Raw genomic sequence first — 72,089 nt, 5'->3', positions numbered from 1 at the left:
CACAGTCCTGCGCCCCAGGCCGGATCCGAAACCAGCCACTTAGAGCTCTGCCTCAGGTCACATGTTTTTACCCTTTTTCCTGACCTACATAGACACTCATTAGGGGTGCACCCCAGACACACAAACATGACACACACACAACGAACTCAGTTTTGATTTTTAATTGTTTTAAATAAATTATAACATGACTAACAGTGAAATAGTACAACTAAATGAATTTATTTTGTATTAATTTGCACTATATATTTAACTTTTTGGTAACATGTTAAAGTAGCTTTCCTCTCTGGCCAGCTTTAAGGGGGCGGCGCCCCAGCGCCCCCTAGTGACCAGCCGCCACTGGTTTTAAGTTGTGTGTGTACGTTTAATTTGCAATACTGCATAAAGTGTCATTTTTATATTTTACTATCTTCCATCATTAAATAGCGTGTTACGTAAAACGTAAAAACAAAACATAAATCAATTCAAGTCCTTAAATATTACATGCATACATCCAAGGACATAACAAATGCTTTCAGTGTCTGTCATGGATATTCAGGAATGAACCCAGATGCAGACTTTGATGATCAAAATTCTCAATTTATTTATAAAGCGCAATAAACACACGGGGGTGGACCATTGTGCTGAACAAAAATCAAATAAAACAAAAACAAAAGAAAACATTTTGATAAAAATAAAACACAAAGAAGGCAATACAGCAAATCAATGTTTAGATAAAAAGCCCATGTCATCTCATGGATTAAAATCCTTCTCAATTTTGCTTAGAAAAGTGATTGTGATGGGATTAATCTTATAGAGTGGTAGGCTGTTACACAATGTAGGGCTGGCTATGGCAAAAACCTGGTCACCTTTTGTCTTTAGCCTAGATGTATGGACCAGTATGAGATGATTTTAAATGTCTGACTGGTGTGTTTGTACTCAAGAGGTCCACAAATTAGGAAGGACCTAGTCAATTTAAAACCTTAAAAACAAAAATATTTTAAACTCTATTCTGAACCACACTGGCAACCAATGCAAAGAGAATAAGACTGGCGTAATATGTTTATATTTGGCAGTCAAAAGTCTAGCAGTCTTCATTGCACAACAAACAAGCATTAAGTTGACATGAATGAAACAAGGATAGGATAATTAACAAGATGATAAGGGGGCGGGGTCAGGAGACGGCAGAGAAGCACATGGCACAAACAAAGGCCATGTGCTTACACCCAAAACCCATGGGCCACTACAGAAAGCCTAGTAAGACAAGACAGCAGGATCACGACAGAACCCCCCCCCCCCTTAAGGGAGGCACCTCAAGGGGACACACAAGACACAATAGACTAAAACAAGGACAAACCCCAACAGAACATGACAAATAACAACAACGGCTAACAGGAGTACAGAACAAATCGTCGGTGCCCGATGAAACTCACGTATGTCCAAAACAGTTACTTTTCAGGAAGTGAAAAAAACACTGTATATCAAAAGCAGTTAAATGTAGCGTTGTCATACTTGGTACGGCATCTTTACATGTAACCATATTCTTGCCAGTGTAATGTTGTAATCCACATTTGACAAAAATTAAGTTTAAATGGACATACATGCATATTTTACAGTAAATGTGATCGATACGCATTCTTCCGATCATTAATTAGAATGCCCAAGTTGCGTTTCATATTGACAGATGAATACGCTCAGTTTATTAAATAGCCTACGTCTTAGTTAAATACGCTTACTTTATTTAATATTAATTATAAGTGTATTAAATGTCTCTTGCAAGCTATGAAGGGACAATGAATCAATACACTGACATGGTAATGCTAGACAGCAGGGGCGTCAGTTTGTGTTGAAAAGTGGTGGGGACAAAAGATCAGATAAAAACATTATTGCAGGACGGGGAAAACATTGAATAACAGCGCATCAAAAATGGGCATAGCGTAGGCTAGTCAACAACAAGAAAATACTCAGCATAAATACTCCTGCAACACCAGCTCAACCGAACAATGCCAAAGCACCATACCGTAGAAAACAGCAGCGCGTTTAATAAATGATTACAATGAATTTCATTACATATGTACAAGAAAACACACCATAAGCATACAACGCAACATATGTGACCCTGGACCACAAAACCAGTCTTAAGCATTACTTGATTTTTCAGAACATTTAAACCAAACGCCTTCAAAAAGCGGTGGGAGGTCCCCAGTGTAAATAACACTATGCTAGACAGATACTTTGTTTGCACAGTCCTACCGTAATTTAGTCACTCCTAGACGTACGTCTGGCGTCAGGGGTAACGTTTACCTCGATGAAGGAAAGATATTGTCTCACAGGCTATGTTTATTCGGCTATATCCAGTGCTGAGCTTCGATGAAACTTTACGTCAGACCGGCAAGACGCTTCACGGCGGGAGATACGCGGCGTGATTGACAGCTTTGACACCAAATGGATATACATAAAAATCAGATGACATGATTTCACAACTTTTCATTGGCCATTTAGGTATGTGACGCATACTGTATACGGAAATGAACCTGGACATTCAATCCGTCGAAAAAACTCAAAATCGGCAAAATGGACATACGTGGTTTTCATCGGACAGCGACGAAATGGGTTGGGATTACACAAGAAAAATAACAATAAGGGGGGCGGGGGGGGAGTTCATGGGGGTGGCCTAGGCAGGGTGGAGCTAGGTGGGGCAGGAGACTTAGAGTGGGACAGTGCAGGACATGGTTGAGGGAACGGAGTCCAGAGGGGGTAAACTGTGGTTGGGCAGGAATGGCCGGGGGCACAAAAGGTGGCAAGGCAGGGTTCCAGGGCATGAAAGACAAAGGAGCAGATCAGCGCGAGGGTAGGAGAGATAGTTCAGGAAGGGCATAGAGGCTGAGGACTAGGAAGAGGAGTAGAGTGATAAAGGTGCAATGGATGTTGCAGCAGACAATATGACCATGACATGGGGCGCTGCAGCAGACAGTGAGACAGAGACAGGATAGGCTGCAGCAGACAATGAGACAGGCTGTGGCTTTGAAGCCAAGACAGGGTGCACTGCAGCTGGTTGTGGAGTCGAGACAGGCTGTAAAATCGAGATGAGGGGGGCTGCAGTTGGCTGTGAAGTTGAGATGGGGCGCTGTAGCTGGCTGTGGAGCCGATATGTGGGGGACCTCGGGAAGTTTCTGCGTGGCAAAGTGAAGAGTAGGAGGCAGGGAATTCGTGGTGGTCCTGGGGCGGTGAGGAAAATGCACTGGAGTCAGACTCCCACGAGAGCTTCCACCCATGCTTCACTCGGAAGTCAGTAGGCAGGGTAGGGCTCTCAGTGATCTAGGGGGTGAGAGCTAGATCCTCTTGTTTGATGACCACCATGACGTGGCACCCTGGGATGGGGGAAAGCTGAGGGGACCAGTCAGCTCTGGTTGGCTCGTGGTTCATCAGGTAATATACCATGTCAGGGAAGCCCAACCTAAGAAAGTCCATAGCAGTCTTTAACGAGTGTCTGTTTTAGTCTGCTGTGTTCTGTTGTGGCTTGTTTGTTCTGTCATGGTTATTCAGGAAATAACATATTTGCAAACTTTGATGAACACTGATTTTATTTAGAAAAAAACAGAAACAAGAAAAACAAAACCCCAAAAGGGGGAAACCAGGTAAACAAGACACCAGACTAGACCAGGGGCCGTTTCAGTAAGGAGGTTCAACCAACTCTGAGTTAAAAGTTGAACTCTGAGTTGACTTACTCTTTCTGTTTTCAGTTACAGAACAGCTAAATGAGTTAGTTCAATCGACTCTAAGTAGGTTGACTTTGAGTTAAGTGCATGCACAACCACTATGAAAAGCCATCATCAATGGAGCACCGATATTACAATTCGCATGGCAACAGCACATAAAAAAGAGGTCTGGATTTTTTTGCTACTAAAACTGAAAGTGCTGCTGCAAGTGTACAGCAACTACAAGCTTCAACTGGCAGACAGCCACCCTGACATTATCCTGTAGGATATTTTGATAAACTTTGCAATTCATTTTCCCCTCAATGATGGCAAGTGGTTCAGGCTCTGAAGCAGCAAAGCATGCCCAAATCATGATGTTCCCTTCACCATACTTCACGGTTGGGATAATGTTTTGATGTTGGTAAGCTGTACTAATTTGTGGCATAGTACTCTTCCTGAACAAATCAACTTTTGTTTCATAAGTCCATAAAATATTTTCCCAGTAGCACTTGGGTTTGCCAAGGTGCTCTTTTGCAAACTTCAGGCTCACATCAATGTTTTTCGGGAGAGCAGCAGCTTCCTCCGTGGTGTTCTGCCATAAACACTGTGCTTGTTCAAAGACTTATGTATGGTAGACTCATGAATAGAGATGTGTGCCAGTTCCAGTCATCTTGGCTTTGCTTCCACTTCTAGGAAGGGTAGCTACAGTATTAAACTGTCTCCATTTTTAGACAATTTGTCTAACTGTCGACTGATGGAGGATGTCTAAACATTTTGAGATTGTTTTGTACCCCTTTTCAGCTTTATGGAGTGCAACAGCTCTTGGTCAGATATCTGTAGAGAGCTTATTCTTGCGAGTAATGGTTCATAAAAGCAATCAAAGTTGCACAAAAGCACACTTTTACACTCATTTTATTAATTGGACTCCAGTTTGCCAGCTTCTGACACAAATTAGCTTTCATTAAAGTAATTATTCTATAGGTTTACTTACATTTTCCTCCAGCACTGTGAATGTTTAATGGGTGTTTTCAAAAAAGACACGACACAAGAAACTATAATTATTTGTGTTGTCAACTTATGCACATTGGCCCTCATTTATCAAAAGTGCGTACACCAAATTTCCAGCGTACACCTGGCGTACACCCAAAACCACGGTGACTTTGAGATTTATCAATATGGACGTTGCCGTACGGCACGCTCAAATCCTACGCCTGCTCAGGAGGTGGTGTACGCACATTTTGAGTTAGTGCAGAAATGCGCAAACACTTTCTAACACCATAAAACGCACTGACAAACTAAAATATATGATATATTATGATCCACTGTAAAAAAAAACCCTAAAATATAGTAATTATAAACTTCAGTGTTTATTTTTATGCAACATGAACTTCAATGTTTAATTTGTGTGACTTTACCAAAGCATTTGATTTGTATGCATATGTATTCCTTAAGTTGCGAGCCGTTTCAGGGCAGAGCACGTGAGCGGATCGGACCGGCGTTGAGCGGTGCGGTAATACCAGAGCGCCTTTTTCCGAAAATTCCGCTCGCTCAGGACCGCTCGTTGAACCCAGAACGCCCTTTAATAAGTTGCTAGTTCAAGAATCTGTAGAAACGTCTAGCAATAAGTTATGAAATTCAAGCCTTATACATAAATGTTAAGTAAGAATCAAAGTTAAGATTGGACAGGAAGAAAACATTAAAAGGGACTGCGGAGAGATTGTAAAAGTTTAGCAATCCTGGAATCTGAAGCGGCACATTGCAAGAAAGCACAAGGATCTGCTACGAAAACATCGTAATAATGCATCAAAAAGTAAGCTAGTTACATAGCATTCGATGATAAATAAATAGCTACACATGAATAGGTAAGGTAAAATGCTTGTATTGAGTGGAGCCATAACTCCGATCATGATGACATGCGGACAAAATCATGGCCACGAATTATCTTTTATACATTATGGACACTTCCTTTTCTTATTTAGTCTAAAGTATGGCCATAAATATAAAATTCGTTCCCAATATTCAACAGTTTGTTCCTTGGAATTAATTATTATAATATTTTGTAATTACTATTACAATTATTATTACTTCAAATTATGAATTAGCCTAGTAAAACATGTGGATGTCGTGAAAACAAATTGTTTATTTGAATTATATCCGGAGCTCCGTATCAAACTGGATCTTAGCTAACAAACAACTGTATGTAAATACAGAAAAACACACTACAAAAGTTACTACATCATTTTAAAATATTATTTAAAAAAAACTTAACCGAACCATTAAAGGGATAGTTCGGCCAAAAACGATACTAAACCCATGATCCACCCACCCCCAAGCCGTCCGAGCTGCACACGTCCACCGTCCCTCAGACAAACACACTTTCGGATATTTTAGAAAATATTTTAGATCTTTCTGTTGATTAAATGTAATGTTACGGGGTCCAGCAATAGTCCACGACCTTCAAGTCCAAAAAAAGTGCATCCATCCCTCACAAACCAAATCCAAACGGCTCCAGGATGACAAACAAAGGTCTTCTGTGGGTAATCCGTGCGGTGTTGTTGTAGAAATATCCATATTTAAAATGTTATTAACGTTATAAACTACCTTCCGGTAGCACCGCCATCTTAGACTCAGGAGAGTCTAACCCACAGAAGACTTTTGTTTATCATCCTGGAGCCGTTTGGATTGAATTTGTGAAGGATGGACGCACTTTTTTGGACTTGAAGGTCGTGGACTATTGCTGGACCCCGTAACATTACATTTAATCAACAGAAAGATCTAAAATATTTTCTAAAATATCCGAAAATGTGTTTGTCTGAAAAACGATGGACATATGCAACTCGGACAGCTTGGGGGTGAGTAAATCATGGGTTTAATATCGTTTTTGGCCTAACTATCCCTTTAAGCAGACATATAATTTAGATGTAGGCAACAGTAAATAATAATGATAATAATAATAATAATAATAATAAATAATTATTCTTCTAAATATCAATTAAGCGTCATTAATAATAAAAATAATAATACAAATATTACAAAATGTCATGCAATTATTAATGTCTTTAATCCCGCTCTTTAAACTCCTAAATAAAACAATTTTGTTTCTTTCCACTTCCCCGGTTTGTCTTCTTTGCCGTCTTCCATGTGTCAATGTCATAAAATGAGGGCGTGGGGGAGGCGGGGACTTGAATTTATATGGCCGTGTTATTCTAATGACGATCGTTTTCAGCCGCGGCATTTATGAAGGGCAGATATTGCGTACACATGAATATCAACGGTATGCACAGTTTCGTAAATCAGGCGGTGAGAGGAGTGTAAGCATAATCTTACGCCAACATATACGCCCGTTTCTACGCAAGAATGATAAATGAGGGCCATTGTGTTTGTCTTTTGTTGTGATCTAGATGAGGATTAGATCACATTTTATGGCAAATCACTGTAGAAAACCAGTTTATTCCTAGGGGTTCACATACTTTTTCTTGCCACTGTTTATGTTCATATATTTGTTGCTTAAAATTTGCAAAAATTAAACCTGACAGGCATCTACATAATTTGATGATCAATATTTACAAAAACCTTTTTTGATAAAATTTTAACAGTTGTTTTGTTTATGATTTTTAGGTGAAGATTGTAGAACAGTAACTGTTCAGACTGGTGGATCTGTTATTATTCCATGTCATTATGAAAGTAAATACACACAACACAAGAAATACTGGTGCTATGATACAAGACCATCTTACGATTACTGCTCTTTTCTGGTATATTCAAATGCAACCAAAGGAAACGTGTCAGTAATTGATCATCCTGATCAGAGTTTATTTACTGTCACTATGAGAGACCTGCAGGAGCAAAACACTGGAACTTACTGGTGTGCTATTAAAATTGAAGGTGCTGCCTATGATGTGAAAGAGTGGTTTTATATCACAATCCAATCAGGTATGAGATTTATTTTACACTTCATCATTAGATTGCTCTCGTTTCTGATAAATGTCAATGACAAATATCATCTGTCTGTGTGATGACAGCTCCTGATCTCTCTGTGATGTCCAGCAGTGTAACTGTAGATGAAGGTGGTAATATCAGTGTACAGTGTCTCTACACTTCTACATATAAGAATAAAGACAAACAGTGGTGCAGATATAAAGACAAGAGATGTTACACAGTGGGAAGATCTGACACATCTCAGTTTTCAATTGACATCAGTGATGATAGGAGAGGATCTTTGACTGTGGTGATGTCTGGACTGATGAAGAAAAATTCTGGCTGGTATTACTGTTCTGTAGGACATCTACAGGCCCCTTTTCAACTCACAGTCACTGGTAAAACTCATTCAATGATCTACTTTATAAAGCCATGTAAAGAAAAAATCTAAAAATGTTTAATCTGTGTTTAGTTGCTAAAGTCTCTGTTGGAAATTCAACACCTGTTAAATTCATTAAAGCAGAACCTACAACAGGTAATTCAGTCACTGATGGAGAACCAACAACAGGTAATTCAGTCTTAGTAAAAAATTATTTAAATCTTGCTGGTGTTGAACCATGATAATAGTAAATAAAACATTGCAATTCATTATTTATTACATGGCACTTTGGAATGCTTGATTCTGATTGGTCAGTCACAACCTTACGAAGTTCACTAACCTCAGAAAGCAATCAGCTGAAACCAACAACACAGTCTCATCTGAGTACTGCCAGTCATCTTGACAGGTGCAGTTTAATCCTTACAAATACATTATATATAAAAATGCTAAATTAATAACAGATCCATCAATCCCTCTCTCTCACTTCCGGTGTGACTGTTGAGTGCGAGTGGAGTGCGGAAGCATGGTTCTGAGTGTGTGAGTGAGTTTTTCATCCTTTCCTTACTTTTTTTTGTGCTGGGTGCTTAACTTTTGCTGTTTACTCATTTACTGCTTGGCTGGGGCGCGTGCTACCGTATTTGATACGGGCAGCATGGTGGCCCCGCTGTCACAAGTTTTGAGTAAACTCAAGCGTCGCCATGGTGTAAAGGTAGTGGCTGCAGTGAGTGTAGAGGATTGCTGTATAGCTAAAAGAGAAAGGTTGTTGGACATAAAAACATTATGTCCGCTTTGAAAATGAACAGTGCCAATGTTGTTGTTTTTTTAGTTCTGTTGACAAAGCAAACGAGGTAGTTGAAACTGGTATAGTCATTGAGAGGCTTTTTATCCCTGTACTTCCTGTGTCCATGCCATCTAAAAAAGTGCAGTCTAATGAACCAGCATTCATTAGTGATGAAACACTAGAGAAAATTTTGTCATGGTATGGTAAAATTGTTTCATCTATTAAGATGATTCAGATTGGTTGTAACTCTGTGTTTTCTGTGTGAAGAACACAGAAAGGCGGATGACATCACAGTAGGGTGAGAGTGTTGTGGTTTCCTTCTTGGGTTCTTTAAGAATAAAATACTCAAGCCATAGGTTTCATTTTCAAAAGATAGACTTTTATTAAAACTTCTTCATTCCCCGCTTTGAGGCTTATTTAGCCTCAGTTTTCCTGTTTGTTTATTTTGGTCCGGAGTGCCGTTTCATAGCTCGGTGTCTCGGTTGTTGCTATATCTTGTGACTAAAGAAAGCCACTGTACATTACCAATTACCAAATTATGCCACTGCACTTCGAACTATGGACAATAAGAGCAAACATCTTTCCATTCTTATTTTGTCTTTGAATGTAAAAGAACTTAAGTCCCTCTTTATAAACAGTTTAAGGCATGTGTGTGCAATTGGTTCTGCACCTATAGTTGGTTATCACAGTTATGTAGAATATATTGTTAGGTTAAAATAAAAGTTACCCAAAAGAAAAGCAAAGAAACGCAAAAAGCAAATAAAACTAAAATTACTAGAAATAAAAACTAAAAGTAAAGCATGAAAAATATTAAACTAATTCCTCATCATCAACATCAGATGTACTTGAATACCCATCTCCCAGTTGTAAATTCAATATTGTTTTGTAACGTACGTCCTAATAACATTCTTGTTGATTTCAAATGTTTCCATCATCCTAATATTTTAACTTCCATTTGGTTTTCTAAAAAGATACAACTTATTTACCCGCTAACCTCTAACTAAAATTAATTCAGTATAAGTTGTCATGTATTCCTACTGGCTGCATCTAGTTGTTTCCCTACAGATATTAATGCCTTATTGTTATACTTAATAATACTCGGTTGATTATAGTACTGTACATAATTTATTTCTTTTGTATCTTTATTCTGACAAAACTTTATTAAATTCCTTATTTAGATTAGTCCCATACCTTAATGTAATTTGGCACTTATTTGGTTAATCGACAGAATCTACATATAATTTTATGATTAATTGTTTTGTTCATTCTTTAATGAGTATTCTAAATTCCCTTCTATTGTAGTGATTTACATGTCTCCATCATATTTAAATACCTTTTCTCTCCATCCCAATGATAACGACATTTTCTTTTTCTCCAAATCCAAAACAATTCTCCAAACGATATTATTTGATCTTCAAATATCTTCATTGTATATGTTGCTATGATTTGATTATAGTCTTCTTCTAATACCATTTCTCTTCTCACTTGTACACCTTAAGCTAGCCTCTTTGATGTCTTCATAATAGATCTAGAGTTTTTGTAGTTGATTTATTCAAAAATTCTGTTATAAAGTATTTCCTATTTAATTTTTCTAAGTCTATAATTCCATAAGGCTTGCATTTTCTTGTACTGTATCATTCTGAAATCTCTATCTTTCCTTTTTCTATTTTTAATGTTTTGTTAATATACTAACATTGACACAAATTACCAAATTGTGGCCTACAAAATATATCTTTAAACTCAGAATTTCCCAAAAGACCTAAATATTTATCCAGACAAGTTGACCTTAACTTTTTCTCTAATCCATAAGAATTGTTGTTGAATTTATCACCTTTATCATATTTATGTGGACTTGAAAATGTTATTACCTTATTAAAATCTGATTTAGTTTAGAGCATAAAAAGCAACTTTGTAAACCTATTTCTTTGATTTTAAATATTGTCCATTTGTATCATTTGTCATCTTTGGGATGTTTCCCATAAAATGTCCACCTTATGTTCTCTGTTCAATGTCTTCGTGTATGTTTTCAGTCTTTCTTTCAGATTAAGTTACTTTGAGATTGTTTCAGATCTTTCACTTGGCCTTGTTGAAGGCAACAGTCATTGCCGAGAAGTTTGATTGACTGTGGCCATGCAAATCTTCTGTAGTAATCAGCTTCGTTCTTTTCAATTTCTGTTGACAATTCCTCTTTTCCACTTTTCCTCTCGGTGCTCAAAACTTTGTTCCTCCATCGGTTTACTTGAATTGCTTTTGATTTGATATGATTTTGATGTTTCTTCTTTCATATCATGTGTTTCTCCTCCTCTCCAACTGCCATCATAAGAGCTCTGATGCATTGGTTGCTCCTCCCACTTGGACTTTAGAGCTGCTCTCATCCCTCTGCAGCCCCCTTTGACTGTGTTTGGTCTCTTTCGCCAGCCTCGCTCCTTTCGCACTTAATGAGGCATGCTGTCTCCGTCACTTCCTCCTCAGCTCCTTTCCTTTTCTGTACACAAATAGCTCAATACATAGACAATTAGTTTCTTCATATAACACTTAATTCCAGATGGTTTTTACAATACGCATAGGTCGATCGGCGAACATTTCATGCAGTGTTAAAGGTGTACTTTTGTTAGTTTACATGCTCATTAATGCAAGAGGTAAATCATTGATCCAGTTAAGATTTGTATTTTCACACATTTTGTTAAGTATGGCTTTGAGGATAATTTCTTTTATATACCATTTTGTCTATTATCACATGTGATTGTAGATGATAGTCAATTTTTCATTCTTATTACAAATTAAATTTTCGTTCTTATCACAAATCAATAATCACATTTTTATTCTAATTCTTTGTCCCATGTGCATCTCTGATAACAGTATTTATGACTGAGATATTTTCACTTCTGTATGATCTAATAGGTTTTCCTTACACTCTGAGGCCCTTTTAGCTTCCACATCTGTTATGTATTTGCCCATGCTGGCAAAATCAACTGTTCTCCTGTGAGCCTACTTCAATGAAAACAAATCACTATACATTTTAGCAGCAATCAACCAGACTAACCTTTCAGCATATTGGAATGGTGTTTCCTCAATTCTAAACCTGTATAATGTGTTTCCTCATAAGTAAATACGTAAACGCAAACAAGTATCTATTTCCTATGCAAATCAAAAACACAGTGAAAATGTTTATCAAATGGAGAAACCTTTGTCAGCAAAGTATGGTTTTTTGGAACATCAATCTTTTCTATAGCTGTATGTCATTAATTGCTCTCAAATTATACACTAGATACAATTTAGATTTATTTGCTTGGATTAGGGTAATGCTAAGTTTGTCACAATAATCAGTTATTTCTTTCCTCTATTCTCACAGTTATTTCTTGTTTACCTATTATAATATTCTATGTTTTTTTTTCAATTTATTTATTTTATCTATTTTATTTTCCTTTCCTTCCTCTGTAGTATACCACATTTTAAAGCCATATTAGATTTATAGGAGTCTGATTTGATTTCAGAAAAGGTAGTCACACCAAACATCATAAATTCTTGATCAGCCTTTAAATTTGTCTAGCTGATTTTCTCATAAAGATTGTCTGTGTCCCTATAGTAAGGTCCTAACTAAACATTGAACGGCTGGTTCACTCTTTCCCATTTCACCCAAAGGCTTGTATGAAGATGAAAAATAGTAGTCCAGTTTTTCTCTTGTCTCCAAGAACAATATTGTCTTTGTAAGTCTCCTTCTGGACTCCACTCAGTCTTTTTTGTTTTTCATCCTTGTAATTGTCTCTGAACATATGCGCAGTGCCCCCTTCACTGCTTGAGATCAATCATAGTCCCATTCAGATAGTATGTGTCCTCAGTCCATTTATGAGTTGCTCCTCTCTTTGCAACTCCAACACTTTGATGTCACACAGTTTTTGCCATTGTCTGTTTATTGCCACCTTTTATTCACATTCTTGAATGTCAAAGGATGAGAGCTTTCAGCCCTTCAAGGTTCAGCTTAACCCATGCAAAATATTGCCTTTTAATTTAAAATAAAATTTAATTCTGACCACCTTCCATCATCAGATGAAGACTCCTCTTCATTTAGTGAAGTTTTTTTTATCTTTATATAATTTATCTGTGTCATTCACCTTTTAATAATTTTTCTGTCCTTTTTATTTTTCTCTTTATTTCCACCTTTAATAACTTGATCTTTACTCTTTTTTTATTCTAATTTGTTATTTCTCTTTCAAAGCTTCACCTCTGTTTTTTTTTTCCAGATTTTGCTTTAAAACTACAATTCCCTTGAGCATTGGAATTGGCCTTTACAGGTCACATCTGGTGATCATCAGTACCCCCTCCCTTTTCTTCTTCTCCTTCTCTCTCTCTGTCTCTCCTCAAGCATTTCTCTGTTGTTAAACTCTTAATTTTCTTTCTTTTAATTTATATTTTTATTTTTTAGTTTTATTTGATTTTTGGGTTTCTTTGCTTTTCTTTTGGTCACTTTTATTTTAACCTAACAATATATTTTACATAACTGTGATAACCAACTATAGGTGCAGAACCAATTGCACACACATGCTTTAAACTGTTTATAAAGAGGGACTTAAGTTCTTTTACTTTTACATTCAAAGACAATATAAGAATGGAAAGATGTTTGCTCTTGTTGTCCATAGTTCGAAGTGCAGTGGCATAATTTGGTAATTGGTAATATACAGTGGCTTTCTTTAGTCACAAGATATAGTAATAACTGAGACACTGAGTTATGAAACGGCACTCCGGATTAAAATAAATAAACAGGAAAACTGAGGCTAAATAAGCCTCAGAGCGGGGAATGAAGAAGTTTGTTTAAATCCGAATATGGGTATCAAATACTTTACCATTATGTTTATATTTACCTTTTTGTTTTTATTTGTCCAATTTATATATTTTCCCAAATAGTTAATCAGATTCTCAATGTGTCTTTAAAACAAGATTCTTTCAAATAATGTCACTCCATCACACACTTTTGTGCTTTTTTGGGCAAGCTATACTTTTCCTATCGAGCACACTTATTTATTTAAATCAATCATTTAAATGAATTATTCAGATTTTAGAAGTACCTGTGTACTTTAATATAATAATTAATATTTTTGGCTACAATAACTCCACAATACCTTCAAATATCATATTTATTACCCAGCATTTATAACTGTCTCTTTTTCTTATCGTATTCATATTCATACTTATATTCTTACTCATATTCACATACTTTCACAAACTGTATTCCCTCTTCACAGTTTTAAACATTCATTCACTCCACTTAGTGTAACACAACACCTCTCTGTGCTCTCTGCAGAGCCACAGAAGAAAGACACACCCACTGCTCACTCAGCCCCCACTTTTCCTCATCTCAGACGTGCACTCATGCTAGCACAGACACATACACTCACACAGAAACAAATACAATTAAACAAAACAAAACTGTACTTTACCTAAAGTACCTTGCTAATTAAAACAACAGACCATTACACTTCCTCAACATGGATCTGAATTAAAACAATAAAATATACCACTTTAAGGCAGTATACTGTCAATTTTGATACACTTTCAACCACACAAAATTGACCTCTGTGCCTTACACTTCTGACCACAGGCACAGACTTCTATATCATACACTTACACCCACAGATATAGGCAACTCTTAAGCGTTTTCTTCACTTGAAATAAAAATAAAAATTCACTTTGATTTACTTTGATCATCAATGCCATCTCAAAATAAAAATAATCATCTGTTCTAATACTACCAAGTACTGTTAGTAACAAAACAGATGAGTGCATGCACATGTTTCCTCTGAAAATAAAACCCTTTATTCTTATCATTTAGTCTAATAATCATTAATTTCTTCTTTTTATTCTTGAATTTGGCAGAGCAGTTGTAATTAATCTTACCACCACGAGCCATCTCAGGTGAACAATACAATCTTTGAATAAGCAAAACGCTTACCTCTGTTAGGTGGCCACCTGATTGTATTGCCCATCGAGAAGCCAGCTGTGGTCTCTGGTTCTGTGCTCTTTTCATGTCCCATCTGGGTTGCCAATTGTTGTGCTCTTTTCTAGCCCCACGTTGGGCGCCAATTGTTGTGGTTTCCTTCTTGGGTTCTTTAAGAATAAAATACTCAAGCCGTAGGTTTCATTTTCAAAAGAAAGACTTTTATTAACCAGACAAATAAAAGCCGAGCAGTCCTGCAAAATCTCCAAGACTCACTGAAGTCTCCTCCTATACAGCAGTTATTTAAGCCTGTCTTCGCACGCAATCCTATTCCCAAGGGTTTGTAACATGAAGAAACATATGGTTTATATCATATAGAAACACATGGTGGTTACATTCCTGGGACTGTAGGTCTTTTGTTCCTACCCCTGCAATGCATGCTGGTAATTTTCCATATAGAAAAACATAAAAACATAATGGTAACGTAACTGGTTATATCCATATAGAAAAACATAAAACCAATAAAAGCAAAATGGTAAATATAAACATAATGGTAAAGTATTTGATACCCATATTCGGATTAAAACAAACTTCTTCAAGAGCGGTTCGAAAGCAGAGTCCTTATTCCCGATTCACTCTCGTGGTACTTTGATGTCACTTGCCTGTCTGGGATACATGTTGGATGGTGCGAAGCGCGTGCATACCCCCAACCCCCCCCCCCCAAATCTTATCAAATCTACACCTGTTTTGGCTTCAAAACGGCGAATTTCGCCGAAAGGTGAGGGATTTTCATGCCTGTAGAGGCTTTGTCAAAATTACTTGCTGATTTTAAAGAGTTATCTTTGGCAAGTGTCAATTGGAAAAAAAGTCAAGCTGTTATATTGGGCAAGTGGTCAAATGAAAGACCCCAACTCCCTCAAGGCCTAAACTGGGTAAAATCAGGTCTTAAATATTTGGGTGTGTTTTTGGGCGATGAATCAATAGTTAAAAAAATTGGAAAGGTGTTATGGAAGAAAATAATCTTCTTAATAAATGGAAGTACTTATTGCCAGCAATGTCATTCAGGGGGCGCTTAATCATTAACAACTTGGTTGGGGCCTCATTATGGCAAAAATGAATGTGTGTTGATCCCTCTATTCATTTGATAGCAAAGATTCAAGCTTTATTGGTTTAATTTTTTTTAGATAAAATGCACTGGGTCCCACAGAGTATTTTATTCTTACCCAAAGAGAATGGTGGACATGATTTAATACACCCACAAAGCAGATTAGTTTCCGGTTGCAGTTTGCTCAAAGGTTGCTAATAGGTTGAAGTAGTTTAAAATGGTGTGCTGCTGCTTATGTGATTTTACGTAAGACAGACAGCTTACGTAAGACAGACTGGATAGAACTCTATTTCCATTGGACCCTTTGAAGTTGAACATTTCTACCTTGCCAGTATTTTACTGGAATTGCTTTTTTCCGGGTCTCAAAAGGCACTCATCGATAATAAATTCACCACCTTGGGCCATTTATTGGATATATCCGGATCTGCTTTTAACTCTTTCACCGCCAGTGTTTTTTAAAAAAAGTTGCCAGCCAGCGCCAGCGTTTTTCATGATTTTCACAAAAGTTTAATGCCTTCCAGAAAATGTTCTTCTTCAAATATATAAACATACAATATACCAAATGAAAGAACAGACCCTCTGCTTTCAAAAAAAAAAAAAAAACGTTTCATCCTACCTTGAGTAGTTCTTTTGTAATCAGCTTTTGAATATGGGTAGGTTGCTGCAAAAACACCACATTTTGAGCAAAAAGCAGAGATAATTCCATTTTGTGACGGACTTTTCATAGAGATCCCATTCAGAGCGATCTTTAAAACAGACACGGACATGCAACAGCTTGCCATAGTTCAATACTTCCGGGTTTAAAAAGAAACGGAAATACTCGTCATTGGCGAGGAAGCGTTTTCTCTTGATTGACGAGATATCTCGTCAATGGCGGGGAAAGAGTTAAGAACGAAGAAGCGGTAGCCCAATGTCTGAATATTAGATTAACCCATTTAGTTGCACAGCTTCTGTCAAAGTGGCAGTCAGCACTCAGTTTATCAGAAAGGGCCTTGCTGACAGAACTTTGTGATGGAATTGCGGAAGACATTCCTATGAACTCCTTTCCTGATTTGTTTACCTTACGGAACTTGATAGGTTTTTCTAGTGTATTTTTAAGAATCTGTTGAATTTGAGAATATGGACTTTTTCTTGTGCTGGAAAAACACTATACAAGCATTGTGTGATTGTCCTTTTTGTGCTGAGAGAGAGACTCTCTTTCATGTTTTTTTTTGCGGTGTCCCATATTACAGCCTTTGTTTGATCTGGTGGAAGTATTTGACAGGTGCAAGGAAGCGTTCTCTCGAGAAGTTTTTATTCTAGGCTTTAACTCATTCACCGCCAGCCTTTTTGAGAAAAGTTGCCCACCTGCATTTTTGTGATTTTAACAAAATTTTCACAAAATTCCTTGCAGGAAAAATTATTTTCTATAAATATATAAACATACAAATTATATCAAATTAAAGAACACACCCTCTGCTTTCAAACAAACAATAAACAAACAAACAAAATGGGGAAAAAACGTTTCATTATATATTTACTTTTTCTACTTAATTTACCACTGAAATATGGATATTTCTCTTCAAAAATACAACATTTTGAGCAAAAAGCTTAAAAAATTGCGTTTTTGTAAAGAAATTTATGTTAGAGATCAGACTCAGAATGACTATCAAACATAAACGCAGTTAAAATAAATCATTAGCTCTTTTTAATTTCCGTTTTTGATAAATTCGTTTTGGCGCCATCTGGTGGATAAAAGCGGTATTACACTTTCACTTTGAAATTCGTCCAGAAAGGCACATTTATTAGTTAAATATGAACTCATAAATGACGAGATAACTCGTCAATGGCGGTGAATGAGTTAAGTATGCTGCAAAAAAAGATATCTATGCCAGATGCTAAATTTTGTCTTGGGCCAGACTAAAATGGAAGTGTACATGGGTAGGAAGAAGAAAATTGAGCAAAATTTGAGTCAAGATATTAATGTTATATTTTCAAGCATGGTGCAATCAAGGATTCTGATTGATTTAATTATTGTAAGCTGATGGACTATTTGGTCACGTTTGAAAATATTTGGTGCTGTGATGAGGCGTTATGTTGCCTAATTAAGGGTGATTTGGTTTTTACTTTTTCAGTGTGAGTCTTTTATAAGCCACATTGGTGCTTATTGTATTTTAGTGTTGTAATATGTTTTTGTATGTAGCAATGTTAAAATTCTCTCTCTCTCTCTTTCTCTCTCTGATCTTTGTTTCTTAGCAGACATACAGCTCTCCCTACTATAACACCAACTCCCAATAACAACAATCAAATACCAAGTAGTAAAGAGCCAAAAAGGTGTGTGCGAAAAAGAATGTTTCAGTTTTTTTCCAGTTAATTATTTTATTAATTTTATTAGTTTTTTATGCTTAATGATCTATCATCTGCATTTCGTTTTTTGCATTGTTATTTATTATCACAGACAGTATCTAAAGTTGTGGCTTCTACTCATTGTTCTGATTCTGTTGCTGATTCTGGTTACTGTGACATCTGAAATACTGAGAAATAAACACAGTCAGTATTACATTACATTTAATGCCAGTATTTGTGTTTTCTGGAGTTGATGTTTATGTCCAATAATCATTTATATGTTTCAACAGTGTGTATTGATATAAGGAAAAATTTAAATATATATATATATATATATATATATATATATATATATTTTTTTTTACTAACAGAAAGAAAAAACAATCACACCACACATGAGAAAAAAGATGAAGCAAGTGATAAAGTGAGTAATTATTTATGTTTACATTTGTTTATTTAGCAGATGTTTTTAATACAAAGTGACTTCAGTTTTGTGGAATGTAACACAAGAGATTCATCCTATATGGAGACGATCACATCAGAAGTGATGTAATAGTTACACAAGTGTCTGGAATTTTTTTGTGTGTGACAGTAAAGTATGTGATTGACTGACACTGATGTGTGCTTATTGACAGGACGACTTGGTCAATTCATCCTCAGTGAATCCTGAATGTGATGTGATGTACATTTCTGGGATTAAACATCCCAAGACTGAAGCAGTAAGTGAATTCATACAGTGATTGTCTGGCAGATGATTTTATTCATAGTGTCTTGCATAGAGATTTGAGGCTCTATCTTTGCCAAACTTACGTGTATTGGCATGACACTTGATACGTTTGAAAACAGTTATGAACTACTTAGGGTGCATGCAGTTTCATTACAGCACCACCTAGGGGTCAGAAAAAAGTTTACCTGCCTATAACATTTACATTGCATTTAAATTTAGTCATTTAGTAGACCCTTTATCCGAAGCAACTTATAAGTGAGGTAAATAGAAGCAATTTGAACAACACAATAACACATAAGTGCACCTGAACCAGTCTCATAAAGTCTAACACAGTATACATAGCCAATGTTTTCTTTTTTTAAAGACAGAAAGGCAAAAGTAGAAAAATTTAAAAAAAATATTAAAGTCTGTATTATTAAGTGAGGTGTTACCAGAAGAGATTGCTTTTTAGCCAAACCTTATAGATGGCTTCAGAGTCAGCAAATCTTGACGCAACCAGCAGATCATATTACAGTTGTGGAACAGATCCAGAAAAGGTACCTGACAATGATTTTTCCCTTTTTGGGATGGTTTTAAAGACCAGGAGCTGATCTGATTTTGATGCGAGCTACTATAGGAAGCCAGTGTAACCTGACAAAGAGAGGAGTGATGTGCACCCTCTGTGGCTCATTGAATACCACCCTTGCAGCTGCATTCTGGATCATCAGTAGGGGTTTGTTTGTGCAGGCTGGGAGTCCCGCCAGTAGTGCGTTGCAATAGTCCAGTCTGGATAGGACAAGAGCCTGGACTAGGTCTAATCTTGTTGTAAAAGGTGAATCTACAGGAGTGGCCGGTGCTGGCAACATGATCTGTGAATCTAAGCTGATCATTAATTACCACTCCCAGGTTTCAGGCTGTCCTGGAAGGCGTAATGGTAAAAAAACTAGTTGAATGGAAAGGTTGTGATGAATTTTAGGGTCAGTCGATATGACAAGCAGTTCTGTCTTTGCAAGGTTCAGTTGCAGATGATAATCCTTCATCCAGAGTGAGATGTCACTCAGGCATGTTAAGATGCAGGCAGAAACCTTGGATCGTCAGGCTAAAATGACAAGTGGAGTTGTGTGTCATCCACATAGCACTTGTAGGAAAAGCCATGTTTCCCAATGACAGAACTCAGGGATGTCATGTATATAGAAAAGAGCAGTGGTCCAAGCACGGAGCCTTGAGGTACCCCAGAATTCAGACATTGGAGTTCAGAGACGTCTCCTCTCCAGGATAATGTAAATGACCTGCCTGAGAGGTAAGATTTAAACCATTGTAGTGCCGTTCCAGAGACACCCACAGCCTGAAGGGTCAACAGGAGGATGTGGTGATTAACAGTGTCAAAAGCAACAGATAGATCCAGTACGATCAGTTCAGATGATTTGGAGGCTGCACTTGCCTGCCTTATGGCTTCAATGACTGAGAGCAGTGCAGTCTCTGTGGAGTGACCACTCTTGAAGCCAGACTTATTGCTGTGCAGGAGGTTGTTCTGTGTGAAGAAGAAAGAGGGTTGGTCAAAAACCAAACACTCAAGAGTCTTGGCAATGAATGAAAGGAGAGATACCGGTCTGTAGTTTTCAAATTTTGCAGGATTAAGCGTGGGTGTTTTCAGTAGGGGTTTATATGGGCCTCTTTATTACATATCAGAGTTCGCCTTTTGATAAGTCCAGTGTTGCGATATAGCATTTACAATGCATTCGCAAATATTTTTGTGAGCGGTACTCTGATCAACATTAAACCGCCGTAAGAAACACGGAATCAAAGCTACTATAGACGGTTCCAATAGCAACAACATAAACAAACACCTTTTGTGGACTAAACACAACTTCTGCTAGACTTCCACATAGAATCAATAACAACAGAATCTATTTAGAGTAGTTTATTTCTGATAACAAGGAAAATAAATGACAAGTAAATTACCTTCATTCATATATCATATCTAATGCGTATCAACTATTACACTGAGCTAACATTAATGGGTGTAAAATGAATGTGTACAAGTTAAGTACAGGCCATTGAATTCTTGCCTGTCTGCCAAACCTCTCCACACAGTTGTGATCCATGCTTGTCATTTATTTCTTTGTGTTTTTATACATTTCCGTTCTTAACAGAATTGAAATGAGACATTTTCACTATATTTGGCATGCTGATGTATGGCCACAGTCAGAGGACACACTGAAGAGGTGGTGGGACTGCGCCACTTTTTGGCCTTAAAATGAACAACATTCAAAGGCAACCAAGACAGATGGTCACACAGCTGTATATCCACAAAACCTAATTGTTTTGTCATGAATCTTGCTACGTGTCATCGCAGTCATGACCTAAGGTTGCATGTACAGTTTTGTCACAGCGCCACATACTGTTTAAAAAAATGGAAGATTGCTGATTTTGCTTAAAAAATCATGACCGTTGTCTCATGTAATTCCGAGAGACCTGCTAAGATAAACAGCACCCAGTGTTCCTCAGTTGGCCATTTCGGTTGTCGGTTGTCATCATAAAATGCATTATTTTCATGAATGCAATTGTGTATCACTTGAACACTTAATATTCTTCTTCAGGATCATGTTCTGAGAGGACCTGCAGAGTTTTCAGTCTACACCCCCTAGTGGACAAAATAAATAACAAAATGTACAAAATTGGTAATTACATATCATTTGCCATTCTGACATGACAACTAGACAGGAGAGCATGTGGCCGATACAAACAAAAGGTCACATGATTTTATATTAGATCCTGCAAGCAAGAAAACTGACAAGGTAGGCAGGATCATAACAATAACTTTGGCTGTGCTTGAGTTATTTTCATGGAAGACTTCTCTTTCGAATGTGGCCAATTTTTTTCCTTTTGTAAACATGTATGTTCCTAATTCCTGCATAAAATGAGACATTATCACCAGCTTTGACAGGTTGGTGTATGGGCACAGTCTGAGGACAAACAAAAAAGTGGTGTGACTCCTACACTTGCTGTCTCTAATTTGTATTAACTTTGCTGTAACTGCAGTACTTTTAAGTTAAAGATTGGCATGCAGTGTCTTTATCTCAGTTGCTATCATAGTCATTCATTATGGCACTGGTGTACCTTGATAACATGTGTGACAGTAAAGTATGTGAGAGACTGAAACAGATGTGTGTTTATTGACAGGACGACTCGGTTAATTCATCCTCAGTGAATCCTGAATGTGATGTGACGTACAGTTCTGTCATTACTCTTGCCAAGACTGAAGCAGTAAGTGAATTCATAACAAACACAAACACAATGAATCTCTGATCTTAGTACAGTGCTTTAGTTTATGTTACAGTAACATTTGTGTTATTGTCAGTATAAATTATGTATATGATGTATTATATTTTCAGTATAGTCCAGCAGATGTAGAGGAAACTGTGATCTACAGCTCGTTATGTGAATAGGTGAGATGTTACTGTTGTGTTAATCACAAAAGACACACAATGTTGTACACACTGTAAATACTGTAAAGATCATTTCTCATTTTATCACACAGGTGTTTGGTCTGGATTAAATACCTGAACTCAGGAACACAGTGATACAAAACACCAAAACAAACAGCTGTTTTGATAAGATTAGCTTTTATAATTCAGTCTGAATATATTTGGTTTGTTTATGTATGCAAACATATAAAGAACGTGCCTAAATGTGTCTTAATTAAAAAACTGTGTTTGTATTTCATTCATGTTTGGTTGATTTATGTAAGCATCTTTAGAAACAAGGACATTGGTTTTAAGTTGGTTGTAATGTGCTTGCCTTTAAGTGTAAATGTCAAAAGAAACTTCATAATAAGAAACCATTGCTTCTGAATATGTTTTATCATTTAATGTTTAACATTTATAGCATCATGTAATTTTGACGTCAATGATTTCTGTATTAGCCTTTTAAAGAAAAAAAAGCAAAATGTGAAAGCTATTTTATTTTTTAAGTTGCTTTAGATTAAGTGTCTGCTAAATAAAAAAATAACATGTAAGTGTATTTGGTTTGGGAGAGCAGTACTTTAAAATGCTTAACAAATTTGTAACAAGAAAATAAAATGTTTTGAGGAACAATATACATCTGCACATGTCTGTACAACTAAATATCTGCAATCTAATAATAAATCTTCTCATTTCATACATCTACTCATTATCTTAGTTAGGCAGAAAATAATAATTTTTAATTTTAATAAGGCAGAAATGTTGAAATTAACATTAACAAAGATTTTTAAATGCTCCAGAAGTACGGTTCATGTTAGTTCATAATGTTGATCAATTTCAATACATAGTGGGAGTTTCTGTTTGTCATATTTTTTATTAAGGCACAACAATTGCTCACTAAGCACTCGCGAATCTCCCGTTAAACACAGAATCTGCTAGTCTAAACTAAAAAATCATGTAAAATATTGTTTACATGATATTTGCACTTTGTTTTTTACGATAAGATTACAGAATTCTGTCAGTACGCATACCCTAGCTCCATACACTGAACAATTTCCAACTCAATCTGATAAAAATTAACTACAATCACATTTTACATACCTCTGGGAATTGAGTAGCTTGCGAACTAATCGAAAAATCCTCAGATCTTACTTTCTTTTGACTTACAGACTCTCCCATGTTGAAGAGTTGCAGGTCCCATATTTTCCTTGACCGGAGTTTATTATTTTCATTTTTATTTTGTGCAAAATTACGATTATTTTCTTTTTAAACAAAACTATTGCATAACAAAGTAAAATATTATAAAACAGGGCTTAAAGTACTCCGGCCGGGGGCCGGATTTCCGGCTTGAGGGTAGGCCCGGACTCCGGCGCAGGCAAAACATGCAAATATTACTCAGAGTCACTTTCGGCACGGACGCGCTTGGAAAAAACGAGCGTGTCTTTCCATAATGAGCGCGCATACCGCGCGGCTACATTTGAATTAACGAACTGGTAATAATAACCGGTCCCCTTCAACCTACCACCTTAATTCACGAGTCAGCGATCACAGCCAATGGGACCCTGATATTAGGTTGTCTTAGCCAATTGCTAGAGAGGAGGGTGGGTCTTGTGCAGAAAGTGAACCAGTTCGCAGTTAGCTTGTAGGCTACACACGCTATGGAGAATGAAGTTTATCAAACCAGAAGAAAATACATCTGCTTCGGAGGAGAAAGTAAAGAACAAGTGACGCTTGGCATGGCTTGAAGAAAGAGGACAAGACACGGTAAGGCTTTAGGCCAGTGGTCTCAAACTCCCGGCCCGCGGCCGTACCTCCCCCTCTATGCGGTCCGTGTCTGCTTTCAAAAATATTATATAATCTGCCCCGCAGAAAGATTTTAATTTACTTAGTTTTATATTTGTTTAATTATTGATGTAAACTTTTAAGGGGCCGTTCACATGTCGCGTCTAAAAACGCGTGTTAAACGCGAGTCAATGCAATTCTTTTTTCATTCCTAAGCGCGTGAGTGGTTGGGCGTCCTTTGTTGCTACGCAACCATGAGCGTCTCTCACTCTGACCAGCGAGGATAACAGAATACGTGATCAGATTTTATTGCTCATCTGCACCTCACTTCAATCATATCATTGTCACCATGCGATCAGTTAATCTGGTCGGGACTTTGGAGTGTTCATCCAGAGTAGAGCTGTAACTCGGGGTTACCCAACTGTTACTCAGAGAAAAGCTGCCCGGGGTTTGTTAGTTCAAGTCCCAGCTTTCATTGGCGACACCTCATAAGCAGTGCGAGAGATGTAATGCAACGCATGTTAAACTACGGATGAGGAAAAAGCCAAGTGCCCAGGTTATGAAAAGAGAAAAGATGAGGAGAAACTTGCAAAAGATAAAAGTAGACTACAGTAGTCTATGTATGCAGCTCACTCGACTCAATATAAGTGAATAATGAAGTATATCTAATATATCATTATGTTGCTTGCTATGCAGTTACACATGAAGCAGTAATATTAATTTTTACAGAGATCGAACATATTCCAAAATAAATGTATAGGCTATAATAGTTCATAAATATATCCAGGAATTTAATTTGTTAGTTTAGTGCAATGTTTTAATAGAAAAAGTTTGTATTTATTATTATTATTATTCATTTAAGATAAGGTTTAGAAAATGTTTACTTTTATAAATAAATTATAAAATAGATTGAAAGCACTGTTTATATTTTTGTGTATTATTATATGTTTAATAAAAGAATTTAAATGCAGTACATATACAGAAATATTGTGTTTTTATGTTAAAATAGCTCTACAGCCCTCCGACAAGATGTCCATCTCAGAAATGGCCCAAAGCCAGTTTGAGCCACCTGCTTTAGGCACTTGGTGCAGTAAACTTCCGATACCTTGGGCTTGTTTTTGCATAGTTTTTTTTTTGCCACAATAAGTTGTTAATGCGTTGAAAATATGACTGTGCTGTTGCTCATAGAATTGGTTAATAGAAAAAATGGGCTTGGTAAAAGTCCTGGTTGAGCCACAGAAAGTTCAGGCTCAGGATTTTTTTTCACTTTAAGCCATGTAAAGTAATGCATATAATTATAGCTGTTTCAAAGCCTTTATTTCAAGATCAAGCACTTTTTAACTTTATAAACACAACATTAAAAAAATTTCCATCACCTGTACGAACCCTGATTTTATTTAGGAAAATGTTCACTTTCTTTAATGTTTAAGGTACAGTGCTGGTAATCTTTTTTTTTTTTTTTACAAATTTGCTTATCCAAATTTGAAGTTTTATTGTGATCACTAGATACATAGTTCTGCCTTATAAGCTGACAAACTTTGAAGTGTACATGGAGTTGCACTTATAGCACTTATAGCACTTATAAAACTAAACCACACAATGTCAACGTTTTAAAAGAATACATGTTATACATATATGTTATATTTGTATTGATATTATACAATACATGTGTTCAGTACAGTGTGATCATGTGCTGAAAGGGATACTCCATCGTTTTGTCATATTAAACTATGTTATTACCTTAACTAAGAAGAGTTAATACATACCTCTATCATCTTAGTGCGTGCACTTAATAGACCTTTTATGCACTACCGCATTTTTGACCGGAAATACTTCAACAAAGTGTCTTAGGTCTTCCTGTTTTCGTAGCCGCAGATACGAAAAATGGCAGAGTCACAGTTTCTGTAGTGTTCCAGGCTGTTTGTGTTCCAACCAGAAACAGCCCTACCTTTCATTCCATTATTTTCCCGTGGATCCAACACTGAAATCCAAATGAATACAGGTGATCCGAAGAGAGGAAGGGATTAGTTTTAATGTAAAAACAGGTAGCACCTATGTCTGTAGTCTGCACTTCGCTCCGGATGATTCCAGTGGTGGCTGCATCGTTCATCGCCTGAAGACTTTTACTGCTTTTCTGCTCCTTTGAGAAGAGAGTCAGTTTCTGTCAGGACCTTCAAACGTCAGCAACGCTGTGAAGATAGTGACATATGGTGGCTAAGGCAATACGGATGGATCACGACTACGTGACACACCCACCTCCAGGTAACATTCATGTGTTTAGGTAACGCTAGTCAGCTATGTGTACTGTTAAATGCATTTCTAATTGAACAACTTAATGTTTATAATATAAGCTGTTCACGAAATTCAACTGACATTAGCATATATCTGTACTCTGTAACAGTCTCATGCTGTCGAGCTGTAAAGGGCCAGAGATGGGCAGTATGGAAGAGAGGGTGCACAATCTTACGCTTTTTGACTTTCTCCATTTTTGTAAACCTACTTTGGGTTCATAGTATTTATTTATTCTCAAATGAATTACCCACATGTCTATTAGTTATGTGGTTTTGCTTCATTAATACCACATATTCTTTATCCTTGATTTACCGTGAAAGATTGGAAGTGAAATTTGACAACATGCCCAATAGATGGGGTACGTTGTTACATGTGAGGGCCACATTGTAACACGACAACACAACAGTTTAAAATGTAATCTGATCCAAACCGAAAAATACACAAGAAATCCTAAAGCTTCCTGCTTCGCTACTGTTTGGAGACTTTTACTTGCGCTCTGTGCATGCGCTTTTTCTTTTTCACTTTTATCTTTTGATTCAACTACCAGCAGTTCAGCACAGTGCTCAAACTAAACAATTGGGCACTCACACTAAAACTACAAATTCCTGGAACTATATTAATATTTGGAATATTCAACAACTTGGGGTTTCTAACATAGCAGCTGAAAATCCTAAAACAGGACAACACAGCTGCCCACACTCGAACAGAAGAAAAAAATGCCTTCTTTTGGATCTCAATCCACCTGCTGCTCAAACTGCCACAGACTTTTACAAAAGATTGCAGTTCTCAAAACAAAGTTACTTAGAGCTAACAAACGCTCAATATCATACAGGCAGCGGCGCTCCACTCAGACAGCAGCCGAGCCAAGCACGCTAATAGTGGGTGACTCTATTATCAGAAACTTTGAAAGCAAGGCTACCCATACATACTGTTTTCCTCGGGCAACGGTTTCTGATGTTAACAAGGAACTTTGCAACATTCTGATGAAACATAAGACTGTCAGTCGGATTGTCATACATGTGGGAAAGAATGATATTCGGAAAGAGCAGTCTGAGCTCCTTAAGGTGGATTTCAATGAACTTTTTGAAACACTTGCAAGACTGAAAGTTCAATCTTTCATCAGTGGACCGCTCCCTGCCCGAGGAACAAATATGTTTTCTCTGTTACTAAGTTTAAATTAATGGCTGCAAAAAACCTGCACCATGAGAGGACTGAATTACATTGACAATTTCAATATCTTCTGGAGCCAAAGGCAACTTTTTAACACAGATGGAATCCACCCAAACAAACGAGGTGCTAGGTTGCTTAAAGGCAATATATTTTTCTCCATGCATCATACATCAGCTGAGTGTGCCAGTCCACTACTGAACAGCGGAAATGACCACAGGATTTTACACCAGCACCTGGATGGATTCATGACATTCATGACATGGATGACATTTAGATGACAAGGATAAAACTCTGCAGGCACAACAACTAGTATTCACAGACATAGCTCAGGCTGAGCCCTGCCCACAGACCTCGCTACAGCTGGATGGTGAATCAACACCCAAGGACGTTTCTGTTGATAACGACGATCAGAGAAGGAATGATAACCCTCCCTCCCAGCCTTCAGGAACACCAGAATCATAGCTGATGTCGTCACACTCTCTCTCCAACATCACCACTTCTGGGCTTTTCAGAGAAAATGGAGAAACTGGTATTTGCTGGAACAAAGCTCTCCCACTCTATTGCTGCGAGTCCCCAAATATCAACCAAGAAACGGCGGGCTCCTCAACCACCAAAGCCTTACTTTTATAAGTGTCTGTAGAGCTGTTAGAAGGGGTGGAGGAATAGCTGCTTTATTCAAAGATGCCTTTCAATGCAAGCAAGTGTTACTTGGTGATTACCAATCTTTTAAATATTTGTGTATTGCTCTAAAAGGTACACCACGCATTCTGTTTACAATTATTTATAGACCTCCCAAATACACCTCAGCATTTGTTGATGAATTCACTGAACTTTTATCAACAATTTCCTCTGAATTTGATTATTTTGTTATTGCTGGTGATTTTAATATTCATATAGACAATGCAGAAAACAATACTGCAATTGAACTGTTAAATGTTTTAAACACTTTTGATCTGACCCAGCAAGTGCGAGGTCCTACACACAATCGGGGACACACTCTCAATCTGCTCAATAGCAAGGGTCTAAACATTTAATCCACTGTAATCAAGGATGAAGCGGTATCTGACCATTTCTGTGTTTACTTTAATTTATTGATCTGTCCTGCCACTGATGCTAGATCTGTCTATGTCAAAAAAAGGTTCATAAATGAGAACACCAATGAGGTATTTATGAATGCTATATCAATGTTGCCAAACATATCGGCAGACTCTGTTGACGTTAAAGATGCCATTGATGGTATAGCTCCAGTAAAGGTCAGGGTGATCACTGGCAGACGTAAAGCACCCTGGAGAAACACAACAGCAGTACAGCGCATGAAAAGAACATGCAGAAAAGCTGAACGTATGTGGCGGAAAACAAAACTTGAAGTACATTATAGCATCTATAAGGACAGTCTTCGTGCTTTCAATGTAGAACTAGGCACAGCTAGACAGACCTTCTTTTCAAACATTATAAACAACAACATAAACAACACTCGCACTCTTTTTGCGAAACAGTAAAACATCTTAAAGCATCAACTTGCAGCCTTGACATGCACCCCACTTCTTTTCTCAAAAAGCTACTTAATATGTTTTGTTTAATTAAAATATTAAATTTTAAAACTGTTTTTGTCATAAATTTTCTTTCGGGGGGCTGGGAAAGAATGCACCGTACACAAGGGGGGCCGCACGCTGAAAAAGTTTGAGAACCACTGCTCTAGGGGTCTAAAGACAAAATAAAGTCAGAAATCTTGGTGTTATTTTAGAGTCTGACCTTAATTTCAGTAGTCACGTGAAAGCGATGAGCAAATCAGCTTACTGCCATCTCAGAAATGTAGACAGGATTAGTTGTTTTGTCTCAAGACAGGACTTAGAGAAACTTGTTCATGCTTTCATCACCAGCAGGGTGGATTACTGCAATTGACTTCTTACTGGGATCCCCAAAAAGACCATTAAACAGCTGCAGCTAATACAAAACACTGCTGCCAGAATTCTGACAAGAACCAAAAAATCTGAGCACATTACTCCAATCCTCAGGTCCTTACACTGGCTTCCTGTTACATATAGAATAGATTTTAAAGTATTGTTACTTGTTTATAAATCACTTCATGGCTTAGGACCCAAATAAATGACAGATATGCTAACTGAATATAAACCTAAAAGACTACTCAGATCATTAGGATCAGGTCAGTTAGAAATACCAAGGGTTCACTCAAAACAAGGTGCGTCAGCATTTAGTTATTATGCCACCTCTAGCTGGAATCAGCTTCCAGAAGAGATCAGATGTGCTTTAACAGTAAACACTTTAAATCTAGATTAAAAACACATCTGTTTAACTCTGCATTTACTGAATGAGCACTGTGCTGCTTCACACTGACTGCACTTTTAACTCAAGTCACTTTTACTTCTGTTTTATTCTTTTTAACATTTTAAACTGTTTGTATTAAAATCACATTTATTTTCTTTAAATTCTCATGTATCTTTGTTTTTATTGTGATTTTATCATGTATCTATTATTTATACATTTTCTTGTTTTCTCATTTCTATGTAAAGCACTTTGAATGACCTCTGTGTATGAAATGTGCTATACAAATAAACTTGCCTTGCCTTACCTAAAGTATTTTTTCAATAAAATAATTTTTTAAAAATATATTTTTAGGGCCTTTTATGCCATTATTTTTGGATAGTGTAGTAGAGAGTTGACAGGAAAGTGTTGGGTGGAGGATGGGGAGCAGGACCAGCAAAGGACCACAGAGCCAGGAATCGATCTCGGGTCGCCGGGAGCGCACTGGCGCTATATGTCTGCGCACTAACTACAGGGCTATTGGCACCGACAATAAAATACGATTATTAAGTGTTAATTATTGATGATGTGGCAGCTAGTAAATAGTTTCATCTTGCATGTGTGGAAGTATTTAAAACAAGTGTTACAACTGCACCTGCGTTAAGCTGTACCATGCTCATCCCTATTTTAATTACATGTAGTAGCTTTTCAGTTTTTTGTAATTTGTATTTTCCTTAACAATAATAAATTAAATGTAATTTGTAATTAAATACTTAACACAGTAATCATGTTTAAAAAAGTATTTTGTGTTGAAAGGTACAGTAGCATAAATACGTTAAGAGAAATATATTTTTTGTCCTTACAGGTGCTCTGGATGAGGCATTGGATTACATGCATGACTTAGAAGCCATGTTGCATAACACTGGCCTATCACCCCCTACTCTCTTCAGCCGATACTGTTCGTCGACGGATCAAATACGTTAATAAATACGTTTATTAACAAATATATAATAATAAATACATTTGGATGTTAGGTCCTGTGTTGTGTCCATTTTTATTGAGAACATCCCTGCCTTTCTTACTTGAACAGCAATTTTCTGTTTAATCATATTTCTTATTAATTCACTCTTAAAACAGATGTGTTAAAAATAACACAACCTGTGTTAAGTTTTAACACACCAGTGTGTCTAGTTAAATACAACACATTTTGTGCTAATTTTAACACAGCCAGTGTGTTATTCTTTTTAACACACTAATGTGTTATATATGTGCTATTTTTGTGAAGTGATTTTACATCAGCAGCTTGCTCAAATTAATCACTTTGTATTTATTTGTTCTTTGTACTGCGTAGGCATAAAAGTGTGGGTCAAAATACACTTGTGACAAAACTCTCACGAAAACTAAAACACATTATTTTTCACATTGTGGAACTATGTGTAAAACCTCACCAAAGAGACGCTCTTCTCTTAAGTCACGGTTTAAAGCAAGTACACAACCAGTTTGAAAAGTCTGAACAAACACATTAACAGAGTCAGAAACGTGAATAGTGCTACATGCATTCATAGCAAAAGTCTTTTATATTTTCAACAAACAGCACACTCTCTTCCAAACATCCAACTATGCGTCCCCTTGGAATTATAAGGTTCTAACTGACATTTTTGTCAAAATTGATTATTCACACATTCTTATTCTGTGACAATTTATTTAAATTATGTGATGTTTTTTTAAAGTTGTGTAAATTTTGAGATGTTTTATTAAAAAAACAAAAAGGTTCTATCTACAAAGTCGAACTCTAACTTGGCTCTTCAAGGTTCTATCTGCGTGAGCTAATCAGCACTTCGAATGCACAGAAGAGGACCAATCAGGATCAACTTTATGGTGTGGTTTATCAGACAGGGATTAGTTTAAACCAGAAGTAGACCTTAGTGTCACTGGGAAATATAACTAGTTTTAACAAACATGTCTTACTAAAAACATTACGTGTGTGCATTTTGAGGCAAAACAAAGGGCACTGATGTATTTTAAGATATATCAGTGCAAGATGTTTTCAGTTTTGATAGCTCTTACATTTATTTTAGTCTAGGACTAGTTTAATCCCTGTCCAGGAAACCCCAACTATATGTCGTGTTGCCAGCTTTTTCCTTGACAACAGGAAAAATCACAGACACACAATATGTGTGAGGATTATGGCACGCAACGCAAAGTTTTTAAGAAACCTAAAGATCGACAGCCTGAATTCCAGGCAAGGTCACCCTACTGTAAACTCCAGCTGAAGCTGGTGAGTTGGTTTTAGCTGGTCTTCCAGCTTGGTTTTAACTTGCTGGTGTAGCAAGCTGTTCTAGCTGTGTTTTGGTCACTTTTTAAGTTGTTCTAGCTGGACTTAGCTGGTCATGCTGGAAGACCAGCTGACCCATCACCTTGACCAGCTTTGCTAGGCCGGTTGGACCAGTTTAGACCAGCTACTGTCACCTTAAACCAGCTTAAACCAGCTACCAGCTTATGCTGGTCTTTGCTGGATTTTTCAGTAGGGCAGTCTTTTTTTTGTTTTGTTTTAGGTCTTGCTGAGAAGATTGTTTTCATAGTTAGACTAGGATGGCCATTCGTGCCAGTTCTGCCGGACATGTCCCAAACATGTTTTCGGGTTCATTCTCCGGAAGTCGGGTTGGTTGACCGCATACGTCATCAAGGTATGATATTTCGGGTTTAATTTCAGAAAAGCAACCGTTACATTTCAAGGTAAGAATGAAACTACAATGATTGTATGTCTTAAAAGAAATAAATCTTAATTTTTAAATGTATTTTAACTGAAATCTGAGAACCTCGATGTGCGGTCAAGCAACGCGACTTCCGGAGAACGCACCTGAAAACATGTTCGGGACATGTCCGGCGGAACTGGCACGAATGGCCACCCTAAGTTAGACATCACACTAGTGCTAGCTTCATAGTTCCTGATATTAAGAAGCAAGCACTAAGATGCTTATAAACGTGAAAGATCATTAAAGCAGTTACCTCAGTATTAAAATGATTTTATAATGATTGTAGCCTGTAGCTGCTCAATGGTATAACATGCTAAAAAAATTGTCTATTTTTGTAATGAACCTTGCATATCCAGGAGGGGGGAAAGTAATGCTAGAAACAACAGTAGGAGAACGAGAAAGAGAGCACCAGGCAAACAAAATATGAAAAAAAACATAATCAGAGAATAGGAGAAAAACTGAGGCAGAAGAGGGTAGCAATGTTGTAAATAAACAATGTCAAATCAGTCTTTTAGAGATAAAAGTGCTAAAAATATAAAATACATGTCATAGAAAGGATTAAAATGTTACTTTCTGACACATGTTGAAAAATTGTTCCAACATTAATTTTATATTTAATGTTTAAACAATGTTTTGGGAGATAGAACCTTATAATTTTAAGCGAGAAGTGGGTTTTTTTTAGAATTCTATCTGCATTTGACCCCTTCCAAAAACCCACATTTAGAAATCTGAGAGGATTTTGATATTGCATATTTAGAATACATTTAGGGTCCCTGTTATTTTCATGTTTGAAAGAAACTTCTTCCCCATATAAGTTTTCTTATATGTAATGCAAAAACTTTGAAGCTCAATATCTCAAAACTGTTCAGAACGCAGATAGAACCTTACAGTATAATTCCAAGGGGACGTATTACTGAAAAAACATTTGGGACAGTAATTGTCTCTGTTAATGGACTGTCCAATTTCCAATGAAACATAGTCTGTCTTACTTATTGTTTTGAAATTACACACAGTTTGTGCATGTTTTTTTAAATCTTATGCACCAAAATTTAGACAGTGGGCCGAAATTTAACATCATTCGCCAGTAATGAGTAATAAAATGATGTTTGGAATTAGAGATTTGTTGGGATATAGAGTCTTAAACAAGTTATGGTGATCAATAACTAGCTGCTTTAAAAATACAGCTAATGCCTTGGTAACAACTGGTGCAATAATTATGCTACAAATTTCTCCAAGGAGAAGGAACAATTTCCAGTGACAATGACCTTCACTTATAAAATTTCCAATCAAGAAAGGCAAAAAAAAGGATGAGACACCACATTTGACTGGCATTTTGCTTCTTGGGGTTCTTAGATGTTCTTAGATTAAGAATGGCACTGGGCTTGTTTTTTTCAGTTGCCACACCATAGTCAAAGCTGACGATTATGTCATTCAACTGTTCTAAAGTGAAAAGTTTTCCTCATAAATAAAATGTTGTAACATAAGTTTGATCTCGAGTGGAGCCAAACCCTCTAAAATGTCATGCATAATGTCAACGCAGACATTATCAGTTTAGACAAGAGTCTGCTTTTATCTCTTTTAAACCAGGATTTTTAAGCATAACATATTGACTGTAATTTACTTAATTGCGCAACTCCAAACAATTGTCATCAAATATACACTGCATCTCATGTTTGTCAATCAGACAGAAATGAGAGAATTTGTTGGCTGCGAAACATTCCAAATATCCTCCAAGTGAATGGCAGGCCAGATTGTGAGCAGTGAATAAGCATATTGTGCCTGTGTACTCTGGCCATTGATCTGAAATTCAATCCCTCTGGTTTCAAGAAACTTAATATCATCCAACAATGGCTCAAATATTTTGTCAAAACCATACATTTCTTTGTCAATCGAATTAAAAAGCAAACATAGGTGGATGTTTTCAAGAGATGAGTTAAATCTAGCAGGTAAATTCCCCAAACAAAAATTACTGCTCCCATTTTGTGAACTTTGGTTTTAGAGCCTAAAGGATTTGTTGTTTCAAAATCATCAAAATAAAGTTGACTTTCTAAAGCTTGAGGATATCTGCTGTACAATTTGTGATTTTTAAAATGTAAGCCATCATAGTAACCATGCAATTTGTCATCACTTTTGAATCCACAAAAAAACTTAACTTAAACCTGCTGAAAAAACAGCATCAAACCAGCATGGGAATTATGCTGGTCTATGCTGGTTTAGCTGGTGCTAATGCTGGTTTGATGCTGGTTTAGCTGGTGCTAATGCTGGTGGTGATGCTGGTTTAGCTGGTGTTCACTAGCAAACCAGCACCAAAACACAACATATGCTGGTCTTGCTGGTATGCTGGTTTTTTCAGCAGGGAATACTTTAATAACTTTATTCAACAACTCCACAAGCCCAGCGGCACACCACAGCAGACGTGATGAGGAGAAGAGTTGTCGAATAAAGTTATTTGGTTTCTTTGTGCACAAAAAGTATCATCATAGGTTCATATTAGTACATTTGAACCCCTATTTTCACAAGGACTGTATTACTTATATCATACGGTTCTGTGCTTGGGAACATTTTATTTGTTTTGCTGCTTAAAGAGGGTCAGAGAGCTCTCGGATTACAACAAAATATCTTAAAGCATTGTATGATAAACGCAAAACATAATGGCATTAGCAGGAATAATAATGACTGATTTTGATCTCCAACCTTGCCTTCAGAGAACTTCTAAAACTAATGGTGTCCACTGAAAGAAAAAACAACATTTTGACAGAACGAGCAAAGTAGCCTACCTTCACTTCCATTATCAGTTGGCATGACAAGAGGATTTTTCTCTGTGGACATCTTTTGCAACTTTGGAACAATATTTCTTTCCCATTTTTGAAGAAAGAGATCAGCCTTCCCAGGAAACATTTTTCCAAACTCAGTGTCAAGCTACAAAAGAGGATAGAATGAACAATTACAACACTGTTGTGTTTTTTCAGTATGTTCCCAAATTGTCCAAGTTTATGCAATCTTAAAACTATACTTCAGTATTATTCCTTACCAAGTATGGCATGTCTATAAATCATGAGTGTTCTTCAAATATCTCTTTTACTGTCGGGGACTTGTTTGAGATCCATGATCTACAATTATTGTATGTTTTCTCCATGCCCAATTTGATGGTATGGAGGTTTTCTGGAGATGTTTTCATCCTTTTGATCACAGTTGTCCACTCTTGAGTAGACTCGTCCTCTTCTAAAGTGATGGACACTACAGAGGAATCACTGATTCGAATACGTTTCCGCTGGTAGAGAAGATTCCTCCGTAGATTTCTAAGTTTCATCTCAATAATGGGAGACTGGGTCATAGAAATGTTCCAGTATGACAAGAGTAAAAAAAAACTATTGCAATAGTTTTTTGATATTTTATTTCTCAAAAACTCATGAACCATGATCAAACCATCAGAGTGGGTGTACTTAAAAAAAAACTACAAAAAAATGTAAGTTCCTTTTAGCTGTTTTGAAATGGTTTCAAACACAAAACTTTGAAAAATTTCTCCAGAAACCAAGGGACAAACTTACCACAATGTATAAGGAGAATTTATCATTTGTAAAGCACGCGGCTGCAGTCCAACAGTTCAACACCGGCTCTTATGTCTACAGAAAATACCTGTACACAAGAGAGGGCGCTAACTAAACGCACATTTGACCGTAAAATATACACATTAAAATTCATTTAAAATAAGGAATAAATCAAAATACCTCACATGGGTGCATCCAAGTCATCCACAGATGGAAAAAAAAGTGCGAACTTGCTTAACGATGTTCGGAGTGACATAGCAGCAATGTGATTGCATGATATTTAACACTTGTTGTGTTAAACACACTGTGCTATTTCTCTCTCTCTCTTTTTACACATAATTAACTTTTTTTTAACACAAGATGCTTGAGCATTTGAACATTTGATTTTACTGAAACATTTTAATGTACTTTAAGTTATGCAGACAAATTTAAGAATCATTCTCAAAAAAACATGTAATTAATCATGAGGCTCCATTTGTCCTAACACTCCAAAAAACGTCCTTATCGTCCCTGAATTGTAAACGAAACATGAAAAGCTCTTTGGCCAGTTGTCTGTCATCATTCATTTCCGCCTGATCGAGTTGAAGAAGGGCCTTTTCCTGGTCTTCCTTGTTTAATGTCAGATACCACGGCTCTTCTGCAAAACCTCTAGTCATGGCAGCTTTCCCGCAGCCATCCAACTGCAGTAAAGAGGTCTTTGACTATCTGTGGTTCCTTAATGGGAGAAGAATACAAAAAAGTATAAAATATTTATATTACATGTAATATCATTTATATTATTTTAATAACTACCTAATTTCCATCTGTTGTCCCTGGGCAGATGGTAAGTCTCCTCAACAAAACTTTTTAACCAGGATGTAGTATGTATTTTCTGTTTCTCTCATATGCCCCAATTTGAGACAATTAAAACAGCCTTTGTCACCCATTTCAGTGGCACTTGCACATCGTGATCAGCATGTTTCCTATGATGAATTAATCTTAAGTTAATTTATAGACACATGGACAAAGACAAACTTGAGAGAGTGAGAGAGATACCTTTCAACAGCAAAATTCTCCATCAGAATAAGGCACCACCATTTTTGAATGAGGGAAATTAGACTTGCATATTGGGGAAACATGCGTTAATATATCAACAATTTAATAGATTGTATTAAAGAGTTTATAGATCATATTTTTAAACAAAGCTCACAGTGTAGAGAATAAAAGGGTACCTCAAAGACCATGTACAGCGCATACTGAAACAAGGAAATCAGATGTTCAGGCAACCATTTCATTTTTTTATTCTTATGAAAATTAAATTCATATAAAAGTTTTTTTTTAAGTTCCACAACTGTTTTGGAACATTTTAAAACAATGAAATATCGTTCAGTTATTCCTGGAAAGAATGTGACAAACATATATAGATTATGTGTTGTTTTATGTAGCTTGTATTTTTAAAACCTAATAAAACTAACCTTGTTTTTGAGCAGCTTCCATGATCATGAAGTGATTTTGCTTGTTAATTTACTGCAACAAAATCAAATAAATATTTAATAACATTCTAACCATAAATATTATAACCATAAAAGGGGCCAATTTTTTTTGTTCTAAAGTAAAAACAACCACTGACTAGCCTAGAAATCTAGACGCACCCTAGCGGCCGCAAAATATATTTGCTGCCAGGGTTTAGTCTAGGCACTCACAATACACTTAACAGCTCCAAAAACCAAAATTTGGTCAGGCCAATCACATCGTGTGTAGCGTCTGTGGGGCGGGCTTAACATGATGACGACACAGCTGCGACGGTTCCTACTTGAAAACAAAGAATGGCTGCTGCTGCTGGCGAACAGCTTTCTTTTGAAGCGGCTTTGGCCGCGACTCTGGAGGACTTAAACCTATGTTTTTCTTTGAGAGAAGAGCAAATAACCCTACTGAAGTCCTTTTTAAGCAATAAAGATGTGTTTGGAGTTTTGCCGACTGGTTACGGTAAAAGTGTGATATACCAATTAGCTCCACTGGTGGGGAAACGCATGGGACTCAGCCACAATCCGCTTGTGGTTGTTGTTTCACCATTGATAGCGCTTATGGAAGACCAGTTAAAGGAGGCTACAAAATTTGGACTTAAGGCCAAACAACTGTGCAAAGGCGACCAGGAGGACATTCGAAGCGGCCAGTGCCAGCTGGTATACGGGAGTCCTGAATCCTGGATTCTTCAGAAGCAATGGCGAGATATGTTGTCCACCAAAGTCTTCCAAGACAACATTTTGGGAATTGTGGTGGATGAAGCTCATCTCACGTACAAATGGTAAATATATTTTAGCCATAAATTAGATATTCAACAATTAATCTATACTGTATGACGGTGGGTGTAACTGTTAGCCTACGCTACAACAAACTAACGCTAACTTACTCTAATGTTATAAAGTTAAACTAACTTACTTTATTGTCCCATTCAAGTGAAATAAGTATTGGACAGTATAACACGGGCAGTACAAACACAGTAGTTACACAGAAAAAATAACGGAATCTTACATCAATGTTGACATCTCCATTTAACATTTTTTTTGCTACACATCAAGACCCAGAAAAGTTTACCTGATGGTGACAGTTTACAAATCATATGTCAAATGTGTGTAACATCAGAGATTGTTATTAATTTTAAAATAAATCAAATGCCTTGTACATCTCTTGTATGGTTTGTTTTTCCGCTCAAACTATACATTTTATAGGTTATGTTGTTACAGTAGCAGTGACATCATATAATTAATAACTAATGTGTGGTTTGATCAGACCTAAACTTTTCTTGTTGTTGTAGATTTTTTTGCAATTTCAATAGTCATTGACAATGTGTAAAATGTGTTATATTTAACATGTAAATGTATGTTAATTTGTCTACCAGGGGAAAGAGTGCTAGAGGGCATAAGGCCTTCAGAGAGAGTTTTGCCAGGCTAGGAGAACTGCGATCCATCGTAAAACATGGTGAGTATAGTTGTGAAACACATTTACATGAAGGGCCTATTATAATAAATAAGAAAGAAAGACTTATTGGTTATCAGTATCACATCTCTTATCAAGCAAGACTGTGCTGATGCTGTGCTGAAATTAACTATATTCCTCACTGATAATGGCTAAGGTTGATAAACCAAGGAAAATAATTATCAAAGCACTATCATTAACTAAAAATCTGTTTGTTACATTAATGAACACTATCCTAAATATAAAATTTATAAAGACAACGCATTGCAAATGTTAATGCATTTGCTTTTGTCCTTCAGGTACACCTATTATGGCCTTGACTGCGACAGCGGACCTGGATTCCCGAGCAATTATCAAAAGACAGTTGCAGTTGGAGAATGCCACTCAAGTCACCATAAGCCCAAACAGAACTAATATTAGACTTGGCCTGACTACAGTGTCTTCAGATAGTATGAACTGTTTGAACTGGGTTGTTAGAAAATTGAAAGAAAACGGCCCAAGAATGTCACCATTAATCATTTACTGCCGTACACTGACGACTTGTGGAAAGGTGTTCTGTCACCTAAAAGATGAACTTGGTGATGACTGCTGGGTTGATAGGGATCCAGAACACAGGGTAGTAAACTTACTTATCGGTATGTTTCATAGCCAAACACTTCCCCATCACAAGAAGAGAGTACTTGCTTCATTAGAAGGTGATGGTGCATGCAGAGTGGTTGTAGCTACGACAGCTCTCGGAATGGGCTTAAACTTTCCAAACATATCCCATGTCATAATGTATGGCTCACCTGAGGATGTGGAGGACATTGTACAGGAGGTTGGCAGGGCTGGGCGAGATGGATCTCCATCACATGCCATTATTTACAATGTTAATCAGCATACAAGATTGGATGAGGGTGTTAAAACGCTGTTAAAAAAGGGCACCACTAGCTGCCTTAGGAAGGCGTTATACTCGCACTTTGAGCACCACACTGAAAGTGTTGTACCAGGACATTTGTGCTGCTCATACTGCCACTCAGTTTGTTTGTGTAGCCATGGAGGTTGTGACTCGGCATTACCTGTATACGAACTGTCTCATGATGTCCAGGTCACAGTTAAAAGCAGGAAAGTTACAGAGGATCACCAAAAATTGATTAAAGATCTTTTGTACAGGTACAAGCTCAGCTTAGTCCAGCACACACATCTGTACACTAACAGCACAAATTGCACTGGTTTTAGTAATGAGCTGATCGACTGTGTTCTTGAGCGTAGCGCAGAAATATTTGACATTACTTTCATAATGGACAACCTACCCGTGTTCAGCAAAAGGCATGGACAAACAATTCTCAAGGTATTTTTTGACATCTTTGGAGATTTTGAATACACTGATGTTGATCTGCCTGCAGAGGATATTGTGGTTCCTGACCAAGATTACACAGGTTACTTTGATGAGGACTCTCAGCCAGACAACCTATCACTATGTAGCAGCTTTGAATCTGGGTTTACACAACTGAGGAGTTCAGATTAATGCCTAAAAGAAATATTGAAACATTTGTATATAGTTCTCCGTATGACCACCAACCTGTAATTGAAAGTACTTTTTGAATGCTCTCAAAAGCTATTTCTTGTGAATGCATCAAAATAAAGTTTGACATTATATATTTTCAATTATTTTCAAAGTCTTTATTTCTCATTTACATGTAAAACAAACAAAAGGGGTGAAAATGAAACAAATGTAACAAACAACCTGAAAATGTGCAATTTGTTTTATATTTAAATATGTAACTTGACAAACAATTTAAGTAGGTTTAATAATTTAAAGGTTATTTACAAAGGTTCTTTACAAAGGTTCTTTATTCAAGCTCAATAAACAAAGTAAAATTTTGTTGACTATTGTCCTATACATTATTAATCTTATTCATTGTCAATTTTGGACAAAGATTAATGAATTTGAACTCGTACATACAATGCAACTATATATATTTAAAGACCAATCATAATGGGTCTTTAGACAAGATAGAACACCACAAATGCGTGACTTATTTTTTTAGTTTTCTCCACTCCATCATTTTGAGCCTCATCCACTGCCACATATCTTTGAATTAGATTTTGCGCAGAAGATTTTTCTCAAATTTAGGGTAGGCCAGAAATTCCCTGCCAGGTATTTCTGTAAACAGTTGACATGCCTTGAAAACATCGATTAGAGTCATAATGTCCTGTGTTTGCTGCTCAGCACGATGGGAGCCACTTGGCCTGTTGATACTCAAATCAGCATCCACCTTATCCATCATTTCTTTCAAAACACCAATGGACTGACTGACTCTGCGTGCTGAATTTTCGGAAAGGTTTGGACCCAGACCCTTCAGGAAAGACTTTAAGAAATTGTTCAGGTGTTCCAAATGAAGGTCAAGGGGGATGTTGTTTCCATTCCCTCCCTTGCTGCTCCAAAACCGGTTCCATATCATGCTATGCGACATCCGAGGGGTCAGACATGCATTCACCTGCAGTGTCATTAGTAATGTACTATAAGCATAGTGGCTGTGCCCAAATGCTTTGTAATAAATCATGGCAACTTTGTACAGCCTCATTAGTCTCTCACCATCACCCTCTTTTACTGCATCAAGCATGTCCAAAATCATGAAGCTAAAGCTTAATCTTGCCACGGTGTGTTCTTGTTTGTGGTCTCGTTTGCTCAGTGACGTATTCCCAGACAACTTATCTGTGAGATCTAAGTTGTGCTTTTTTAGCTCGTGCTTGTCTCTGGCTCTGAGATATGCGTATACCTGTTGACAGCCCTGTGCTCGACAAGGGTAATGCTTTGTCTCTGTTGATTTCTCAGAAGCTTCACAGAGACCAGTCATGGCCTCTGTCACATCTCCAAGCAGGACGAACTTTTCCACAATCTCAGCAGATTTAGCATGCAACCATGTTCGCCTTATGTCTGTTGATCCAGATGCAATTTCCTCTGGAACAAACGATTCAGGGATTTCTAAGTCACACGTAAGAACACAAAAAAGCAATAAACTTAATTTCTCCTTATCCCCACACACTATTTAAAAACCTTTATTGTCCCATTGAATAACACCCCATTTACCTGCTACATCCTGCAGTCCAAAGTGCTCCATTGCAGCCGTTAGAAGCAACGCGGTTGTGTCTGTGATGAAAAAATGTTTGTATGCGTTGTAGGCACTGTGGGGCCCCTGTTTCGCGTTGCTGCACCTGTGAGAAATAAAATTGTTAGTCACTAGTTGGTACACATTTCTGAATGCATCACTATAACTATCCATTGTAACCTAAGGGGGTGTGGGAATACATGGACATATACACTTGCATGCACGCACACACATGGATTTAAATTTGTCAGTCATCTTTCACCTCACCGTTCGTGTTTCAAACACACAAACATCCCATTCTGGAAAGGTTAGTGACAGTATAATTACAAAACTTATTGCCATACCATACTGATAATTTTACCAAACCACGGCTTTTCCTGAGGCCCATCCCACCATAAAGAACATAAATTCATGGTGTATTCTGAAATATGTACAGGATGACTGGAGGTTGTGTACCAGAAGAACTGCAGAGAACATTGTCAACAATTTAGTTAACATTTGGTAGCAAGCAAAAAATATTTTCACTGGCCAAAGTGGCCAATTTTTCAATTGCAGCAAAAAAGTCATGAATTCATAATGCTGATGCAGCAGCTGTACCTCAATTTTGTCATGTTGGCGCACAGTGTACCATGGTCCTTTGCAGATTTTTCATTGAAGAAAACTTTAAAGTGGATCTTAAAGAAAATAGGTTAAGACAACATTAACCAAAACAATGGATAAGGCAGTCTGCAAAGCAGAAAGGTACACTGTAGCATAATACTATTTAAAGGAATAGTTCACCCAAAAATGAAAATTCCATTATCATTTACTCACTCTCGTGTTGTTCCAAACCTGTATAAATTTTGTTGTTTTGATGAACACAAAGGAAGATATTTTGAGAAATTTTTGTAACTAAAACGTTCGTGGACCCCATTTACTTCCATAATACTCTTTTTTTCTACTACAGAAGTGAATGGGTCCACAAACGGTTTGGTTACAAAACACTGAGGGTACGTAAATGACAACAGAACTTTCCATTTTTGGGTGAACTATCCCTTTAGCTGCTGTATACAACTTAAATAACTGGATAAATGTAACAGTTAAAGCAAACAAGTAACATGTTACATTGTGATAGATTACTTACACCGAAAAGCACCCTAATGGCATGCCAGTCCTCAAACATGAACTCCATGCCATCTAATCGCTCCTCTATGTTGATACCATCAGCATAGGCCCACTGCAGATTTCTACTATTCGCTTCAGAGAGTCTGTCACCTCCCACCAAAATTTTTGACAGTCCATCCGGTGCTTTTGGTACATACCTACATTGAATACAGATGCACTTGTTTTTGGAACCACTGCTCACAGTAATTAGACTTTGAAGTAAATGTATGACAATAATACAAACTTACATCTTCTGAAAGTGTTGAAGTACTTCTGCCAAGTCAGCGGATTTGTTTTCGTCTTTGAAAAGCAGCCCTAATGGGTACTTTAAATGGAAAGTCACAATTAATTTCACTACAATCACATTGGTTGGTACATGCAATAAGAAAGTATTATCTTAAGTTCTTACATCAGTGGAACGCTGTGCCATTTCTGCCGAATACTGATGTGGTATGTGATGCAAGACAACGTTGGAGAATGGCTTGAACACAGTGAGATAAGATGACAGGATTCGGCTGGTAAGGACAATGTATTCCCTTCGCATTTGCATTTGTTCAGCTTCTCCAGGGAGTGACAAATTCAGGTCATAATGCAGAAGATTTCCAATTGGTTTGTCATTAGCCAGGTGATATATTGGTATCCGGTCTTGAACTGCAATGTGGTGAATCCAGTGTATTGACTGGTTGTTGCGTAGGGAAGACTGGTGGTGTGCGTGCATGTAGAAATCCAAATTGTCAAAAATGATGGAATACGTATGTGGTGGAGTTGGACATGTCACCGTCAACTCATCGGATGTAATTCTCTCATCATCATGTCCTGAAACCTGGTCCACGATACTTCTTTCAACTTTCTCTGATGTGATCATCACCTCTTCATCTTGTGTAGCATGGTCCACAGCACTGCTTTCAGCAACCTCATCTGTTTTAGTACATTAAAGACACATAGATATAAGACAACATAACCCCATAAATGTCATGAAATTATCTGTGTGTGTGTGTGTGTGTGTGTGTGTGTGTGTGTGTTATTTCTCACCTGATAATTGAAGATCTTCCATGCTTCTGAAGACATCACGGAGTAACAGCTCAGACTTACTTCTGTGGTCTATGTAGTTTTTGTCCTGTCCTTGATTGACAGACTGACATCCAGCTTCAAGAGTTATGAAATCTTAATTTTGCCTCTTTAGATGCCAAAGTCCAGATCCGCATTTGTTAGACAATTCCTTCTGCTTTCCAATTGCATTTTTGTGCACTGTTGAAATGGAAAATTTACTGAGCCTTTCAAACACTGCCTTTTTCGCACCCCCATATTGAAGAATGCAGTTTATGTAGTGGGCGAAAGCTGACAGACGGGGTTCTCTACCTCTCAGTGCAATTGCAGCCGCAGCACAGGTGACAGGACGGGAGTGGTTTGTGATGGTTGACAAGACAGACAAGAGGAGTGGTGAGAGACGCTGGAGGTCTGACTCAAGGCTGCTAATTGAGAAAGATCTCAAATCTTCTGGTGAAGACCTCCACAGCATGAAATTCTGGCTTGGGTTGCAAAGTGTTTTACATTCACTTGCAATTACTGTAAGGATAATGACCTTCACTTCCTGTAGAAGCTCCTCATGCTGCATGATTAATTTGGCCGCCGCTTTCCATTTTTTGTTGTTTATGTGTTTTACCATCAAAGCATTATCAGCCTCGCACAGCTTTTGTTTAGGGCATTTGATGATCTGCTAAAAGAAATCAAAGAAGTTCTAATGTGAAAATTATTGTGATAATAATCTACAATGTAGAGTAATACAGTTGATGGCTACATTCACAACTATGTTTACAGGTCTGATAACAGGTCTATAAAGTGTAGAGTAAATTTTCAATGTATCATTACTTTAAAATTCAAGATCTTAATAAGATTTCAAGGCCATCCAACATCTGTAGTTCCAATAGCCTACAAAGTTCAAAAGTTATCACAGTTTGCTACACATGGTTTGACGTCTAATTTTTAAAACCAAAGCCCTTGATATTTACATCTGATAGTCACGAGAACATTAAAAGCTTCAGTTACAGCGTTTGAAAACAAAGCTATTATTACAAGTTAACATATCAATAACTGATGTGGAAAACTTATCTGTAATGAAAATTAGGTTTTCATCTGTAATGAAAATCTGTAATGCACTATTACTGTATGTTAAAACATATGTAACAATACAACTACCATACCTCAGTGATGCTGCGTCGAATATTAGATCTTCCAGGGCTTGCAGGTTTAGGGCAGAACTTTTTCAGTGCCCTGGGGGTCTTCGAGGGAGTAGGCTCACGTTCTCTTTTATCTGAACGACCTGTAATGGTTTCTACTGCTGAGGCTTTCTCGTTTTTTTCATTCTCCACCCATTTCCAGTACACCGGCTAGTCACGTTCAAGCCTCGATAAAACACTGAGACAAAACCTACAAATCCTGTTCGATTTTAGCGATGTTTTAACTACCGCCACTCCGACATGCAGTAGTCTTTCGACAATACTTAGTTTCTTCTGTTTTTCAAATATGCTTGAAGAATGTACCAGCACACCCGCAATTCTCATATTTTTTTCACAAAAACGGCAGGAGTCATTCAGGTCCATTACGATAACATTTGGTAACTTACAGAAATCTCTCCATCAAACTTTTTCATGAAACACTTCCCCATCGATTCTTTTCCGTCGCTCTAACTACGTCACCTTCTTCGTTGCTCTGAGTGGTCATAGAGCTATCCTATTGCGTACATAGGCATTGTGAGGGACAACCTTATATCCCGCCCCTTGCATTGAGCCGTTTGTGTGAAGAGTTGCCAGACCTTACATCTTGATGTAGGTCTGGCTAACCAGGCTAACCACTGACCACATTGCTAAAACAACATTTCACATTCAGAATATAATATAAGAAAAACAGCAATGAACAGAAAACTTTAGAACTCTGAACTTCGAAAAACAAACCATGCACTGCAAACTTTGAACTCTGAATATAATTTGTAAGTGCATTCTGAAGACATCCAGATATCATGAATAACCAATTAGGGATGATTTGAATCAAAAAGTACATTGCTATGTTTTGCTATGTAGGCTACTAGAATTTGCTGCCAACACCACTGCATGAAAAGAGGTGTATCCGTACTAGGAAACTCCTGTAAACACCACTGATTTTCGGAAGTATCTACTAGTTCCACTGAGGGTAAACTACTAATTCCACCAAGTTAGGAAACTCCCGTAATGATACCAATTCGGATGTATCTTGCTGAGGGGATATCCCCGTGGTATATGCAGCCATTTGTTGCCATGGCAAGTAATCCCATTGAAGATTTTGGCAGGGGCCACTTTCACACCTACAGAGGTACTGGAATTTCACACCTTTGCACAATTCTAGTGTCCCCATTGGTGTTTAACCTCAACACTGATTGGTTGCTTTTAAAACCCCCTCCCAAAACTCTGACAACTATTGGGACACAACTTTGAAACTTTCCAGTTGAGATGATTTGATTGGTTACACTTTGTTTTAAGCCCAACCCAAGCCCTCATAGCTTAGTGACTTGATTGGTTATTGGCCTGCTATGCAGATAGACTACAACCCCCCCCCCCCCCCAACAATATACTACTATACATCCCAAAACCCTTAAAAAAATAAAAACTTGAATTGAGTTTGAAATGTTTATTTAATAAAAAAACTGAACAATCCACAATTGTCACATTCACAAAATAATATTATACACAAATATTAAAAGTTGCATACATAAACAATACCATTTAAACTCATAAATATACAGACAGAGAAAGCAATATTAGAGTAAAATAAAACAAAATAAAAGCAACAATGAAAACTACATTCAAACAATGTAATGTAGCAGTGGCGGCTCGTGATTGCTCATCCGAGGGTTGCAAATTCAAAATAAGTGTTCGGAGTTTCATGTGTGTTGCTTGTATTTTTAAAATGTGTTTGTTGCTTCATGTAAAACACGTGATGCACATACACGCAGAACAAACATATTGAAATTGGGAACCACACAAATGACGGGCTATATACATGTTGTGACAAACTTCGCATCGAGTGCTCACAAAAAAAGTCGTCACCAGCTGCCACTGTAATGTAGTAAATATCTAAATAAAATGAACAACAACTATATTGTACTTGCTCTTAACAAATCAGTCCTACACTGCAAAAAATGACCCTCTCACTTAGTATTTTTTCTTGTTTTCAGTAGAAATATTATTTAAATTAAAATGCTTTTTCTTGAGGAACAAAATGACCCAAGAAAATAAGTCTAGTTTTAGACAAAATAAATGAATAAAATACACAAGTGAATTTGTGCTTATAACAAGCAAAAATATCTGCCAATGGTGAGAGAAAAAATCTTAAGTTTTCTTTTTCTTAAAAACTTAATTAAAACACAATTTTCTCACCCCATTGTTAGATACTTTTGCTTGTTTAGGCACAAATTATCTCAAATTGTATATTTTTGTCCAAAAACTAGACACACTTTCCAAGGTAATTTTGCTCATCAAGAAAATACATCTTGATTTAAGAATTTTTAGTTTTTCTACTGAAAACAAGATAAAAAGTGTTAGAAAGTGATGTTTTGCAGTGTAGAATCAATCACAGAGCTCTGTCTTGGAATTACTCAAACATTTCTCACTGTAACACTGTAATTTCTCACATTTAAGAAAACCGGTTGCATTAAACCATTCAAGTTTTAAAACACATAGATTTGAGTACTGTGAACTTAAACAAATTGAGTCACATGCAGTTATGCACTTATATTTAATTTCACACTACCTAAATGTATGTTTTTAAAAACTTAATGGTTTAAGGCAACCGATTTCCTTAAATGGTTTGAGTTAACTGTTAGGTTTTACATTGTAAAGCATATACTTTTCAGCAAAGGTAACGTTGATGCACCCTCATCTGGACAGACATCTCTTTGGAGCCCTTTGGAAATATAAAAGTACATATAAGTATTTGGCATAATACTAATACACATACAGATATACACACACACACACACACACACACACACACACACACACACACACACACACACACGACAAATCAAATGACAAAGTTGTACATTTTAGAAAGTTTACATTAAACTGTACAAAGATACAATAATATATGATCAAAGAACTTCATAATGTACATCTTACTAGATTTTCTGTGTTGATGTCCTCAGAGTCTCTGTGACGTTCTGCAGCTTCATTACAGTAGGCTACTTCAATATAGTCGTCTATCAAACACAGAATAAAAATAGAATCACATACATCATAACACCTCTATTTACTATATAACCTCTTTGATTTAATAATTTCATTATTAAACTTACATCATTTTGGCCAGATTGCAGTGACATCAATTTCTTCAGTGTCTGGATCAGTCTGATGTTTTAGCTTCCACTGTTACTTCATTATATTTCTCTGTCAAACACAGAATTCAAAATCAAAAATCACATACATCATAACACATCTGTTTACTATTTAACCTGTTTGATTTTTGAAATTGAATGAATAAACATCATCTTTACCCAAAAACCTCTTCAGCATCCACAAAGTTGACCACAGTGTACATGACCTCTGTAAACACAAACATGGATAGACTTCATATTTAAAAAGTTGAAGAACAGCAAACATATTACGTTAAAATATATTATGACTCCAAGCTTCTTTACAATTAGCATCTAATGTTAGGTTCTGTCAAAGTGAAGCTGGCTTTGTTACAAATCAATATAAAGCTATTAAAACCGTCTTGAAAAATAAGCAGCATCTACCAGCACCAAAGCAAGCAATGAGCTTTTAAACAACAAAAGATCGTCTGTGTATCATTTAAAATAGCAGAGAGACACTTGCTAGCTGCTAACATTTCCAACACACAAGTTACTGTTGTTATGTTTGTTTTAAGCAAAGAACGTCTCAAGTTGGCTTCTTTAAAGTTTTGTTTTTAAAAATTTAAACATCGAATTGATTCTTTTAACAGCCCGGTTTGAATGTTACTTCGCGTATTTTTAACCTCATGTTTACCGCTGTGTACCATGTATACCTTTAATGTTTTACTGTTTGTGCTTTAAATTCAAACAGTTCTAGTAAAAAGACAAAAACGAATCATAGTAAATAACATAATATGAGCAAATAGGCAACCGATCAGCGCGATGCAGACAAACTAATTAAATCAAACTTACCTTACTGTTGATGAGCAAGCAAACAAAGACACCGTCCAGGCTGTAACGGTTCGCGATTTTGAATTTTCCCGTCAAGCCCATAGGTCAAGCAGTCGCACCTGAAGGGTGGGGGCAGATGAGTGGGTGCAGGTGCATTCTGGGAAATGTAGTCCTTTTCTTTGGCGTTGTCACTGCTGTAGCATATGCTGCTGTAGATGTAAACTACGATTTCCAAGATTGGATGCACTACTACATCGTTCCAGCCCAAGTTTGATTGATCCTCTGCTCGCACTTTATATACTTTTATATAATCCGCGTTTTCACACTATGCATTGTTCTTTATACTTGGTCATTAATAAAAAATAAAAAATATTTCTATAAAGTTTATAACGTTGACAAAACATATTTAGTTGACAAACATGTTAACAGTTATTTTGAATGATGCTCAGATTTTCTTAAATATAAAATCTTTGATGAAATACAAAACTCTTTAAACATGCCTCAGGAATTATCTCTGGGTTTAGTGGATTAACTGCTCATCATTGGAAACATTGAACGTATACCTAAATTAATTCTTACTTAAATATAAGTAAATATAAACTAATGCTGAGTTAAAACATGTAACTTACTGAACTTACTTAATTACAACATGAACTCAAATTAATTTATTGTAAATGAATGCATTAACTAACAATGAAAAACATGTCATGTTAATGATGACTCTTCATTAGTTTATGATAGTATATTAACTCAGCATTAGTTCATGTTAAAGTAAAAATACATGTATTTCTTTTATCACTGTGATATATGGACCCTTATTATATTATAAAGTCCCCATCTCTTTTATTTAAATTGATTGATTGATGACAAACATGATAATATGTGGTCTGACTTTGTACAAGCATGCATTATCATATACTAACAGTTACCTCCTCAGATAGACTACACATTGATTGGTGCCCGAACATTTTCCTTACAAGGGCCACCCTAGTCTCGCGTAGCCAGACCTTCAATGCTGAAGCCAGCAGTTTGTGGGCGTGATGTCTGAGGCTGAGACTAGGGCCACCCTGACTGAGGGCTGTGGGCCAAAAGTAAATGTTTTTTATATTAAAATTAAAGTTGCTCTGATAACCCCTAATTTATAATTTTCTAATATTTTAAAAATAAATAAGCACAGTAGCTGACAGGTATCTGCAGATATGTTTACCCAAGTTTGTCAGTCAGTATCACATGTTTTGCATTCACATGTGAAAGACTGTCTTTTAGATTATGGACCTGTCTATTGATATTTTTGATTCTATTTTAAAAGATTTAATGAAATGTTAAGGTAGAATTATAATAACAATAGAAACAGTGAACTTCAAATCATGAGACATCAGCAAAATCAAGCAGCTTTACATTTCACTGACTAATTTATCAACATCCTAGCTAGCAAAAATGTGTTACATGATGTCATTTGAGCGGCTTCTTTTAAACGATGTATGCAGCATTGAGAGAAACGTGCACAATATTCTGACCTAGGGCACTTGGAGACATGTTTTCAAAGTGTTGGAAATAAATATTCTGAAATAACATTTGTTGCATTTCTCTTGAGTCAGAGACATAATTTTCACACATTAAAATTGTAATTGTGTCCATTGAATTTTAGTTATTTTGAATGATGCTAAGTTTCTTAAATAGACTAATTAAATTATATTAATAATAAACGTATTTGGAAACAGTTTTTATGTACCACAATACTGTATGTGCTGTCTTAAAGAGACATGGTTAACCCCCCCACCCCACCCCACCCCACTCCACTCAGCTCTGAAAACAAAGAAGACACCTCTACCTGTGGGTCATTAACATATAAAAAGCCCTTCACACCTCACACCCACCTCTCCTCACAACCAGCTGTAAGGATTACTGGAAACTTCCACCAGTTCCTATATACATCCACAAACGTAAAGTTTCTGGATGTTTCACAAGTTTACTTTGGTGTATTACCTTTCCAAGCACTCTGCCTCAAAAATCTGGCAAACCTAAAGTTTAGCAGGGATTTCCCATCCCGTATTTGTCCGTATACAGCTCTTTTCATGCAGTGCACATTCATTCCCTAAGCATAACATTCAATTGTACATCAATTATAATGAGAAATAAATTTTCCTTGTTGCCATGATGATAACATTAAGATAGCTGTTTGCAATCTTGAAAAAATTATCAGTTACAAGTTACAAGTACAGTAGCTTTTATTTTTGAAATCATGGTGTGTCCACTTTCTGTTGCTTCAAGCTCTGCATTGAATCCCAAGATCCAGAAATCCTTTCACTGTAGTCTAATCCTTCCAACTTGAGCAATTGTCTTATCTACTAGTTTATCTCTAGTCACTGGTTGACTATTAAGGTCTGGTGCTGTCTTTTTAGTGTTCAGCCAAGGTAGCAATACTTTAGCTGTCCACATCTGGCCAGTTCTGTGTTGGAGTGAGTGGGTTCTGCTAAGCAACCTTCAGATGGAGAGATGGGTACCTTTTCTGATGCCCAAGTGCGTTGCAAGACCTCATGCAAAGTCATAAAGGATGACATTTGGCATATGTTTTTAGGATAAAAGTAAGTCTGCTAAGTCTCAAGGGCCCTCGGTTCGCAGATTGCATTTGATGATATAAACAATTCCACATGGGCACTTTATCACTAACAAATCAATGTACACATGGTACGGTTCTTACTGAGCACATTCATACACTAAAGGTAATCTGTAAAAAAGTTCCTTAAGGTTAAGCATATGGGTATGTTGAGGAAGATGTGGTCATTAACACTCTGGGGTCGACGGTGGCGCGGGCGCCGCAAAGTCTTTATTTTTCAATCACTCCGCAAAGAGAGTTAGATAACTCTGCTGATTTTGGTCATACAGACATGATTTATACATCATTTAAAACTTTAAAGTGTCTAGTTTTTTTCTGTCCACTCCCAATAAAAACAGAATGTTGTGCTTTTCGCAAAATTAAGAAAATAAACATGATGCGTGTTTTGTTCTCTCTCCCTCAGTGAAGTCCTTTCAGAAACACGTCAGAAAAATTAACTGTAACTTAAGGAATACTTGTCATATCAACAAAAGATACATATCTACATAATGCTTGGAATGTCTGCTTTTGGAAGATGTAAGTGAAATCGAAATCAAATATTGTAATTCGTTGTTAACTGTGTTAGAAGAGGGAGATGTACCGTCTTTCTCGTGTTCCTGCATTATCTATAATGAGCCACGCCCCGCTCCATTGAAGAGAAGAGCAGAGATCATCCATATTCATTAGTCAACCCCAGTCAATGGAGACTCTGTCTCTGTAGCCATTCAGTCAGTGGCAGTGCTGTGTTGAGTTTTAATCCAAGTGTTGGTGACATGACATCTACTTGTTTACTCAGACTGTAACTTAAGTTATCTCCAGACGCGAGTGTGTGTGCTTCATCAAACAGACGCGATCGACGTCCAAACGCACACACAAATAACTTACCTCATATTTGACGCGCTTTGTGGTATCATTATAAGATATGCGATTGTAAACATCACATCTACTTGTTTACTCGCGCCTAAAGTTATCTCCAAACAGACGCGAGTGTGTGTGCTTCACGACGCGATGTCCAAACGCACACACAAAGACTCATATTTGACGCGCTTTGTGGTATTCTTATAAAAGGTGCCATTGCAAACATCACATCTACTTGTTTACTCGCGCATAAAGTTATCTCCAAAAAGACGCGAATGTGCTTCGTCAGTGTGACGGGATCGAGGTCCAAACGCACACAAAAACACAAGATGCCTCATATTTGACGCGCTTTGTGGTAAAATTATAAAGTATGCTCTCTCGCCTGTAAATACAAGTTATCTCCAGGTGCTTATGTTTTCTTTGTGCTTCCGTCAGACGCGGTTGACGGCCAAACGCACACACAAACACACAATGCCTCATATTTGACGCACTTTTGTATTAAGACGGATCTCAATTATTAGCCAAGATGGCCGGGCCGGGTGTGGCAGGGATAGCTGGAGCACTCTTTGCTTGTGTACTGCTTACAAACACCTTTTTTTATACAGAAACTAGTCAAATTCTGAATGACTCTTATTTTAACAACATAACTAAACCTATATCCGTGGACTTTGTGATAATCAAATTCACTAAACATCTTGGATTTGGAAAGCACGTCCTGGCTGCTACCTTAATTCATTCACATGTGTATAGCGAAGCCAGAAAGTATAATAAATTGGCACTCAAGACGCAACGGAGCCTCGCACTAATAATCACCATCTGCCTTTTGTTGTCCGGGGACATTTACCAATGCCCCGGTCCGATAAATGGTTCAACATCAGATAACCACCATATCATCACATCTAACTACTGTGGGAGTATTCAGAGAAACCTGCAGGGATCGGTGTTTGAAATGGATGTTGTCGCCGGCTGGGCGGATCCGTTGGGGATTGACGGTGGCGGATTTACCGGCTTTGATGTGCTGTCCCCTCCGTCGTATGGGATGCCCCCGTCGCTTGGGTGTTTGGACGAGGACGGACTCCGGGTTGGCCGGGGAGCGTCGTTTTACCGGAGTCCACAAGTTGACACGGATCTTGCCGGAGCGGCTGGCTCGCTGGTCTCTACCAGCGGCTGTCAGACACTATCTGCATTGGCAAGTAAGGTTCAGGTTCCATCTTTTCTTTCGGTTGGGAGCCGTGTAACGGGTGAGAGTGCAGAAGTTGGGGAGTTAACTGCGATTAACGTCAACAATGGAAACAGGAAACTGCCAAATCCAGCGATAATAAAACACCGGAAACTTGGAGTATTTCAGACAGTTAATAATTCCAAATTAATTTGGGACTCAAGATTTAAACCGAAAGGCATTCTGTGTGCACATTTGAATATACGAAGTATTACGTTAAAAAGTGATCAAGTCCGCCACCTACTTATTGATTCTAATATTGACTTCTTATGCCTTTCTGAGACATGGCTTAAAGAAACTTCACCCTCTGCAATTATATCTATACCTGGTTATAAAATGTTTTGTAAGGACAGACAGGGTTCCAAGGGAGGGGGGGGTTATGATTTATGCTAAGGACACTTTTAACTGTAATGAAATTTATGTCACAGATGAGACTGATTTGGAATTTATTGGTCTGAATGTAACTTTGTCACCGCAAATGTCTTTTATTCTTGTGGTTATTTATAGACCTCCTTCATCTAATGTAGATTTTTATGAAAAGCTGGATAGTTTATTAAACCAACTTAATCCTGCAAAAGAACTTATAGGGGCGGTTTCCCGGACAGGGATTAGACTAGTCCTAGATTTAAACACTTTTAAGAGCTCTCCAAACTGAAAACAACTTTGACTTACAGATCTTAAAATACATCAGGGCCCTTTGTTTTACTTCAAGATGCACACAGGTAATGTTTTTAGTAAGGCATGTTGTTTAAAACTAGTTATATGTCCTAATTAAACTAAGGCCTAGTCCTGGATTAAGCTAATCCTGGTCCGGGAAACTGCCCCATAATGTTAGGTGACCTGAATGTTAATTGGGAAGTCAAGCAAATCAGGAAAAACTTGAAAAAGGTAATGGATAAAATGGATATGTCTCAGGTGATTAATGGTGCTATGAGAATTACAAATTCTACGAGCACTCAAATTGATTTAGCTTTTACAAACAGGCCAGAAAGAATTTTGAAATCATATAATATGCTTACTGGATTGTCTGATCACAATCTCATAATGGTCACAAGAAAATTAAATAAAAAGCGTTTTAAACCTTTGCCAGCCACAGAATCCTTTAGGATACCAAAACAGGAACAACAAAATTTCATAGATTCAATTGATGATGTAAATTGGGATGAACTACTCTCTGGCATAAACTTGGAAAAGGATTGTTTTCTTTTTTCTAATAAAATACAGCAAATTGTTTATCAATTTACACGGAAAATTAGATTAAGAGCTAAAAAAAAATGTCCTTCCATGGCTAAATGAATCTGTTCTAAAATTGATGAAAGAACGAGATCATTCTTTGAAGTTGGCTGTAAAATCAGGATATAATAGGCATCATTTTATCTCTTTAAGAAATAGAGTAGTGAGAGAAATAAGGAGATCTAAAGCTGACTTCTTTATAACTGCTTTGAATAGTGCACGTGGGAATTCTAAAATGACCTGGCATTATATAAAAAAATTGACAGGTGAGTCCCATAAAAGTAAGACAAAACAAATACAAATTGAATTAAATGGAGACATTTTGGTAGAACCCAAGGTATTAGCTGATGCTTTTAACAACTATTTTATTAAATCGGTGGCAGAAATTTCTAAGAATTTTATAATAAACAAAAAAAAGAACACTTAGTGTCTGCAACACAGTCTTTCTCCATAGCAAACATCACTGAGACTAAAGTCATTGAAATAATTAAAACACTAAAACCATCTAAGGCCAGGGATGTATTTGGTATGGATACGAACATGCTTAAAGATTTAGGATCTGGTCTGGCTACTCCCATTGCTTCTATTATTAATCTATCTATTTCCAGTGGTCACTTTCCAAAGGCCTGGAAATCTGCTATTGTTACGCCAGTTTTTAAGTCTGGATTGTCTACCTCCATGAATAACTATCGACCAATAAGTATTCTTCCGGCCATTTCTAAAATTGCAGAAAAATGGGTGGCTGAGCAGATTGTCAAGTATTTAAACAGTAGCTCCCCCTCTTTTCACACCATGCAGTTTGGTTTTAGATCTAAACATTCTACTGAAACGGCGGCGTGCCTTTTTATTGAGAAAATAAAATTTTCTCTTGACAAGGGGGGAGTAGTAGGGGCGGTATTCTTGGATCTCAAGAAAGCCTTTGATACAGTGAACCACTCAGTTCTACTTAACAAGCTTCCACTGTTTAAATTTTCTTGTGACACTATAAGTTGGTTTGAATCTTATTTGCATGATCGTACACAATCTGTACTAATTAACAACTGTAATTCTGAGTCGCTTAGGCTAACTACTGGGGTTCCTCAAGGCTCAATATTAGGGCCCCTTTTATTTAGCCTTTATATCAATGACTTGCCTAATGTTTGTTCTGAAGTAGAATGTTTAATGTATGCAGACGATACCGTTCTATTTGTTCATGGCCGGTCTAAAGACATTGTTGCAGATAAACTCACAAAAGCAATGACTTGTGTTACATCTTGGCTGCAGGAGAACTGCCTGCAGTTAAATATTTCAAAAACTGTAGGTATGTTCTTCAGCAAAACTAATAGAGCTTCATTTAATCCTGACATAATAGTTAATGGAGAAAAATTACAAATCGTAAATAACTATAAATATCTTGGCTTAATAATAGATTCAACTCTTTCATTTAAAGCCCATATTGAAAAATTATGTAAAATAATCAAGTTTAATCTTGCCAATTTCCACTCAATTCGAAATGATATGTCAACTGAAGCTGCACAAATTTTTTTACATTCAATGATTTTCAGCCATTTTAATTATTGCTTTACAAGTTGGTCTCAAGCAAGTCAGAGCGTAAAAAGACCATTGGAATCATTATACAAACAAGCCATTAAAATTATGGATAAATAACCAAGGCACTATCATCACTGTGCAATTTTAGAAAAATATAGCCTTTTAAACTGGGACAGTCTTCATAAGTTTTTAAATCTAAATCTTATATATAAAGTGACACATGATTTGGCTCCAGCTCCTCTGGCTGAGTTCGTCAGCCAAAGAAACAGATCTGAGCGCATTACTCGAGGCTCTGCCAGAGGGGACTGTGTCATCCCTCTGCGCAGGAGCGTTTTCAGTCGCTCGGCCTGGTCAGTGAGGGGTGCCACTGAATGGAATTTTATACCTGAGGAGGTTAGACAGCTCAACACTTATAAGGCTTTTACAAAACAACTGAAAATTTGGCTTATTAACAATTATGTCTGTCATCATTAATAGCCGAGCCCATTGAGATGTACTACATATTTGAAATACTATAGTTTTTTTGAAAAATGTGTATTACGTGTGTCTTACTACTGTAATAGGTACAGTGTACCTTATGTTATTTTATAGTGTAATTTAAATTGTAGTTAGTCAATTTCCCATATATTTGTAATGTATTTTCTTGTTTGTATTTTAATGCCTTTTTTACATCTTGGCCAGGGGACTACAGATGAAAAATAGCCTTTTGGCTAATTCTGGCTTTTTTAACCATGTCTGTACATGTGTTTTATGAAATTGCGCTGTCCCCTTTTAAATAAACCATTAAATCAAATCATTAAACACATCTAAAACCCTGTTTGTTCGCGTATATCTCTACACGGTAAGTTTATTTAACGCAGGATCACGCATGGGAAGGCATTTCTTTTGTGTTGCTTTCACAAACAAACACGTAACAAGGCGTCGTCTTACTGCCTAAAGGCATTATGCAGCTCATTATGCAAGTGTTTTGTTCTTCAGCTGTCAATCACAGATTATTCAAGAGCTTCCAGCCTCCTTGCATATTGCCTTCCTAACCAAAAAGTGACTTTGAAATTGTAAATCAATATTATTGTCTTATGTAAATGAGTAAGCAGAATGATTTTCACATCATTTTAAAGAAAAAACTATAGACTACTAGATCCTGTATTGAAAAGTCTTGGGAAAACATGTTTAGTATGAGTTTTTTTGACTTATATCAGTCACTTAAAAATTTAGCTTTTTCAAAAACCACGCATAAACATTTTTCTCTCAAAAATACAAACATGTACATACATGTTGATCATATAATATAGTAGCCCAGTTTGTGCTGAACACAGTGTTATAAGACTTTTGCCATTATTATGTTTTTAAGCAACTGAAAAAAGCACAAATGTCAGTGCATGTCAAAACTTCTCCAGGGCCCTAAAAACCCCTTAGACCCCAGAGGGTTAAAGTTCTGTAGTTGGTCTTTCCACTCTTGGTAGCGGTAAAACATTCAAAACAGTGAGCACATCTATCTTTCAAAACAAGTATAACATCAGAGGACATAGCACATATGCATATTAATAACACTATTCTACCTTTAATAACGCACCATTTGTAGAGTATTTTAGCCCTATTTGTGATTAGAATAGGGTCACTTAGAAGGACAACCAACACAGTCTCACACCCTATTCATCACATACTGTCGTTTGGTCATTTCCCCCTCACGTCCATAGGCCGACATTTAGGGTAGCCGCTATTCGTGGATTGACAACATAGAGGGCTGTCCTACAGATTTGAGTACATCCTTCATCTTTGAATTTGGACGAAATGGGGTTATCGGTTTGCCTGCGCAATATGGTTTTAGGGGATTGATTTTAAGGCTGCAAATCTGCATTTTGCAGTGGTGTGTGGCGCATATACTCTTACAATCATTATTGGTGCGGTGACCATACATTTTCGTGGGGCAAAAAACCTTGTCTGAATCGCTATCATGACTTTTTTTATATATAATTTTGGACTACATTAAAATGACATATTGACAAAACTGTATATTTGCTGTATGCTTAAAACATGCCTTAATTAAGGTGGGATATTTTATAATTTTCGATCACATATACTGCCGTTCAGTCATTTCCCCCCAGGGTACCCCAGCATTCGTCGCTTGACAACGTAGAGGGGTCATCCGATATTTGAATGCAAATCCCTCATCTTTGGATTTTGACAAAATGGGGTTAATAATCTAGCGGTTTGCCTGCGCTTGAATTTGCGATTCATTTTATGCTTCAAATGTGTATTTTGCACTGGTGTGCGGCGCATATACTGTTAAAATCAATCATTGGTACGGTGACCATATATTTTCGTGGGGCAGAAACCCTTGTCTGAATCTGTCATGACACGGAGGTGAAGTGAGGACACAAACGCAGAGTTCGGAAAATAAATAAGATTTAATGATAAAACTGGAAATAATAACACGAGGAGTAACAGGTAACCAAACACAGGAACATCCAAAACGTGACACAGGGAGCAGACATGGTTGCAATGACAATCATCCGGCCCCAGGTGTGAAACACACAGCAGTATGAATACACAAACACTAAACAAGGAACAGGTGTGATAAGGAATCAGTCCGTGAATTGTCCAGGTGACGTAATCGGAGACACAAACAAAACATGACACGGACTAGCCGTGACAGAATCAGTATCACAACTTTTTCTTTTTTTATATAAATTTGGGCTACATTAAAACAACATAATTGCTGGACTGCATATTTGCTGTAGGCTTAAAACATTACTTAATTAAGGTGGGATATTTTATAATTGTCGATGGTATTTCAATTTGGAATGACTTATCTCATACAGTTATATAATATATTTAATATATAAGTATATTTAAAGGCGGAGTCCATGATGTTTGAAAGCCAATGTTGATATTTGAAATCACCTAAACAAACACGCCCCTACCCCAATAGAATCTGGACCTTTTGTTGATAGACCCGCCCCACACATACGCAACCCGGCATTTGATTTGATTGGCTATAATTGTGTTTTGGTAGTCGGCCCGTCTCCTTTTCCAAACCGTTTTTCAAACATCGTGGACTCCGCCTTTAAGAGACACATTTGTCTTGTTTATTGTCTTATTTGTATTGTTTATTGTCTTGTTATTTCTTGTTATTCTCTCCCTCTCTCTCTCCCTTAACCATCTGGTGGTTGCTTTTAAGAGGGACGGAGAACCTGGGTTGAGATTATGTGAGTATCTGGCAAACCCAAGCGTTTCTTTTATCATAAACCCTCTAGACGCATCTGCAGCAGGCACTTATTTTGACAGCGCACTTCTTGTATTTTCACTCTCCTTTTTATACCACTCTTCCTGGCATGACTCACCCAATCAGCACTCGCCACGTTGTTTACACAGCTGTGGTCGATTTCGTGTAATTTTGGGGATCCCCGGGGGCAAAATGACCTAAGAAAATAAGTCTAGTTTTAAGACAAATAATATACAATTTAAGTGAAATTGTCCTTAAAACAAGCAAAATTATCTGCCAATGGGGTGAGAAAAAAATTCTGAAATAAGATTTCTTTTTTCTTAAACACTTAATTCAAGTAAAAATGTCTTACCCCATTGGCAGATAATTCTGCTTGTTTTAAGCACAAATTCACCCAAATTGTACATTCTCCGTCCAAAAACTAGTATCATTCTCCCAGGTCACTTTGCTCATCAAGAAAATACATCCCGATCCAAGATATCTCTACTGAAAACAAGACAAAAACACCAAGCAAGAAAGTCATTTTTTGCAGTGTACGACATGTATTTATGGAGAGAGCCAGGCACAGCGATTGGCCACAAGAATGCAAAGTAATTACGAATTTAACTCGTACTGCCACATATGGAACAACACACATGACGAGCTACATACATCAAGCGCCCTCAAAAAAAGATGTCACCAGGCGCATCTGCTTATGTGTGTTCTGATCAATGTTACCTCTAATTTTTTTCAGCACTGAGCAAATTCTTTTTTTTCTGAGCGCACATTTCAGTACTGTGAGCAATTCGCAACCACACAACCTGCCGAAAATGACCACAAGCCTGCGTTAACCATAGGAGATTCAAAAAGATGACAGTGTAGCGTGTAACGGGGTTTAGTGTATACACATCCCAATACATGTAATTAACACTCTCTTTGAATTTACCAGGTACCTGGGTTTAGCAGATTGAACCGTTCAACTCAAGCTGAAAATCAGTTCTCATATACTACAGTGCAAATAAATAAATAAATAAATAAAATACTTGTAAAAGTGTAACACGTTTCATTTTGTTTGTAATCCAAATTCTTGATTCACTTAAATGACTCAGTTGGGTTGAATTCATGAATCAATTGATTCGGTTCAAAGGACCGTTTGTTTCTTTAAATAGTTCAAATAGTTCAGTTCAAAGTCAGTGTCCTTTGAAGAAAATCCAAGAAAATACGGAAAATGAAGTTTCAGTGAATTCACGTCCTAGTAGTTGTCCGAAACAAAAAGAAAAAAATATCCTCCTACCAGTTCTGATGAGTTCAAAGCACAGTTCTGGTTGGCTCGCCTTTTTGTATACACCTTCAGTATATACTTAATTGTCTCGCGTGTCCAAGATGGAGCAGGAGAACGCAATTCTCACAAAAAAACCCAGCCTTGTAAAAACACAAGGCAGAACAGTAATTAATCTTCAATTCAACAGATTTATCAATAAGCATCATGTAAACATTTCAAATAACAACCTAACTCAGGGTTTCAACACTTATTGAACATATTGACACTTAAAATGTTATTTTTTAATCACATTTACGTTACTTGAATGTTAACTTTCAATTGTAAATAAGTTAGCTTCGGCTCGTTCGTTATATACCAACGGCCAATGTAAACAAACTAATAAAACTCATTGTTTGCTGCCAAATTTGCAACACTTATGCCATAATGTCAAGTTAATATTTAGAATATAACTCACCAAAGCATACATTTTAACTTCTTATTTAAAAGAAGAAGTTCATTCGCAGTGTTTTGATGCTCTGTTATTCTGCATCTGCCTTTGTTCTAATTCTCTATTTTGCTCTCTTCTCACTCTAGCGACATCTTTTCCAAGTTATCGCATCACTTCAGGAATCAAATAATTTGTTTTGGATCACTTTTTCCTCTTAAAGAGCACCTATTATGAGATACACGTTTTTAAACATCCTTTTGTGTGTAAGTGTGTATTAGTACATGCTAACGATATTCAAAAAGGACATACCTCAAAGAAAACGATGACGCGAGTTATCGTCTCTAACGTTCGAGGACTACAAAAAACACTCGGATTGTAGGCAACAGTTTACTTCCTGGGATTAGTGACGTAGAGAAGACCAACATTATCATAGTTCAGCCCTCTCTGCTTCGCTTGGGTACGCCCTCAAAGACGGGGGTGGAGAGGGCTGAGTCAGAAGAGAGCTAAAATGGCGGAGGTTGGGAGTCCCTGCTTTGACCCTGTTTGCAAACTCTTGCTTCATTGTTTAAGCGATTAAACCTCTCGAGTAGACGCTGTCTCTTTAGATGCAAGGGCAAAATAGCACTTTATGGACTTACACAGAGGACATCATGTTTAATACGGTTCCGGAAAAATCCAGTCAGAAGTTGTTCACGATAGTTGTTTTCACAATAACTGCTTCTTATGAACCGAAGCTGGATTTGCGCGACGTTTCCTCCTGAAAGTTGGATTACCGTGCACTTCTGGATCACAGGCTGTAAGTATTCATGTTTATTATTTGCCTTTACTGTTAGTTACGTTACCGGTAACCGGAGCTTAACATTATGTGCTTGTAGAGCTCAGATATATATCTATGTGTAGAGCTAAGCTTGCAAGCTAATTGTTTTGTGTTGTAATAATGTATTTCATAAACAACGTACCATATTTACACACGTGTATGTTGAATTATGCAGACTATCATTTTTTATCGATGTTTATTAAACTTAGATGTGTTTACAAACTTGCTAAGCTGTTCCAGCTAAACTGTTACCGGTAAAGTTTGTTCTCATGATCAAACTCAAGAAACTCAAAGTACAGATGATTTGTTTAACGTTATATGTATTTTACTGTTGTTTTTAAGTTACTTGAAGCTTTCTTAGATTTTGAAACTAAGTAAACACGTAATGTGTGTTGCTAATGTTGGGCCATGTTCCCAGATAGCACAGGTACGTCTGCAAGATGTCTGGTAAAGATCTGGAGATCTGGAATACATCTGGTGTGTAAAAACATCTTATAAAGGTCTTAGAAAGAGCTGCTTTACATACATTCTAAATCAAAAACGTCTTGCAGACATCTTCAATATGTCTATATGACATCTTTTAGGAAACGTCTCAGAGACGTATTGCAGATGAGCAAACAATCTAAATAATACGTCTTGCAGATGTAAACGCAGACATCAAATAGACGTCTTCGAGATGTATGTGTGCTATCAGGGTTATATGTAATACATTAACGTTTTAATGAATAGTCTAACGATTTATAATCGTTGTACTCTATTGTTATAATATGTCTTTTTGACTGAATACATGTTTGTTTTATTTGTCTATATCCTAGATTCGCAGCTGGACACATCCTTCTACACTGTATGCAAACATGCAACATCATTACACACAGTACAAGGAGTCAGACTGACATATGAGGAGCAAAGGTGTGTAACACATATGATGTATTTAGCTAGTGAAACCACTACCAGTCTAAAATGTATAACTAATGAAGACAAAGTTTTTTTCTCTGCATAATCATAGGAACCCAGGCAGTAGCATCGTTTCACAATGTTTCACTCACCATCATCAGTGGATGCCTTTGCCGTCCGTAGCCTGAGATTTCAGATTTGCAGCAAAAAATTTGACTTTCCCATTTATTGGAATGCTGTGCAGGTATTTAAGTATTTTAGTAACTGTGTTAAATAAAGTAGTATTTACTTTTACAATAAATGTATTGCTTGTTTATATTTTTACAGGTTGTACCTCGCAGCCATCCATTACAATGTCACCAAGCCGTAACAAAAGCAGGAGAGGGAAAGTACAAGGCTATGTTCCCAAAACACACAAGTGACATACTCTAAGCAGTAATGTTTTATTTCAAATACATTCATAATTAAAAACTTAATGTATGAAGCAGGGAAATAAATGATCAAAACAAAAGATTTATTGACTGCAATATTTGTACAGTTATGTGGATGATGTGATCAGGCTTGTGTTTGCTGAGGTATTTGAAGATAAGCTGAATGAAACCCCGATTCCAATGGACCTGGCATCACAGTTTGACAGACCTTCAAAGGAGGACGTGATTGCATGCCATCTTCAGTGCAGGGGTCGACGGAAGCCAACATTCCGATCAGGAAGCTCCGATCATATCTGGAGAACAACACACGACAGGATGACAACCCTAAAGTGTCGTCTTAAATAGCACCACCTTACAAGCTGTAAGAAGTGAATTGAACAATTTTTGAAAGAAGAGCCCAATATGGTTACTAAAGTATATTTATTTGTATATTGTTTAACTTTTAAATATATATTTGTAATAAATAAACTTTTGACTGACTACTATATTTTCTTTAAAGTTACATCTTTTGTTCTTTTGGGTATTTTGTTACTATAATAATACTTTAGTGTTACTGGTTTAAAAATGTAATAAAACTTACTCTAGTCCTGCGCCTCAAAGGCTTATAGTCGGTACAATAAATGTTCTGTGTGTAGGGATTTAGACAATTTGTGCAAAACCTGGATGATGAATCACGCAGGTAAGAGGCCCTGGAACCTGTTGCATTCTCCTTAAAACCTAATAAGTAAAAACATAGCACTTAAAAGTAAGCAGTCTTTCATAATACAGTTTACCATAGTAAAATATTGTAGAACTAACATTCATTTCAATTAATACTTTCTTTGTGCTACATTTGGTGTTTCCATATAGTTTGCACAGTAAAATAGTATGTAAGCAGTCTTTTATAATACATTTTACTATAGTAAAATAATGTAGAAATTACCAAGTGAAATCGTTTAATAATCATTTCAACAAATACTTTCTATGTGCTACATTTGGTGTTTCCATATAGTTTGCACAGTAATCTAGTATGTAAGCAGTCTTTAATAATAAATTTTACTATAGTAAAATAATGTTAACAAGTGAAATAGTTTTATAATCATTTCAACAAATACTTTCTATGTGCTACATTTGGTGTTTCCATATAGTTTTGTAGTACGTTATAATTACCTTTTGGATGTCTTTGCAACACATTTTCGTCTTCGTTTAGCATTCTGGCAGAGCTAAGGACACCTAAAAAAGTTAAATCCAATCGCATTCATTGACGGAGATCGTTTATATCGTAACGGCCTTCTGAACTCTCTGGATCGAGCTCGAAGTGGTAAGGCAGTACAGACACCATCGTTTATAGAGAAATATAACGCTTGTTTACGTTGCCTCTGAGGCTGTGACTCTCAGTCAGAACCGGAAAACCCACGCGTAGTCAGGGGCGTAACCTTTCAAACACACACCGAACCCAGCTGACCAATAACAGTTGAGTAGTCATCTGACCAATCCGATTACACTAGACATTTTGGGAGGCGGAGACAGGAACTAAACCGAGCGTTTTCCAGACAGTGGGAAATCGGTGAGGTATGTAAGCAATTTATAAGACTCACAATGCATTAGTTCTAGTTTTAATAACATGTATGTACTATGGGATATTGCAATAACGTGCTAACGTGCTAATTTATTAGCATAATTGGTGCTCTTTAATAAATATTTTAGTTTCTTGAGATCGCCCCGTGCAGTTGCTCATCTGACTCGCTCTCACTCTGTGCTCGTGCTGGCACCTGTGTGAACTGAATGCGCTGCTACCATTGGCTCATAAAAGTGCCTGTCACCGTAGCAAGATCAGCGATTGGTTGAAAGTTTCTTCTCCTTCTAGAACACTCGCTTTCTCTCTCTCTTAATTCTTTTACAACAGCAAATGCATCAATGTTTATGTGCGGTGTGAAAAATGTTCGCGGTCTGACAAATCTATTGCGCGACCACTTTGACTGGCCTGTGCAGGTGCGCGCGTGCGCAGCTTAGAGGGAACATTGGTTCTGATCCCTGTATAATATTTAATATTTATATTTTTGTATGTTTGGCTTTGTCATTTCAGAATGACAAACCCAAAATTCAGGCCTTGCCCAGTCTGCCAGGTTCGTCAGCAGGCCAACCGCAAAACCTGCAGTGCTTGTTTTGCCACACTACCAAGCAAGCAGTTATTAAAAACTGCATAGATTAATGATGACTGGGGCCAGAGGGTCATCAAAAACAAAAATGCATCTCAGGTGGTGGGCTCTGCCCAAATAGCTGTAAGTAAAAATGCTCATGCTGTATTCATTGAGTGGTAATCAATATTAAGCCCAAAGTTTACACAGTATTTGGTATTATGCATGTTAATAGACAGAAGACATAGCAGCCATGCTCTGTGCTGTGTATCAGGCTTCACATGCATGTCTGGATGTTGGAAGTTGGCCATCTTGTCAATACGAAATTTTAGACAGACAATCTGTGGCAGTGCAAAAACTTTCCGCCACCATATTTTTACATTCTTATTATTATTCATGTTTGCGTCCACGAATCAATCACATGAGAGGGAGGAGTAAGAGGTGGAGCTAACCTGAAAGAACCGGAAGAAGAAAAGTAGATAAAAGGGACTGCATTGCATCCGGAAGTACTGCGTCATTGTTTTTGTTTACCTGGGTGAGAGTGTGGGCCTGCCGTGAGAGGACGGATGTGTTCGAAGGATGGCTTTTGAGTTGATTGACGAGTGCAACACGGAGCTTTGGCTTTGGATCGTGTGAGCATTTATCCCAGTCGATACTTGAGATAAGCTACGGACAACTGGATTGTTTTCCCGTCTGTTATGAGGACGGACAGAGAGCTGCTACACCTCACTCCGAGGACCTCCACTTCCGTAAACTTTGGTTAGTACCTGTTACCCGTACGCTATTTCATCGTATCCACCCTCATTCCTAACATTGATACACACACGCACTCTCATAACATTCAAACATCACTCACAATTAAAGATTTAAGTGCCACTTTGTATGTTTCATGTTGAAAATGATTGTTTATTAGAGGATTTGTCACTTGATTTATGTATAAATGTATATGCCGATTATTTACAAATGTTTTCTCTTTTTTATTTTATGTGCACTTTGTGAAATCTTATGGAAAATAAACCATCAAGATGACGCAGTCCATACCCCGCCTGTATTTATACAACATTGACATTTAAACTTCATCTTTTTCATCTGATTTACCTGAAATAAACCACCAGCACCAAACTGCATCACTGGAGTACAATTGTGTTTTTCTTCGTTGTTGTATTTTTTGTGTAACGGATGGTTTGTTGCTATCCGGGGCTTTTTTTAGCTCATCGACAAGGTAAGTCTTGTCTGGCCCCCGAACATTTAAATGTTCGGGCGCCAGTGGCTCAGTGGTTCATGTAGGTTGTCTACAAACCAGAAGGTTGGTGGTTCAATCCCCGGCTCCATCGGACCAAGTGTCGAGGTGTCCTTGAGCAAGACACCTAACCCCAGCTGCTCCCGACGAGCTGGATCGCGCCTTGCATGGCTTACACCGCCGTCTGTGTATGAATGCGTGAGTGAATGGGTGAATGTGAGGCAACTTGTAAAGCGCTTTGGATGGCCATAGGAAAGTTTAGTCACGTGACTTTGTGGCGTTGCGGTAGTGTCACGAACCTGCGACCCGGGTTCAATTCTCCCCTATAGCAGACTTTTTTTTTTGTTTGTATATATAAACTTTAACAAAAGGGCACCGTTACAAATCGCTTTAAGAAAACCTTATTGTAAAAATTACTCCCCTACAAGTTAAAAATCACCAATTTAAATATGACTTGAGTAAAAGTATTAAAGTAACCCAATTTAAAAGTACTTAAGTATTTTACTCGTACTGAATGTCGGCTCAAAGATGCACTAGTCCTCAACATAAAGAGACATTGTAGGTCAGTGAAAACCAAGAAAGTTTATTTATGAGGTTTTACTTCCTAATAAATAAAAAGAAATCAAACACCTCAAAATTTTGACCTGGCAGAACAAACACAGATTAAACATAGTCTTTAGCCCTATTCGGACGGGATTAGTTTTACAGGGGGACCCTTGAGAAAATCGTGCTTCTCAGAGGTCCTCTGTGTTTTTAATCCCGTCCGAATCGGCCATGTCTGTGTTGTTCTCTGACGACCTCCGTAAAAATTCCAGAGCAATTTACCTACTGTTTTTCGCTGAACTCAGAGGTCCTCTGAGAAATGTAATCCCGTCCGAATGCAAATGTCTGTGTTTGCCAGCAATATCTTTTGAAAACACGGTTCATTTCGTGTTTTGGCCAACGTGATCTGCCGTAAGGTCTTACTAATGCACGTATATTGTATTTCTTGAGTCCCATTCATTCAGATATGAATGTTTTTTCGCATTCGGCAAAATAAAGTAATTAAATCAAGACGAGCTAAATATCATACAGTGTTAAGACTAAACACTGTAATATCATTAACATTATAAGAAACTCCGTTCAAAGTTGTTCAACTTCGGAATGGTAATGTTAATTTAATAAAGATATTACATTTTATTAATCATTATTTCTTCATTTCTTTGTGTTTGTTATAAGCAGACAGTTATATAAAACACGTAGACTAACGTTACTTTAGTAGGATTTGTATATTTTATTTTGATTTGTTAAAATTAAATGAATACATTACATGTTCTGTCATAATTTTACATTTAAAGCAAAATATTTAACATTACAAACACGCGTATCCAGAGCACGTGCTACTGCAACGCCCAAATGCATGAAACAGACACTCCCATCTCTGGAATTGCCTGCATCATTTTAATCCCGTCCGAATCGGTACATAAAATCACAGACGTCCTGGGGGACACGCTGAAACTCAAACGTCGTTTGGAAAACTAATCCCGTCCGAATAGTGCTATAGTCTTTTGACGTAATTTTTATTCAGTTTTAGTCATATTTTTGTCATCTGAATTGATTTAGTTTTAGTCTAATGTTATTCAACTAAATGTCATGAGATTTTAGTCGATGAAATCTACATTAAATTAAATTTAAACCCATTTAATTTTAGTCTAGTGTCATTGTGTACTTCAATGTGCCATGCTGACAAATATATAGACTAACTTTGTGATATAAATATGGTAACACTTTACAATGAGGTTCATTAGTTAACATTAGTTAACATGAACTAATAATGAACTGCACTCATACAGCATTTATTCATCTTTGTTAATGTTAATTTTAACAATTACTAATACTTTATTAAAATCTTGTTAACATTAGTTTATGCATTCTGAACTAACATGAACAAACAATTAAAGCTTACATTTTTATTAACTAACATTAACAAAGATGAATAAATACTGTAACAAATGTATTGCTCATGGTTTGTTCAAGTTAATTAATACATTAATTAATGTTAACTAATGAACCTTATTGTAAAGTGTTACCACATACCTGCAAACTAGTCGCTTTTCGGCGAAAATCGCCGTTTTGAATTGAAAAAGGTCATCCACGTGAATCATGTAGATCCGAAGAGTTTTTGTTTTTTTGGGGTGGGGGGGGGTCTCAACTTCCCATAAACGGGAGTTTCAAAAACCTACTGCGGTCTTCTTCACAAAAACAATAAAAGCTCTTTGGTCATCACGTGAGGTCATCACAGTGTGGTTAAGGTTAGGATAGCCGATTGGCCAATGGATGGGAGCTGAACAAATGGGGTTACGTGAAGGGCGGGTCTTTGCGTTGCCAGCAGCTTCAATAAAAAGGCCTTAGCTGCATCAGCTTTGTTAGTTTTGAGGCACTTTTGCTTGTCCGATTGCTGCAGGTTTTTGAAAATATAAGCCATTCTTGCTGCTCATAAAGGGTTTAAACATTGACATGCGCTCTTTTATATGTCAATGGCATTAATTAGGCATCGTTTAAAGGTGGAAATCTTACTGTTCAGATGCATACTAGTTCAAGATAATTTGCGATTTATAGATTTCACATCTGAAAGAAACGGGTACGCGCATTTTCTGTGCGTGAGTTTGTTCTGTGAATCAAAGTACTCAAGTAAATGTATTTCGTTACTGTACTTTTTTGGGCTACTTTGTACTTGTACTGAGTATCAAAAATATAAGCAACTTTTACTCTCTACTCAATTACATTTTTGATTGGGTATTTGTACTCTTTACTCCACTACATTTGAAATGACACTTAACGTTACTCGCTACATTTGTTTATTCGTCAAATAAAAACGAGACGAAAGTGTCAGAGGGTGAAGATGGATAGAATCTGTGGTCGCGAGGTTAGACGCACACACACAACTGAGGGACCTCATGTGGGGCTACGCAGGGCAATCGTATGAAATCAAAGTACTGCGAGAGCGAATCAAATGCATATGGAGAAGTCTGTTCTCGCGGTACTTTGACGTCAAACGCTGAATGGCTTGCGTTGAGCCACCGTAGCGGGACATCTGCGTGCTCCGTATGTTATAAACTGAAGAGAAAAGTTAGCGTCTTATCTGAGAGAAGAGATAAAGCGCAAACATATGGATGCATATCAAATTTGCTTCTGTCAAGGGACCCATTGTTTAACATGTGATGCTGCAATCAAAACAAAAGTGATGCGCGATTGCAGGAGGGCCATCCCGCACCTCAAAAGGCAAGCACAAATGTTTTATATACTCTGATGCTACTTTATCAGCTAACCTGAGCTGGTTGATATAACTTACTATATAAGCCTAAATAAACCAGCGATGTCCTGTATTGATTGCCTGAGTAACTTAAGTACATTTTAAGATTGATAATAAGTGTACAATTTCACTGTCCTCACATTTAATCAAGTATGCTGTAATGTATTTACTGTAAAGAGTGATGCATGACTGAAGAAATGTAGTGCACTAAATGTGAGATAGTGGCGTTACGTCTACTACATGTGTTTTCAATTAATCTTTCAAATGAACAACTTCACGTTTTTAATATGCAAATTTCTGTTACTGTATATTAACTGTAACAACCTACTGGACTCTAATACTGGAATTTTTGATATATTTAGATTATAACTTTTTTAGGATTGGCCTATGTAAGAGTACACAATGACACTAGACTAAAATTAAATGGGTTTAAATTAAATTTAATGTAGACTAAAATCTCATGGCATTTAGTTGAATAAAATTATACTAAAACTAAATAAATTCAGATGACAAAAATAACTAAAACTAAATTAAATTTTAGTCAAAAGACTATGACTATGTTTAATCTGTGAGGTGTTTGATTTCTTTTCTATATTAGGAAGTAAAACCTCATAAATAAACTTTCTTGGTTTTCACTGACCTACAATGTCTCTTTGTGTTGAGGACTAGTGCATCTTTGAGCCAGCATTCAGTACGAGTAAAAATACTTAAGTACTTTTAAATTGGGTTACTTTAATACTTTTACTCAAGTTGTATTTAAATTGGTGACTTGAAACTTGTAGTGGAGTAATTTTTACAGTAAGGAATCTGTACTTTTACTCAAGTATGGCTTTCAGCTACTCTTTAAACCTCTGATCACACGTACGCGTTTTTGATAAATGATCGTAAGATCAAATGTACGCTGGTTTCTACGCAGCTTTTTATAAATGAGGCCCCTGCTCTGGCAGTTAAGTTAGCCTTAAAGGAAAACACCACCGTTTTTTAATATTTTACTATGTTCTCACCTCAGCTTAGATGAATTAATACATACCTATCTTTTTTCAATGCGTGCACATTTAATCTTTGTACAGCGCTTCATGAATGTGTTAGCATTTAGCCTAGCCCCATTCATTCCTATGGCTCCAAACAAAAGTTTTATTTTGTGCCACCATACTTACTCGTCTAACTACTCATGTAACAGTCTTGAAATAGGGAAAACATGGAAGTGTTTGGTGGCTTCTAAATTTATCCCTGTTTGGAGCCATAGGAATGAATGGGGCTAGGTTAAATGCTAACACATTCAAGTCGCTGTACAAAGATTAAAAGTTCACCCATTGAAAAAATATAATTTACCATTCACCAGTTGTAAGGTTGTTTAACAGCGGTGCTAATAAAGGTTGTTTTACCTGAAGAAAATTTTGTCTACCCTTATTTTCTTTTTCCGGGGGTGGGAGGGTTGCGGCCGCGTATACAATGTGTCACCTTTTTCAGCCCTTCTGACTTTGCAGGTATGTACCAAATATTCTTATGT

The 72,089-nt window shown here is 37.0% G+C and overlaps 3 protein-coding genes and 2 long non-coding RNA genes across 12 annotated transcripts in view; 3 read left to right on the top strand and 2 right to left on the bottom strand.

Annotated features, from left to right (window-relative positions):
* Nucleotides 1-23,050, top strand: part of LOC129441740 (uncharacterized) — a 32,627-nt gene extending 9,577 nt beyond the window's left edge. Inside the window, exons 2-12 of one of the 2 annotated variants that reach the window (XM_073872781.1) lie at nt 7,293-7,607; nt 7,697-7,990; nt 8,065-8,160; nt 8,287-8,377; nt 18,028-18,102; nt 18,227-18,318; nt 18,486-18,538; nt 18,750-18,833; nt 22,004-22,087; nt 22,216-22,269; nt 22,362-23,050. In XM_073872781.1, coding sequence (XP_073728882.1) covers nt 7,293-7,607; nt 7,697-7,990; nt 8,065-8,160; nt 8,287-8,377; nt 18,028-18,102; nt 18,227-18,318; nt 18,486-18,538; nt 18,750-18,833; nt 22,004-22,087; nt 22,216-22,269 — 1,238 coding nt within the window. In that variant the 3' untranslated portion in view covers nt 22,362-23,050. Of the gene's footprint in view, nt 1-7,292; nt 7,608-7,696; nt 7,991-8,064; nt 8,161-8,286; nt 8,378-18,024; nt 18,103-18,226; nt 18,319-18,485; nt 18,539-18,749; nt 18,834-22,003; nt 22,088-22,215; nt 22,270-22,361 lie in introns of both variants that reach the window. The other variant, XM_055201420.2, reaches the window with a different exon arrangement.
* Nucleotides 23,051-37,705: 14,655 nt separating this feature from the next.
* On the top strand, nt 37,706-40,761 carry LOC129438796 (ATP-dependent DNA helicase RecQ-like). The gene is made up of 3 exons (XM_055197709.2): nt 37,706-38,378; nt 38,973-39,052; nt 39,349-40,761. The coding sequence occupies exons 1-3, from the start codon at nt 37,900-37,902 to the stop codon at nt 40,554-40,556; spliced, it is 1,767 nt and encodes a 588-aa protein (XP_055053684.2). The 5' UTR covers nt 37,706-37,899; the 3' UTR covers nt 40,557-40,761.
* A 369-nt stretch (nt 40,762-41,130) lies between these two features.
* Nucleotides 41,131-46,125, bottom strand: LOC129437544 (uncharacterized). Of its 5 annotated transcripts, XR_012371950.1 has the most exons (9): nt 45,486-46,125; nt 44,317-45,001; nt 43,694-44,202; nt 43,533-43,609; nt 43,265-43,442; nt 42,739-42,815; nt 42,486-42,605; nt 42,123-42,247; nt 41,881-42,017 (listed from the first exon to the last, which is right to left on the bottom strand). XR_012371950.1 is itself a non-coding variant. In XM_073872777.1 (7 exons), the coding sequence occupies exons 2-7, from the start codon at nt 44,336-44,338 to the stop codon at nt 42,551-42,553; spliced, it is 918 nt and encodes a 305-aa protein (XP_073728878.1). In that variant the 5' UTR covers nt 44,339-45,001; nt 45,486-46,125; the 3' UTR covers nt 42,477-42,550. The 5 variants fall into 5 exon arrangements, 4 of the variants coding, with proteins under 4 accessions (XP_073728876.1, XP_073728877.1, XP_073728878.1 ...); XM_073872777.1 differs by lacking the exons at nt 41,881-42,017; nt 42,123-42,247 and having other exon boundaries at nt 42,477-42,605; XM_073872778.1 differs by lacking the exons at nt 41,881-42,017; nt 42,123-42,247 and having other exon boundaries at nt 42,477-42,605; nt 44,317-46,125.
* Nucleotides 46,126-46,930: 805 nt separating this feature from the next.
* Nucleotides 46,931-49,629, bottom strand: LOC141366075 (uncharacterized). 2 transcript variants are annotated; one of them, XR_012371052.1, is made up of 5 exons: nt 49,460-49,629; nt 48,798-48,857; nt 48,611-48,701; nt 48,435-48,514; nt 46,931-48,219 (listed from the first exon to the last, which is right to left on the bottom strand). It is a non-coding gene; the product is annotated as an uncharacterized lncRNA (long non-coding RNA). The 2 variants fall into 2 exon arrangements; XR_012371054.1 differs by having other exon boundaries at nt 48,809-48,857.
* Nucleotides 49,630-63,306: 13,677 nt separating this feature from the next.
* Nucleotides 63,307-64,311, top strand: LOC141366074 (uncharacterized). 2 transcript variants are annotated; one of them, XR_012371048.1, is made up of 3 exons: nt 63,307-63,514; nt 63,612-63,743; nt 63,841-64,311. It is a non-coding gene; the product is annotated as an uncharacterized lncRNA (long non-coding RNA). The 2 variants fall into 2 exon arrangements; XR_012371047.1 differs by having other exon boundaries at nt 63,827-64,311.
* The last annotated feature ends 7,778 nt before the right edge of the window (nt 64,312-72,089 follow it).

Source organism: Misgurnus anguillicaudatus, chromosome 2 (assembly GCF_027580225.2).
Source record: "Misgurnus anguillicaudatus chromosome 2, ASM2758022v2, whole genome shotgun sequence".
Lineage (NCBI taxonomy): Eukaryota > Metazoa > Chordata > Actinopteri > Cypriniformes > Cobitidae > Misgurnus > Misgurnus anguillicaudatus.
The sequence above is the reverse complement of the archived record's forward strand: the minus strand, read 5'-3'. Positions and strand labels throughout refer to the sequence as shown.

Coding starts and splice junctions, on each gene's coding strand:
- LOC129438796 (XM_055197709.2), top strand. CDS start 37,900: ATGGCTGCTGCTGCTGGCGAACAGCTTTCTTTTGAAGCGGCTTTGGCC. Junction 38,379..38,972: donor GCTCATCTCACGTACAAATG/GTAAATATATTT, acceptor TTTGTCTACCAG/GGGAAAGAGTGCTAGAGGGC. Junction 39,053..39,348: donor GCGATCCATCGTAAAACATG/GTGAGTATAGTT, acceptor TTTGTCCTTCAG/GTACACCTATTATGGCCTTG.
- LOC129437544 (XM_073872775.1), bottom strand. CDS start 42,315: ATGGATAGTTATAGTGATGCATTCAGAAATGTGTACCAACTAGTGACT. Junction 42,018..42,122: donor TGGACTGCAGGATGTAGCAG/GTAAATGGGGTG, acceptor CGTGTGACTTAG/AAATCCCTGAATCGTTTGTT.